The 72,089-nt window shown below is 42.4% G+C and overlaps 1 long non-coding RNA gene across 1 annotated transcript; it reads left to right on the forward strand.

Moving 5' to 3' along the window:
* The first annotated feature begins 22,529 nt into the window (after positions 1 to 22,529).
* Positions 22,530 to 33,658, forward strand: LOC133378111 (uncharacterized). Its single transcript, XR_009760862.1, has 2 exons — positions 22,530 to 22,586; positions 33,290 to 33,658. It is a non-coding gene; the product is annotated as an uncharacterized LOC133378111 (long non-coding RNA).
* The last annotated feature ends 38,431 nt before the right edge of the window (positions 33,659 to 72,089 follow it).

The following is a 72,089-nucleotide window of genomic DNA, read 5'->3' on the forward strand; positions in this document are numbered from 1 at the left end:
ATTCTCTTAGATAGTGCTGCTGAATAATGTCAGCTTTTAAATTGGCAAATGCCAATTAGAAATGCTAAAAGGCATTGCTTTGCTATATTTAAGACAATTAGATCCTGCAGTTTTGCATTTTATGGTTGGTTTTGTTATAATGAAAAAAGTATATATTGCTGTCTGGAGCAGGTTCTCTGCCACAGCCAGTATTAATTTATAGATAAAACGAGTAATCTAGTTGTTTCATTAACTATATTACATTCAACTATGTTCCTATATGCATTTATTAAGTCATCAGTCATTGTTTTCTTCCACACGAATGCTCCTTTTGTGCTCCTGAGGCATTGCTTTTCTGTAATTATCAGAGAGTAGAATTAAAACGAAGGTTCCACACAGTGTTTAATCTACCGCTCTGTTATCCAACAATTCCTTCTCCATGGCAAAGTTCCTTATATAACATTCACTCACAAGTCCTGTTCAGCAAAGGTCTTTCCCAGTGTTAAAGAAAAGTTTCCTATTTTCAGATTGTCTATTTTATTTCTTGCTGCTGAACATGATTTTAAGTTTAGTGAAGAATAGCCTCTTAATTGCCTCATGAATACTGTCTCTTAATTGCCCCATTGTCAGTTTCTGCTGCCACAAAGGGAGGGGGAGACTATTACACTATCAGAATGAAAATGAACTGAAAATAAAAGATAATTGAGAGCAAACAAGTAATTAAAGCCTCCTTTCTCACCCTCCCCCAAAAGAACAGATAGTAACACCGGAGAATTTAGAGGCTGCTCTTCACTAATCCCCTTTGCTAACCCTGATAAGGCAGGGGTTCCTGTCACAGGAAGATTTCAAAGTGTGTTCAACAGAATGAGCTCATTCACAATGCACAAAGGGCTAAAGAGGAACTTGCCCGCCTGGGAATCTGAGCCTCCCCCACATGTTCAGTCAAATCTCCTAAACATGCTAGCGCTGTGCCAAGATGGCCCCTCCCCCAAACCCTTCTCCATCAGTTCATGAGAACAGAAATTGTTGTTTAAACATCATCAAATGGAAGAGAACATTTCGGAGAAATTCTCATGCATGGAGTATGGGTATTTGTGAATGTTTTTTCTTTCATTCTACAAATCATCTCTCTAGTGGTCTGCAGCCTTCCTGGGTCCTTGCACTTCCTAAAATACCCTTGACATCCTCAGCTGTGCTTTCTCGTAAGCATGGAAACAGGGTGGGGGGAAACTCCCTGCTGTGTACCTAACAGCTGTTTGTCATTTTAAAAAAGGTGAAGTCTATTTTATTTTAAAAGAAATATGTGCAATGTAACATATGTTATATATGGAAAGACACCTTAAAAATAAAATCATCAAGTAAGTGCACCAATCTCAGGAACTCAGGAACCAACCACCCTCTGTATCAGTCAGAGCTCAGGGGATGATATCAGGATGTAACTCTTCACATGGAGCAATTTCAGATCAGGAACTGCAGGCAGTCAGGGGGGCTGCAAAGTGTTGGAGAAATTTTTTACGGAATGAATACTCACACACACATCACCTGCAGACACTTTGCAATGATAAGATAAGTTCAACCCTGTACTCAGGAACATTTTATAAACGATTCTGTAAGTGCTCTGAGAGAGAGGCAAATGAAAATAAAAGGCTCTTTTGCAGAGGAAGAAAAAATGTGAGAAACTGGAGGACCGGCACAGCACTAGATCACGACTGGAAAGTATGGTTCAGAGAAGCTAGGAATGATATCTTGACTGCCCATCTTATATAGGTATGTTTCCAAAGTTAGCAGAATTCTGGGTTGTTATTGGAATGCTGCTAAACAGCAAAGCCATGAGAAGCATAACAGAAATTAATCACAGCAAACCTGAAACAAACACAAGATCTTTGCCCAAAGATCTAGGACAAGATTAGGTCTTAACTCAAGATAAAGTAATAAATCAGAACTGAGTAGACTTAAATTAAACTCATCCTTTGGCTTGCTTTATTGCTTCCATCCTTAAATTTTATCTGAACAAGGATTGTAGATCTATTTTTTTACAAAGGGACAAGCGAGTCACTTCAGCAGTTTCTACCCAAACTTTTCCTTATAACAAGTTTAAAACAACAATAGATAGAAATCTGTTACAGCTCGACAAAGCCTAGTTTTCAAAAGTTTGAACTACTGGCATTGATGATAATTTGATCCAATGTGCTGCCCTAAAAGTTTGACACTGTGGTGATTTTAAAAAGGACAACATCCAAATGTAATGCCTAACACTTTTTAGACATTGCCTGCAACAAGGGTAGCCAATGTAGCACTCTCCAGATGTTGTTGGACTTCAGCTCTCACCATCTCTGACCACTGGCCATGCTGACTGAGGCTGATGGGAGCTGAAGTCCAATAATGTATAAAGGGCACCATGGTGGCACCCTGTCATCTACAAACTGAAGTGAGAAGTGTGGAATAAATGACTCGAAATTGAACTAGTGATGGGATGAAAAGTACAGATGACCATTTGCCAGATAGTAAATTAGCATAGCATGTGTAGTAGCTTGGTAAACTAATTTTCTGGAGGGGTGTTCACAAGAACACCATTCATGGAGGTGGAATATGGTCACACCTAGCAGCCATGCCTTCTGCCTCTGAGTGTAGATATCCTTCACAGGAGGGGAGATCCTGGGCTTTTGGAAATCCCTCTCAAAGTACTGTCTTGCCCTCTACTTTGAAAGTAGCTTTGCAGGTACCACCAATCAGTTGATCAGTGGTGCCTGCAAATGCCCTTTCAGCTGAGTCCTGCCCTTACCTGCCCCACAGGTCGTATATCAGGCATGTGGGTGTGTCATGGCAGAAATGGCCTTGGAAGCCCAATTGGTAGCCCTGGTAGGCTAGAGGTCCCTCCCCCCCCCGACATAGGCCCATTGATTTCCTTGTCTTAATGTTGCTGAATTCTATGTTGGATCATGGCTATTATTTTAATTTAAGGTATTGGAATGGATATGTTTTGTTTCACGCCATCCTGCCCTACACATCCTTTATATTGGCACTGGTGTACCTACTTGGAAAAGCAGAAAAATTCCTTATAACCACAATGCACTGTAATGTTCACAACATTTTGTGGCATCTTGGCAAAATAGTCATCATACCCCATACTAAATACTTGTTTGTTGGCACAGCAAACTTTCGAACCAGGAATGTCATAATAAAATGGTGATGATCACAAAGCTTGCCTATACTGAATCTGTGCTAGTCTGTCCATTTTTCATTTAAAGCACATTACACTCAACTAATTAAAATTGTCCTATAATATGGTGATTGGTGTCATTACAGATGCTGAGGTCATGGGTTTCTGCATTGTGGATTGTACAGATTATCAAGCTCTTGTAACCTTGGAGAGCTCTGGTATAATAAGAGAACAATTTTGAAATGGCAGAACATTAGTGTGAAGCAAAATGACTGCTCTGAACAGCATATTCTGAAGTCTGTGTTAAATGCAGAAACACTGAACAGAAAATTCCCCCAGCAATGACTAGAAATTAAACTGTAAATGAACTGCATTTCTGTCATTAACACAACGAGTTCAGACTACAAACTTTACTCATGGGGGGGAAAGTATAACAACTGCTTGGTAGCGCTTCAGCAGCTAATAATGACTTCCAAAAATTAAACAATTAAAGAAGCTATAAGATAGTAGTTAACAACCGTGGTTGCAGTCTTTGCCTTAAATTGATGAAACAAGCAATATTCAAAAGGAGATTTTTCCTTTTTAAAAAAAATCAAGGTGCACATCTAGTATCCCATTATTATTATGTTTTTCCTTGTGCACTTCTCAAGATGCATTGTGCAGATGTAACTATAAGCACAACAGACATGTAGCACGTACCAATTCAACTCAAACTGAATGAAATATGCGCTGCATAATGGCCCAGTTGAGAAGAGTCTAATGACCCAATTCTGGTCTTGTCCAATTGTACAAGAGTTACCAATGAAGTTGGCAAATGAGATGGCTGAACAAACAGATGCAAGCAGGGCTGTGGAGTCGGTACACCAGACCTTCGACTCCGACTCCGACTCCTCTATTTTTCTACTGTCCGACCCCGACTCCGACTCCAGGGATTGGGCTCGTGGGAGTTGTAGTTCAAAACAGTAACTTTTCCAAGCTCTGGATTCACGTGGTGGCGATGAAATGCCTTGTGCTACCATTTTACTACAATAAATGTGTTATTACTAGTTAATATACATTTGCCATTTATGAAGGAGTCGGAGTTGGAGTCAGAGTCGGTACATTTCTACTGATCCCGACTCCGACTCCACCCAAAATTCCTTACGACTCCGACTCCGCAGCCCTGGATGCAAGTCTGCAACACTTGATTACTATTAAGTAGTGAGTAAAGATATGCAGGATCAGGATGGAAATAACAGAACTTTATGATCAAGTAATACAATCACACGGTGCAATACCATAAATACCCCCTAACATTTCACAGATTAAAATATGAACATGGTTTACCAGGGTGGGAAATCTCTCGGCCCAGCGGACCAGATTGTTATCGCTCCCCATCCCCGCAGGCCAACTTTGACAGGTGGATGGGAGAAACCACTGCCAATCATCTGACATCATAATGACATCAGGTGATGACAGCTTTCAAAGTCCTTTGCACTGGCTGTCAGGTGCTTGGGAACCACTGTGTAAGGGGTTTTGCTATCACTGCGCTCAGCACTTTGGAAGCACTGGGCACAAGGCTTGCAAAACGTTTTGCTTCACAGACGGCAACTCGCAAAGCCATTTGCTTCCCAAACACTCAGCAATCAGCTGGTCGGCAGGGGTTTGGGAAACAAAGCACTTTGCAGGCACTGTGGCCAGCCCTTCCCAAGCACCCACCATAAGGCTGGCAAAGCACTTTGCACAGTGATTCCCAAGCGCCCAGCAACAGGTCCCTGTAAAGCCCCTTTCAGCTAAGCCATTTGATGTTATAGATATCAGCTGTAGGGCAGGTGACTTGCCCCAAACAGCCTCATGGGCCAAACATGGAAGCATTTGTGCTTCCGGATTAGGCCCTACCCACCCCTGTGCTATACCAAGAATCATTTTGTGAACATCCCTCCCTGCTGTAACCCCCACAATGTCACAGATTGCTGGAGCCTCTAGGCCATTTTCTGTAGGCTATGTTCATTGACTCTGAAATTGCCTGTCTTCCATTGATGTAAAAGCCACGAATATTTGTTACTTTGGTTAAAGGTGAACTATAAAAAGCACAATTGTCCTACAACAAACTGTGAACAGTTCAAAATATACCTCACAGATTAATGTTTGAAATAGCAGGCTGTGAAGTGTGTGGTGCCTTAGTCTACATGCAGACACATTTGAAAAGATATGTGCTAGAGACAAGATGCATCCATTTCCTACTCCGAAATTTAAGTTTTAGAGACTCAGAGGGCAAGGCTGAAGCCTCAAGAAGGATACCTCTAGCAAATTACACCAATAACAGTTTTAACAAGGCATTTTCTAAAAAGGCAAAAATAGGATATCCATTTATCAAGGACCAGCTTGGGTTTGTTTCTTGGGTGCAGGGGGAATAATTGTGCATTTTTGGAGATCCAAGACCACAGGGCCATTTGGTAGCTTAGGGAGTCCTCGATTCACTTCAAGATGCCTTGATGGCAAAACCCAATTCAGATATGTGAGAACCTTTCCTGAGTCACCCCAAATTCATCTCATATTTTGAGGTACATAGAGAGCCACTACACATCCCTAAAATATACTCCTAATGGTTTATGGCAAGACTGCACAACTTGGGGCCAAGCAAGCTGAACACAGGGCATGAGCCATGCTTGCATGAGGCATGCTTTCTGGCCTGCCAAGTGATTGACAATCGCTGCCATAGCTGCCATTTTTTTAGCCATAGGTGGAACAGGAGATACATGGGGGTTGTCCTCCATGGCTGGTGAGTCACAACTCCTGCAAACTTGGTCTTTGCCAACAGCATAGTGCGGCAAGCTTTGACAGCAACCCTTTTTGCATTATAGAGAAATCTGTGTACAGTCCATCTCTCTTTTTTTCCTAAGTCTACTCAGGCCTGTTTCCATTTCTATTTGCAAATTTCTTTTAAAAAACATCTGAACTTAAATTCACATACAGATACATAACTTGTTGTGTTACCAGATGGACCAAGAGCTAAACCTTTCCGTGTTTTTTAAGAAACACATAATAGCCACTACCAAGTGACTAGAAAGCTCAGCTGCTGGTGCAGCTATTACAAAATGGAGCAAGAAGTGCCTCTGGGAGTGATGGGACTTGATGACATACCATCCCTCTGAGGGACTTCATATGGGGGAAAATGGCATATATAGAGAGAAAAGTTTAGAATCAACCATTGGAACACTGTAATACTGTACACACCATACATTTCAAGCATACTTAAAGCACATGACTTCCCCCAAAGGATCCTGGGAACTGTGATTTTTAAGGGTGCTGGGAAACGTAGCTCTGTGAGGGGTAAACTACGGTTCCCAGGATTCTTTAGGGGAAAACATATGATTTAAATGTTATTTAAATGTATGGTGTGTATGCAGCCTAAGTTTGGATAACTGCAAAATCCAGATCCAGAGCAGGCACATCTGTGCATTGTTTTGGGAGTTATAGATCATGCTGGTTCACATCAGAATACAAACTGACTAAATTCCTCAAGCATTCCTACTATGCTTCATTGCCATCACAATGGTAAGACCGCCTGTGAAAATATTTATGTGAACAGTTTATTGACTCTGGTGACAAATCAAACTATAGGATAAATAATATAATGTGAAGTTATTTTGAAATATAGTCTACACTAGTGTATATTTTCAGGTTAATGTTCCTCTTTCTTTCCACTGAAGTTGTCCCAGTTGCTAGATGGAATCATATCGGTGGGTATGGGGAATCTAATCAAAGAAATTGAGGTAATGCATAGAGTGCCCCTGATGATTACATTACAGACTTTCCCTGATAAGATTTTTTCTCTGTTAAAGAAATGACCATATGAAATGTCCTCACAATGCTGACCTTGCATATAGTGTCAAGTGCTTTCATAATATAATCATTGTTCCTCCTATTTTATCTTCCCCAAAATAAGTAATAGTGTAGCCTTTGCCAACCTGGGAACTTTCCAGCTTCCATGAGCCTCAGCCACCACAACCAATAATCAGGGATTTATGGGAGTTGGAGTCCACTGACATTTGGAGGTCATCAGTTTGGTGATAGATGTACTAGTGCACCATCTATCTGTCTGTCTGTCTGTTAGATTTATATCCTGCCCTTCTTCCCAGAAGGAGCCCGGGGCGACATGAAACCGTATGTCATGCCCACCATGGAGCTGTCACTAAAGATGATATCCTTTGTTTCCAGCCCCTCCTCTCCAATAATGCATAGGATCTCTTCACCCCTGTTGTGATGATATCATCACATGGCACTTTTCTCCAACCCTGCTCCACATCATTGGTTGCTGCTGCTGGAATGGAGAAGTGCACACTGTGATGTCATGACTGATGGAATGAGAGGCAACAATGCTTGCAGTCAGTTACCTAGAGAAATTGAGGAGGAATGGAGCACCCTCCTGGTTTAAAGAATCAAGAGACAAGGAACTAGAATGCAAACTTCAGAAAAGTCTGTATGGTCTGAAGCAGACTGCCAGAGCATGGAATTGAAGACTGAACTGGTTACTTATCACATAAAGTTTCAAGAAGAGCAAACTTGATCCCTGTCTCTACACATGATACAAAAATGGAAATTGGACTTACCTATTGATTTATGCTGATGACCTGTGGTTGGGTTATGAAAACAAGACTGACTATGAGGAAATTGTGCACCATTTAAACCAAGAGATAGAATGACTGGGAGAAGTCACCCACTACCTTGGGATCCAGACAGAAAGAGAGGAAGATGGGAGCTATCTCTCACATCAAAACCAAAAGATTCACAAGACCCTTGAATACCTAGGACTTACAGAAGTTAATCCAGTGGCAACACCCATGGACACAAACTACCTGAAGGAGGAAAGAGAAACCTCTTCCACAGAATGATCAGTACGGGACAGCTATAGGAAAGTTACTGTACCTGGCCACCACAACCAGACCAGACATAGCCACAGCAGTAAGAATACTGTGTAAAAGCACCAATTTGCCTGCAAAGTGCTATGAAGAGAATGGCCAGATATCTAAAGGGGACTGCAAATCTGAAACTACGCTTGCAGGCCACCAACAGTCCCTTACACAGATGCAGACTGCGCTGGGGACACAGTAAGACACAAATCTACTAGTAGAAACCTGTTCTTCCATGGAGACACAGCAATTGGCTGAATTAGCAAGCAACCAACAGTGACTTCCTTACTGATGGAAGCAGACTACATTTCAGATGCCCTAGCATGCCAAGACACGAAATGGCTATCTGAGTTACTTTGGAACATATGAACCAAAGCCAATGCAGATCATGAAAAACAACCAAAGCTATATAAAGAGTTATCAAAATCAGTGCACACATCAAGTACGTTAATGTGAAACATCACACAATAAGAGACATGTATGAGGATGGTCTTATTGAGATGCAGTATTGCCCAATGAAAGACATGATTGCAGACATTCTCACTAAGCTGCTTCCTAGAGAACAGTTTTGGCTTCTATGAGATAAGACAAACCTTTGGACTTGACCAAATGTGGGTGAGAAGGGGTGTTGGTATAGGAGACAACAAAGCTTGTAGTCATTTACCTGAACTGGGTGGGGAGGGGGTTCCTAGACAGAAAAAAAAAGTCATTGTGTTCCTCTCACTGATTCTTTTGCAACTTTTTTTTTAGCCTCTCTTCCTCCTCCTCCTCAGACCGCATGTCTCCTTTGTTCTCCCTCCATGTGTAAGGATGTGCCCGTCCTGAGCTTCCACTCAGATAGATAGCTTTGTATGCTAGAAGTAAATAAACCTTGTAAGTTTCTCACCTTTACCAGTGGTCTTAACAGATTGATTTGTTGCAACTGCTGTATAACTCTGCTGACTTCCAGGGTAAAGCTGTCCTTCACATTCAAAAGAAGAAAACCCAGCTTGGGGATGCTATTTTGTGCATCAGCCCCATGTCAAGACTAACATGTAATTCTACCCAAAATGCAGCACTAAACGCCCATCATCCTGGTTTCCTCCCACTTTTCCTTCTAGAAACTGAGAAATAGACCGGGTGATTTCCTACCTGAGGAATTTTAGCAGTTAATAGAATAGCTTTCCAGTTTGAAGAATATGTCTATATTCCAGTCTTAAGCAATCATATATCTGACATACCTGCTGAAAATAGAGTAATGCCCTTGTACAAAACAGCATGATGTTATAGCTTTTAGCAAGGTAAACCCTTGTTCTAACATTTATCTAGGAACACAGTTAATTTTAAGCGCAAACAAGTGTACAAGTTCACACAGACAAGCCATTGTAACTAACTTTTTCAGACATATCAATGGAGAACACTGCTTGCTTTCTTCCGGCACCACAGAACCCCACCTATGGCCAAATTAATGTTCCAGGGCATGGTCTGAGGGCAGATGATGCAGCCACCTTGTGGAAGCAAAGCAGGGCCTGGATGGGTGATTGGCTGAGAACCCTTGAGTTCTGTGATAGCATAAAAGTGAAATATACATGTAAAAAAATAAATAAGCTTACCTGAGGAGATATGCCTGGCGCCTACGGTACTTTCTTTTAGGCGCCAGGTTAAGACCTGGTTATACTCCCAGGCATTTTAACGTTCATGTTTTATATTCAATGTTTTTTTACTCTACCTTGTTGTGACCTTGTATGTTTTATTGTAACTTTGTATTTTAACTCTGCTGTTCACCGCCCAGAGAGCTATTCGCTATGGGTGGTCTATAAATAAAATAAATAAATAAATAAATAAATAAATAAATAAAATTGTGTTCACATGCTCAACTCCTTTTCATTGAAATTAATGGGATAGTTTTTCAAGTTTTGCAAGTTTAGGAATTTCTTAAAAGTGCAAATTCATAGCAAGCTGTTGATGCAATGAAGCCAAAGATGAGCTCTTCAGAGCACATGCTTAAATCTCTCCCATTGGAATCAATGGGTTGAATTCAGATTTAGTTACAGTAGATACATTGAAATGGGATTTAAGTTAGTTACAACTATCTCCCATCAATTCCAGTGGATCTATTCAAAGTGTGGTGGGCAGAACAATCCAACTCATGGGAAGCTGGCAGAAAGAGTGCCATCAGAGGAGGAGGAGCAGCCAGCAAGAAGGTCCGTAGAATCCAATTGCCATTCAGGAGCCTCCAGAATGCTTGATCTCAGGCTTTGCCAAGGGATTGGAAAGTAAAAGCCATCTCTCACAAATACCCGTATCGGGTAGTAAGCACTCTCCATAGACTTCCATTGTAATTATTTTCATACACCGACCTTTTTCTTGGCATAACTTTGGCCTGGCTCGGGATCCACAGGAGCGCTTCAAGGAGTTGGATGGCATGAAAGTCCCCCCCTCAGCCCGTCCTCCAACACGCCTCCCCAGAACACCCTTTTTGGGGGCTTTCCACCAGCATCTGCTGGCACCCCTTCCAGTGGGCTAGGCTTCCCCGGTGGATCCATGGCTGAGCCAGCAGGGTCCCACCTCTGCTGTGGCTGAGCCTGTGTGAGGGGCTTCTGCCAGTGGAGCCCAGTGGAGCTAGGACCCTGCCAAGGCATAAATGTGAGTTGGATTGAGGCCCTAGTCTGGATTCATCCTCTTGGGATGGGGAAAAAATGTTAATTTTGAATAGATGGTGTCCCTTGTATTTATTGTGGTGGTGTCGAAAAGCTGTTGAAAACACATGACAAAATGCTCCAAAACACAGAAATGTCAAGAGACAAATAAATATACATCCAATTTAATTGAAAGTGATCATCTATTCTTTCCAGACAGGTGCTATTTGACAATCAACTTACAATGATGTGAACCTTGAAGGAACTGCACAGTGAAATCTTCCAACCCCCTCCATCTGATTAAACATTTTAAATCCCCACATGCAACTTCCCTAGTCTATCTGCATTTAATAAACTTTCTTATTTGTCACAGTTTGATGTATGCTTCATATAAAAGGTACATATAACCTTTCTTTTCCGAGCATGAAACTGAAGAAACGATGCTACGTTTAGACTGCAGCTGCTGTGCTGAGTGAGCACCAGATGCCTTGAGCAATGTCTACAACATGCACCATTTAATAGCTTAAATTTCTGGTCCTTTAAAGGTCAGAAAAGGAGGAAGAATGACACTCACTTCTTCAAAGCCTTGTATATGCTAGTTGTGTAAGCATTTTCTCATTTTCTTTGGTGCTTCATTAAAATGGACTTGTTGATGCTCATGACTACTTAAAAGTTCAGTGAGGCAGATATGCGAAGAGGTTAATCTCAGTTTTTAGTGCACTTGGTCTACCCTTCTGTTCTGTATCTTTTAGCATGGCTTATTAAAAATGAGAGATGGACCTCTGTTTTAAACATGGGCTCCATTGTGTAGAGTTCTGCATTCAGCATGGATGTGGTGGTGGTGGTAGAGATGAAGGCTTGGTGTTTGTCTCTGCTTCAGGCAGTATGGGATTCTACTTCAGGCAATAAAATGCCTCTGGCTGGCACTAGTCTCTCCTATAAGAGCAAGATGTTTCCTTAGACTATTTCTACCCAGTCCTATTTATTCTCATTTACCAGCAAAGCCAGGTAGGATCTGTAGATATCCCAGGGCCAGCCCTACCATTAGGCAGAGTGAGGTGGCTGCCTCAGGCAGCAAAAGTTGATGTGCTGGAGGACGGGGACCATGTGTGCTCCCCATCCTTTCCTCCACTCCTTTAACTTGGCCTACTGCTTCTACTGGGGAAGATGCTGGGGAAGATGCTGTTCCATCACCAGTGCAGAAGTAAAACTCCACTACCAGCCCAGTCACCTTCATGGACATGGAATGAGTGTGCCATCTTGTTAGACAACAAAATATTTTCAGCCAGCCCTGGAATGTCCCTTCCCAAATCTAGATCTGGAGGGTGTGATTTCTAACTCAGCTTAATCGGTCAGGACTGGGAGTTGTATACCAGGACAAATAGAGAAATTGACCATGTATCAAAATGGTATTTCATTAGCAAGAGTCATTTTATTATTATTATTATATAGATGCATACCCATCTTTTATTATTATTATTATTGTTGTTGTTGTTGTTGTTGTTATTGTTGTTATTATTATTATTATTATTATTATTATTATTATATAGATGCATACCCAACTTGTGCCAGGTCCACAAAGCAATTCGCAAAATAGAATAAACAGCACTAAAAATGATAACACGGCATTTCAATAATTAAGACAACTGGACATGACACTAAGGCAGATAATATATGACACTCAGCTAGAGGCTTGTTAAGCTATCCTTTCCCGAGAGCATCATCTCATACTTGTCAGCAGTGAAGCGAAATGCCTCATTATAGAAGGCCAGTTAGCAAACTGGCACCTTGATCCAAGCTTGGCTGAACCTTAAGGCTAATAGCTAGAGGTGGAATTCTTCCCTGCTCCAGGACAACAGTCACTTTTTCATTTTATATATCCTGCCCTGCGACCACGCCTAAAGCCTACCCACATATGATGCTTCTGCAGCTCCACCGATCTAGCTAAATTGCGGTGTCATAATCCTGTAGGTCAGCTATCCATGTGATTTATTTACAGCACATCTGTCATGTCTGTAACAGAAGTGAATGGATGGGAGGTAATAGGCTGAAGCTGAACCCCGACAAGACCGAGGTACTGCTTGTGGGAGACAAGAGGAGGTTGGGTGATAGTGACCTGGTGTTAAATGGGGTAAGATTGCCCGTAAAGGACCAGGTTCGCAGCCTCGGGGTCATTCTTGACTCCCAGCTGTCCATGGAGGCTCAGGTTTTGGCAGTGAGCCGGGCAGCTTGGTATCAATTACATCTAATACAGAGGCTGCGTCCCTACCTTCCTGTCCATCTGCTCCCACGGGTGGTACATGCCCTGGTCTCCTCTCGCTTAGACTACTGTAATGCGCTCTACATTGGGTTACCCTTGCGGACGGTCTGGAAACTACAGCTGGTACAGAATGCGGCGACACGGTTGATTAAGAACAGCCGCCGCAGTGATCATATCACTCCAGTGCTAGAAGATCTGCACTGGTTACCAATTGTTTACCGGGCTCAATTCAAGGTGTTGGTGTTAACCTTTAAAGCCCTACACGGTTTCGGTCCAATTTATCTAAAGGAGCGCCTCCAGCATCACCAAATATGCCTCCCAACAAGATCAGCCTCACAAGACCTTCTCTCGGTCCCGCCAGTTAAAACAGCTAGGCTGGTGCGGACCAGAGAGAGGGCATTTTCGATTGTGGCCCCCACCCTCTGGAACTCTCTGCCATGTGACCTTCGCCATGCCCCCTCCCTGGTAGGTTTCCGCCGAGAATTGAAAACCTGGCTGTTTAGGTGGGCCTACGGGACTTTTGGGTAATTTAGTTTTATTCTGTAAAGATGTGGGTGGGTTTAGATTAAGTAGAGTCTGATGTTGTATTTGTATTTATATGTTATATTTTAATTTTCTGTACGTTGCCTAGAGTGGCCGTTAATTCGGCCAGATAGGCGACTTAGAAATAAAATTTTATTATTATTATTATTAAATCTGTAATTCTTGTGTCCTGTATAGCTGGTGTAAAAAACACCATTAAAATCTAGTGGTCTTTATCTCACTCAGCACAAATTGCAAGAGCTGAGATACAACCTTTCCACAAGTTGGGGGGAGGGGCAGGAGCATAGTGAAAACTTAAGGCTCACTTAGTCTGCGCACTTGAGAAGGTTGGAGGCAGGCTTGAGAGAAACTTTAATTACCTCTGGTACTTTCAAGTACCCCAGTACAGAATGAGAGGTTGTGCCACCCCAAAGGAACTCTGGAGTGGGTAATCTTGCCGAAGCAAGACAATGTCTGACCTAAACAAAGCATCACCAAACAGATCTCACCTCAAATGCTGAAAGAAAGCTGTAATCTGCCCACTCTAGTGATCTCTCAAAAACTGGGGATTAGAAGTTATGCCCAAATGGTGACAGCAATATATCTGTGAAATATCTTTTGGCAACAAGCATGGCCCGGTGATACACACACACACACACACCATCCATGCTTATCAGTGACAGATATTCATTTTCTTATACACCTTGGATATCCCTCCCCTTGGAGTCTCAGCACTTCCAGGCAGCCCTTTTTTTAAAAAAAAAATCACAAAATATAAACATCAACAATAATTTATGTCATTCTGTAAGAAATAGGAAAATTCACCAATAGGCAAACAAACCCTTGAGGTTTAAGAACATACCTATAGCCAACAGATAGTTGTATCAAATTTTAAAAAGCAGTGGAAATGGGCAGCTACAGTGAATGCACCAGAGGAGCAGGAGACTTGACCGCCAATCATCAGAAGAGGAGCTGACTGTTCAATCACTCTGGCCACTGGAGTGGGGAATAGGAGTCTCCTAACAACTCTCGGCACCCTTCAAAAACTACGCTTCCCAGGATTCTTTGGGAGAACCCATGACTGTTTAAAGTAAAATAAATGTCTGGAGTAGGTGTGCCCCCCTGATTAGCCAAGCCAAACAGCTGTGAATTTGGCTTTTAGAACACTGACAGTGGTTCTTATTGTGCATGCCTGAGCTATCATAGATTCCAATGTTAAATTTCTTATATTAATTAAAAATCAGCCATGCATTTTTTTAAACTTTTAAACTGCAGAAGATGATGATCAGATTATGGGGCAAGACCAGTAATAGGATTGCAGGTACTCTGTGAACATGGCTGATTTTCAGTTAATTTCAACTAATTATGAGACCACTGACAGAAAAAAGTCCAACAGGGGTCTGGATATTTTTTTCTTGTTTTACACTTTGAACACTGAATTCTCTCTGAGTCTGTCGTTTATCATCACGAAAACTTAGAGGCTTGTTAAGCAAGCATTTCTTAGTTCAGGACTATAAATTTCATAAGATTTTGTTTTGAAATGAGTTTATGGGAAGTAGCAGGATGGCATGGGGGTATTTTCAATTTAACATGGCGGAATGTGAAAAGTCCATGCTGGCTATAGTATACAGCCACTCTTGTGGCCGTATAATAACCAGCAGAATGACACTTTGAAGATCTATTGTGTATTCGGAAAAGAGACACAACAATGTTCCCCTCCTCTCCATTGTAGCCCTTTGGAGGTTGAAGGTTGAGGGCCCCTTCCGAATGGCAGAAGATGAAGCAAGTGGGGGGATTAAACCAGTGCCTGGAGGCTGTGAAGGGCTGGATGTGGGCTAACAAACTTAAACTTAATCCAGACAAGACGGAAGTACTGCTGGTCAAGGGAAAAACTGCACCAGGGACAGGGTTGCAACCTGTTCTGGATGGGGTTGCACTCCCCTTGAAGGAGCAAGTCTGCAGTTTGGGAATCCTCCTGGATCCTGCCCTGCTGATTGAATATCAGGTGGCTGCAATAGCCAGGAGTGCTTTTGGCCAACTCAAATTGGTCTACCAGCTGTGTCTGTTCCTGGAGGCAGTTGACTTGGCCGTAGTGACACATGCATTGGTGATATCGAGGCTTGATTACTGTAACGCACTCTGTGTGGGGCTGCCTTTGAAAATGGTTCGGAAATTGACAGTTGGTTCAAAATGCAGCAGCCAGAATGTTAACTGGAGCACGACGCAGGAAACATAACACCCCTGTGCTTTATTGACTCCATTGGCTCCCAATTTGCTTCCGGGCGCAATTCAAAGTGCTGGTTCTGACCTTTAAAGCCCTAAATGTCCTTGGACCAATGTACCTGAGGGACCGCTTATGCCCATATGTACCTGCCAGGGATTTAAGATCATTTGCCTCTGATCTCCTCTGCGTACCTGGAGTGAAAGACGTTGGACTGACAGGCATGGGGAGAGTGCTTTTTCAGCTGTGGGCCCCAAGCTTTGGAATACCCTACCCCAAGAAGTCCACTCTGCTCCCTTTCTGCTGGTTTTCCGGAGACTTCTGAAAACGATCTTGTTCCGGAGAGCCTTTGGGAGGGACTAAAGGTACAGCCTGACACTGATTTTATTATTTTATGCCTTCTATGTTAAATTTTACCCTTGTAGTCCCTTTTAGTATCACTCCCTATATATATATGTATATATGTGTGTGTGTGTATTTCATCCTTTGCCCGTTATACACATGTGCACTCTAACCATAATGCACTGCTTGAGTTAGTGTCTGGACACAGGTGTGTGTGTGTAGGAAAGGAAGAAGGAAATGCTGCTACCTGTGCCTACACCAGAATACTGGTACAATTTTCATCAAGCAAAAAATTGGCATGTGCTTAAAGAGTGGGAACATTTTGCACGCTGGGATGCCTGTCATGCGAGTGGCTGCAGCTAGTGCAAAGCTCCTGCGATCTTCCAGATTCCCACGCTTGCAAACCGATTATTTCTGGTATTATTTATCACAAAATTAGTGCTTAACTTCCACTATATTCCACTAGATTTCCGGAGCTATTCTTTACGTTGTGTGAAAGGTCAAATATAATGTGCAAATTAGCAGGTAAGAAATTGTAGAATAATGGAATAAAGTGCAGTGGGAAAGCAGCCCTGGAAATACCAGCTTCCACAGCAAGGAGGACTGGAGGGATGAAACATTCCATTTGAGCATTCTTGGCATTCCTCAGCATCCAATCCATTGTTTCTCTTCCAAAAGCAGCTTCAGATTGACTCTATTAAATCCCATGATTTTTTTTTTTTGCCCTGTATAGTTTCAGTGTCCTGCTGTGAGCTCATTTATTCCGCCTCAATCATTTGTCTACCTTTACCTAGGCAGGAATGAACACTCAAGTGAGATTGATGCATTAAAACAAAAACCAATGAGAAATGTAACTCACAACTTCTAAAAAGCTTTAATTTTCTTATAAATGTAACTATGGGCAAAATGAATTTCACCACCTGATTAAAATGTCATTGAATCACTAGAATTTGATCCTTGGGCTGCAAGTTGATTATTCCTGGTATATACTAAACTCATACAGCCAAATTATTATTTTTATTAACAAAAGAGTAATAGGATATGTCCATTCATGCAGAAATTTAAATAACTTTTTAACAAGACTCATGCAAAGAACTTGATTGAGCATGAAACTCATACTGTATTTTAAAACAGTTTTACTCTTCTTTAAGTTTGTCCTATGCTTTGATTGCTAGTTGGTTTCAACACAGATCAGTCCTAGAGTGTATCATTTTCCCATCAAAGATCTCCTTGACATTTGGAGAAATAGAGTTTGATCCTTAGTTTAAGCATTGTACAACTTCAAAGTGTATCCTTTATAGGAAATACAAGGAATGACAATGGCAAAAGATACTTTCACTCAGTGTAGAATCCATTGAACTAAACTCGTATCATTTCCAAAAGAAATGTAAGTTGCAACCTTCATGGCCCTGTTCACATGTTACATTCAACGAGTATACAGTCTGTGTACCTGGGTACATAAGTAGTAGAGCTATATACTCGTACAGTAATTCACATGTAACATTCAACGAGTGTACAGTCTCCATTACGTACACATTTGCTGCCAGGAAGAAAAATGGCTTCAATGACACTTATTCAATGCACCATTAAAGCAATTTCCTTTTACTGGAAAAAGGCAAAGCATGCTGGGTCTGTTACACTTCCTGAAACTGTTTCCTGTCAAGGCTTACATTCAACAGAAAGAGTTATGGCAGAAAGGAGAATGTAGTTTTACTCTTTTCATTTTTCCTGCAGTGTCTTACATTTTTTTAAATTAAAACACCAACTTTTATAAAGAAAATACCAATTTCTGCGACTATCATAATTATCACTAGTAAAATATTGCAATTCTTATTGCCTGTTATTCTTAAAGTGTGTATGGTTTTCTTTGATGCAGACATTCATGGAACAATCTTACACATGTCTACTATAAGTACTGCAGAGTTCAATGGGACTTAGGCATAGATAAATCTGTGTAAGTGAAGGCCTAAATATATTGAATATTTATGTAGGAAAATATTTTGAGAAGGAGGGGGCTGCAACAATAAACAACAAAAACAAGCTGCTTAAAAGAGTATGAACTAAAATGATTCTTCCAACATGGTACACCTGATTTTTTCTTAAGGATATCATGTGCTTTAATACACAGAACTACACTCAAAATATAAATGTAGGGAAGATTATTTATCCGTTGAGCTTTCCAGTCTGCTGTTCCTACTGTAACATACTCTGTCCCCTGGAAAGCCTTTCCTGGTATTTGGGAAACAGGAAAGCTCTGGGCTGTGGTTTTTATGGTTTTTCAGTGAAAATGTTTGCAGAAAATGATCATCAGTATCTATTTTTATGATCTATATCATAATGTTTAGTTTTTGGATTGCAGTTTAAATGCAGGGTGGGAAGAACATAGATCGAAATGTAATGGCGTATCTCAGGGAGAAGATCAGTAAGGATTTCTGACTCCTGTTTCACAATGAAAACAAGAAAATGACCATCACCACCCATTATACTGCTGAAAAGAAGATAGCTGGAGTTTGGTAATCAGGAGTGGATTTTTGTGTGGAACAATGGTGTAGTCGTCCTGGGTCTCAGAAGGGTCTTAGACCCCTTGTTTTTTAGAGAGCAGGGTCCCAGCAGGGTGCCTTTGTCTTCAGCATCCTATGAGTCAATAAGCAGGAAAAGAGAGTGTGTTGGTCACTGGGAAGAGTCTTCTAACACGCTTCCTTGTCTTTTCCTGCTGATTAGAGCCAAACAGGGTTAAAGGAGGTGAGTCAGCCATTGTGAAGGCTCTTCTCAGTAACTAACACACTCCCTTTTCATGCTGCTACAGGGAATTTGCTGCTACACGACAGGTGTGTAAGTACTGTGAGCTCAATTCAGTTCTGGAACATGAAACAAATCCCTGGGCTAAGAATTATTTAATTTTAAGTGTATATATTTTGGGGCTTGCTCTGGTTGGTGGATCTTGGGTTTTTGTAACAACAACAACAATAAAAGTCAATACCAAAAATCTGAAGTCTAACCATCCTGATCTAGAGCTTTACAACCCTACAAGGCAGGTTTGTGTTATCATAAAGCCATGTGATGACGCTGCTTCTAGTGGCAGTCTCTAATGGAGGCAGCTTTTATCATGTGTTTGACCATTGGTGTGTATAATTTTGATGCATGACCCTTGACGCAGAAGGGGAGAGCTGCATAGAGATGAGCAAATCCACAATTGTTTTCATCTCAATTTCTGGGTACACAGTAGAAAGGCGACATTGCTTCTTTGAGAATGCCTTCTTTGGCAATGTTTTGAAGAGTCTTACCTCTGCCGTTGTAGTTTCATTCTTGCAAGCACTCCTTTGAACCCTGACACAACAACCCTGCAAGGTAGGACAGTGTCCATACATATTATTTAATGCAGGGGTGGCCAGAAGGTAGGCTGTAATCTCTTGGTAGATCTCTAGGAGGTTTGTAGACAATTGGCAAGAGCTTCTGGCAACAACAGCAACAAAAGCCGTTTGTAAATTTGACAACTGAAATTAAGTGAGCTTATGGAAACTAGGAATAGATCTATGTGTGGAAAGACTGTGAGCTCATCTCAGTTCTGATACTCCTGTGCTCAGCAACTTCTCAGAGACACCAAGTTCTTTCATACTAGACGTACAGTATGTCTTTTGCAGCTGGCTGTAGTTGATGGCTCTTGCAGTAAAACACAGGGTAGATCCCAGACTCTGCAACAGCAGTGCTCTCTCAGTAATGGTAGCATTGCCACTCACTGAATGGGGATGGGGCAAGGTGCTTGCAAGTTCAGGGTTGGTGGCACCACCATCCTGCAGCAGGTGAGCACACACCTACAGGCTGCTGCTGCTGCCGCCTTCCACCAAAGTACCCCCAACCTTGCCATTCTGCTCCCCCCATGTGTTACTGCTGTTACTATGCCATCAAATTATTGGAAGTGTACTGGCTGTCTCTCTCTCTCTCTCTTTACCTTTAGGAGGAAATGTAAAGCACACGATGGAATTTACATTACTATTGATTTCAACAGGTTTTAGAAGAGCAAGGAAGTAGTGTGGTAATTTATATTGTGCTTTATAAAGGTATTGTACCGTGCAGGTTCTGCGAAAGCCAGTGCAGTACAGTGATAAGACTGTTAGGCTAGGGCAGTGGTTCTCAATCTTTTTTGGTTCGTGGCGCACTGTAAAACATAAAAATATTTTCTGGCGCACTTCGTGTACAAAATTAAAAATATATTAATATATTTTAAACTATGAATAAAAATATCTTAATAATAATATACTTTCATAATATTCGCAGCACACCTAGCCACCTCTTGCGGCGCACCAGTGTGCCCCAGCACACCGTTTGAGAATCACTGGGCTAAGGCCTAGGAGACTTTGGTTCAAATCCTCACTCAGCCATGAATGTCACTGGGTGACTTTTAGGCTAGTCACCTCCTCAGCCTAAACTATCTTGTAGGGTTATTCTGTGAATATATTGGGGAGGTGCAGGACCATGTGTGCCACATTAAGCTCTTAAGCCCCTCCCCTTTTTTGACTAGATTACTGGTTTCCAATCCTACATCCTTCTTCTGCCTTCTCTAAAGATAGCAATTTTCACTTGTCTGAGCCCATAGGGGCAACACAAGCTCTGCTTTAGAGTCTTAGCCCCCCTCCCCGATTTTCTATCTTCTCTCTACTGTCCTTTCACCTCTTCCCTCATTCCCCTCAAAGTGATGCTGCAATATAATCCCAGCCACACCTACCTGGGAGTAAGTCCTACTGAGCTCAGTGGAACTTACTTCTGAGTAAACATGGCTAAGATTGTACTGTGAGCAGACACATATACAAAAACTCTCCTCTCCCTTTCTCTCCCCCCCCCCCCCGTTTCTTTTATGGGACTGGAATTCTAAGCCTTATTACCTGGGAGTAAGTCCCATTGAACTGAATGGGATTTACATTAGAGTAGGCATGGTTAGGATTGCGCTGTGAATGTAAACCAAACTTACTTTTTTTTAAAGAAATAACAATTCAGACAGTCCATACCTAACTCTAGCTTCCCTGACAGGGATCTCTTTTTTTCCAGCCAATCCTAACTCCATTTACCTGTGAGTGAACCCCATTGAACTAAGTGGGACTTACTTCTGAGTCAACATTTTTAGAATTACAGTGTGAGCCCTCAGAAACTGATCCCCTTATCTCCTCTCACTAGGTTTCTGCTTCTCTGCTTCTTTTTGCCTTCTCTCAGGACAGCAATTTTCACTTGTCTGAGACCACAAGAGGCTTTAACTCCATTTAAGTTTGTAAAACAAACTTCATTTTTAGAATCAACAATTTAGACCAGGGTTGCCAGGTTCAGGGCCTGAGACTGATCCTGTATCTTTCGGAGAAGAGAAAGTCAGCCAAGTGCAGGTGTTCTTGCTACACTGTAATGGGAAAAACCACAAGGTGGGATTCTCCCTTCCCCCTGCCCAACTTTTAAAAATACAGAAGACCTCTTGGAGGCTGGGCCTGGCAACCAAGAGGTCTTCTGTATCTTTAAAATTTGTGCAGGGGGAAGGGAGAATTCCACCTTGTGGTTTTTCTCATTAGAGTGTTGCAAGAACACCTGCACTTGGCTGACTTTCTCTTCTCCGAAAGATACAGGATCAGTCTCAGGCCCTGAACCTGGCAACCCTAATTTAGACAGTCCTTTCCTAGCTCTAGCTTCCCTGACAGAGCTCCCTCAATTTTTTAGGCACTCCTAACTCCACTTACCAGGAAGTAAACACCACAGAACTCAATGGGACTTACTTCTGAGTAGACCTTTTTAAAAATTGCAGTGTGAGTCCTCCAAAACTCCCCTGCCCCATTTTTTTGCCTCTTTCCTTCTCTCAAGCTCACTCATTGCCAGCACACAGAAGCTCTGCTTCAGGCTGCTTTCCTTTCTCTCCTTCTTGCCCTTGCCTCCATTTTAGCCTTATTCCTCTTTCCTACTCCATTCTGGGGCTCCAGCAATTGACTTTTCCTTGAGCTCATTTCTGACTGGCAGCAGCTACTGCTGCTAGAACAAAGCCTCAGGCTCTCCCTGGGGAAGAAAACTAATTGCTCACGATCAAAACCATGTGGACAGCATGCAGGGAGAGTCAACACAAGAACAAAATACCTTTTTCTTCCAGAGACCAGTGGTGATTTTTTAAATCACCTCTCAAGAGCAGCTGAACCCAGGTACAGGGCGCTTGTACTCAGGTACAGAATAATGTGTGAATACTCTTACCTTTCCAAATGATGAATAACTCTTGACTATGCAACTTAAACCTCCATAATCTTTATAAATTAAAGGAATTTGGTGTTTTCTCACTGTACTAAATTGACAGAAACTTTGGGGGGAAATGTACCTAGGGTTGCCATGTTCAGGGCCTGAGACTGATCCTGTATCTTTAGGAGAAGAGAAAGTCAGCCCAGTGCAGGTGTTCTTGCAACACTATAATGAGCAAAACCACAAGGTGGAATTCTCCCTTCCCCCTGCACAAATTTTAAAGATACAGAAGACCTCTTGGTAGCCTCCACATGTACGTTACTATTTTTCTTTTTTTAAGTGCACTGATTTGAGCACTTCCAACCTGCAATTAAAAAGCCAGGGGTGAAGACGCAAGGTAGGAACGGAGTTAACTAAAGTCAATAAGTAAAGCCATAAAGTTATTACATTAAGGCTGCAGTCCTGTCCATATATGTTCAGAAGTATGTCCCATTGAATTCAATGGAGCTCACTCTCAGGTAAATGGAGTCAAGTAACATAATTTGAAAGCAACTGGAATTATCTGTTTTATTTTTCCACTTCAATTACTGCACCTGATTGTGGTGCAGCCGCAGCTAGCACAGCCACCCTGCTTTGTAAAGCTTCACTAAGCTAGCATATATCTGTGTAGGAATATGTTGCATATTGAGTGCAGAAGAGGCACAGGTGATTAAGCCGAGTTAAAGATACTTTGGTCCCACCACCATCACAACCCCACCAAAGTCTGGAGTTATTTCTGTTTGCAGCATATAATGAATGTGTATGCTGATTTAATGATGCCTTGGTGATTAATAGCAATAATGAGCCATAACAACAATAAATTAAGAACCTCTTGAATATAAAAAAAGATCTAATGTAACATAGAGTGTTATACAAGGTGGGGAAAGGTCATAGCTCAGTGGGAGAGCATCTGGTTTGCATGCAGAAGGTCCCAGGTTCAGTCCTTGGCATCTCCAGGTAGGGCTGTCTGAAACCCTAGAGAGCTGCTGCCAGTCAGTGTAGACAGTACTGAGCTAGATGGACCAATGATCTGACTCAGAATAAAGCAGCTTCCTATGTTCCTAAGGAAAGAACTGGCTAAGCAGGAAAAAATGGTCCATGTGAATGTAAATGGAAGAAGGAAAGCAGAGCATACTTGGGCAGGGGGGGACTCTAGAGGACAGGTGAAGTGATACATTCTGTTCAACCAAATGTTGAAGAAACATGAGGCAAACGTTCAAGCCTTATTAGGCTCTTTCAAAGATTAAAAAGAAAAAAAAGTGCTGTGAACTAGAAGAGTTCAGTTATATGCCAATGCAGGTCACAAATAATGTAATGATTACAGTCATTTCGTGTGGGGAATATCTTAACAACAGGTGTTTAGCACTTCAAAGAAGTGCCAGCAATTATATAAAAGGGAAGAAACCTAACTACACAGAGAGGTGGGGAGGAAGCCAAGGACGTTGCTCGATGCAGTTTTTGTATCCTATAATATCTAGGAATCCAGCAACAATTCTGGATTCAATTATAGCATTTGCTCTATAGCAGCATTTAAGAGCTACCCATTTGTTTGGAATTAGAATGCCAAACAAACATAGTTTGATGTATGGCTTAATCCCAACTCAGCTGACTTGGCAAATTGTTGAGCTGAGTCTATATATGCAGCACAATGAGGTGAAATTGAAATGGTGGAATGCAGAGGTGCTGGAATTAAATCTACCAGTTCAGACTGCTAGTAGGGTGTCCCACTTCTGAATGCTCCTCTGCTTTAGAAAAAGCTCCCTATATGCAGAAACCAGCTCAACAAGGAGATGGGCAGGCTTGAATCTTTGTCCCTGATGTACTGGTTTTCTGCTTGCAGAGATTTCTTATAGGGAACAGCAAAACTGGCAGTATGAAGTGGTGCAATCCGTTTCACTACCTTAGCATCCTGCCACCTCATTCTGTTAAAGGAGGCCTAAGCATCTTAGATTCCGCTTGCAACGGGTGTCGAACCAACGTGGTGTCAGACTGTAAGGCGCTATGACCTCACTGCTGCCTTGCCCCAGCCCTGTCCGGGAAAGCAGTGATGATACAGGTGTTGGAAGGGTGGCTCTCAGAACCCACTGCCCTGTGTTTGTTCCTCATGCCCATCTAGTTTATGAGACACAGGAAGCTGCCTTATCATGAGTTAGACCATCGATCCATGTAGCTCAGAATTGTCTCCACTGCCTGGTTGCAGCTCACCGGGGTTTCAGAAAGGGGGTCTTTTCCCAGGCCTGCCTGGAGGTGCCAGGGACTGAACCTGGGGCCTTCTGCATGCAAAACAAATGCTCTAACAAACAGTGTTTTTAAAGCTTTTTTAAAGAATGTTTTTAAAGTTGTTTTGTTTTAATGTATTTTAACGTCTATTTTTATGATGTTTTAAAGTGTTTTTACTGCTTTTGTTTCCCACCCTGGGCTCCTGCTGGGAGGAAGGGGGATATTAAATAAATAAATAAATCAGCTCCAGACCTTCCTCTTCCCCATCCAAGATCACATGAGAGGAGTCCATAACTTGGATACTTCCCACACCAGTATTGTCGCATCTCCCAAGGTGGGACAATGCTGAAATGGGAAGCAGCCAGATCACTGGCTGTTCCTGCAGGAACTCAGAATTCTGATATTACTGGAACAGATCCACTGCAGTGGTTCCCATCCAAAGAATGGAGCCCTCAAAAGGAGCCTTGAGAGGCCCACCAATGTTGTTATCCTCTCAGTGCCTGGCAGTCAGTTTTATCCTTCCAGGTCCCCCCCCCTTTTGTCCCCCTATCATAACCCACTGTTGTATTTTATTTGCATATTTTACCTTGTTAGCCACTCTGGAAACTCTGGTGAAGGGCAGGATATATATCCTTTAAATACATAATGTTAATGAAATCAACTTATCTGGCGTGAAACTGGCCCACAAAGCCACTACACAGGACAGAAACCAGCAATTGATTTTTTTAAAAAAATCCATACTGCCTGTTGAAAAGGACCCCAGGGCTGAGACCTGCCCTTCAATTTCTCGAGAGTTTCCTTCCCCTGCGAAATAAGATACCATGTTTCTGCTTCTTGCTCAGCACATTTTAGAATCTCAGGGTTTGTGTGTGTGTGTGCGCGTGCAGGAGTGACGCCAGCATCAAGAGGGTGGCTCCACCCCACCCCATGCATCGCTACTGCTTCAGTTTTTAAAGAGGAGTGAACAGCCACCAGGCACACAGTAGGCTTTCCACCTGTTGGGGACACATGGGCAGGGCACCTGGGAAGGCTGCAGAGTGGAGACCCCTGCAGACATGATTTGTAAAATGAAAGAAAGACCATTCAGAAACACTCTTTGGCCACCTCGAATGTAAGGTAAGTGTGACAAAGCCCCACCCATGAGGATTTTATCTAAATTGTTCTCTCCCCCTTCATAATTTTCAAATGCAATTTCTTTTCTCATAAATTGACAGGTGTGTGGGGGAGATATTTTTTGTTGGCACAGAGCTAGTTTATGACAATAAAAATCTGAACACAATTCAAGAGGATGCAAAGCCAGAGTAAAAAGAAATAAAAGAGGACTGTAGCTAGCAAGATTAAATGGGTTATGAGCTTGGCAGAATCAAAATGCTTTGCTACCTTCCTAGAAGATAAGAGACAATGGGGCCAAAGAGGGAGCTCCACAATTGGAGTGGTGTCACCAAAAAGGCACTGTCCAGTGTCCATACTAAACTAATCACCTCTCTCTTAGCAGCATAACAGAGAGTAGGGCTTCCAATGATGACTGTGACACTTCCCAGTTCAATCACAGAAGCATCAGCTCTTGCACTAGAAGCATGCATGGCCTTTCAAATAACTGTGAAGTGTTCTATACTCCAGTACATGGCTCTGGGAATTTCTTCTTGAGCTTCAGCTATGGTATCGCTCTCCAAGTATCTGAAAGGCTCTAACATATGAACACATCCTTCAAAGTGCAGGTCAGGGTAGGGAAACTTCAGGCTCAGGGGCTAAATGCAGCCCTCCAGCCCTCTCTATCCTGGCTGTCCCAACTCTCCCTAGGTCAAACACCCCATCCCGTTGCACCCTCTTTGAATGTTTTTGCCTGGCTGGAATGCCCCCTTGAACTTTGATAATACCCTTTGCTTGTCTGGATGGAGAGTAGAGAGGGGTGTGTGAAGGGGTATAGAAACACTGCTCCACCCACTTTTGCCTCTGACCCCACCCACCACCAACACGTGGCCCCCGGAGGTTTGCCCAGAAGCGAATGTGGTCCTTGGGTTGTAGAAAGGTTCACCATCCCTGGTGTAAAGGCTGAAAACTTTTGTCTGGCCTGATTCAGGAAATGTGAAGGAAGTTTGGGAAGAGAACTGTGTAAGGCTGAATTGCTGTTTTGGTGGGAACCAGCAACCCATAACACCTGCTCTAACTAAACTGTAAATAGCTTGGATTATGATAAAGATGCCAGAAGTTCTCTGATCTTCTCCAAAAAGAATAAGCTGAGGGCAAATGACACAGGACTACTGCTGAAAGCACACAGGATTGGCATTTTAAGCTGCTTCAGTGGGAGGCCATCTGGGAACCACTCTAACATTGCTATCCAGTGCATATTTACTCAGAAGTGAGTCTCATTGGGTGGTATTCAGTGCTAATCCTACTAAGAGTAGGTCCACTGAAGTTAATAAACAGGACTAACTAAGGTTAATTAATTTCAGCGGGTCTCCTGAGTAGGACAGTTGAATACAACCCACTGGATTTAATAGGGGCTTACTCCCACCTCCAAGTAAGTACATATTCACATGGGAAGAAATGCCATCAAACTCAATGGGGATTACTTCTGAGTTGACATGCAACGTATCACCCTTGACTCTCAGGAGCAGACTTTAAGGGTGCAGGGGACTGTAGTGGGAGGAGGAGCCAGAAAAGCTCGATTGCATGATCAGATGCCCATTTATCTAACTATGGATCCAACCCAATAATGCAAATACAGATTTATGACAGCAGACCCCCCCCACAAACACAAAAAAAGTCCCAACTTTATTTCAGTGGGAGAAGAAGAAAAAAACCAACGAAATCTATCACCTTTAGGTATATATCATCAGACTCTGTGCCATTTTGTCAGCTATTGTCTTTTACTTACAAGATAATGACAGGCTGCCACTGTTTGTACCATCACTGCAGCAGCATGCTTCGTGCTTCGTGAACATCATGAGCTCTTTATTTATTTATTTCTCTACCAGAAAGCTAGGAGGATTTTTTTTAAAAAAAAAAAGAACATCAAAAATGTCTTTAGCAGTGGCTCACATAGAATTATCTGCTGACCTTGTAAAATCCGGCTCTCACATAAAAAGACAGAAAACACATGTTAAAACCAAACTTATCAAGAAATCAGCAAGCTGCTATCACATTCCCTGAAAGTCCTGCTCAAGCAAATTGTTTATCACTGTTATTAAAGGTGAGCTAAAAAAGGACTCAATTTATAAACAGATTTAAAACACAAGAATATGCAGAAAGCACTGGGCATAAGCTCTGCGTTGTTCTCTTCCTTACCAACAGACCTAAGGCAGCTAGCAAAAATACTGCTGGGTTCAGATTTGCGGGTCAAATCTAATCCACAAAGGGATCATTTTGAACCCCTTTCTTTCCTGGGATTTGTTCTATATTGATGATTACTATTGCATGAAGAAGATTTTTTTAAATGAAGAAAGAAACTGTAACCCATTTTGACAGCTGCTGTTATGTGTCTTGACCTTACCTGGAGGTACTGTGCTGCACAGTCTTGTGAGGATCACATAACAAAAGGACAGAAGGAAGGTTGCATCATCCCTTGACTGCCCAATCAATTCTATGCACTCCTGTAATAGCTGTGTAAGGGCCCATCTGCACTTACATTTAAGGGAGTCTCATACCACTTTAAACAGTCTTGGCTTCCCCGAAGGAATCCTGGAAACAGTAGTTTGTTAAAGGTTCTGAGAGTTATTTCCCAGAGTTCCCTGGAAAGACAGAAGGGCCAGCAGCAACCCTCTGCAGGCCCCCACCTCCCCCCCCGTGTGTGTGTGTGGGTGTGCCACCTCATGTGTCAGCTCGCATGCCTGCTATCACCCAAGATGGCAGCAGGGGCATGTTGATGCCTCCACTGCTATCTTGGGTGATGGCAGGTACGCATGCTGATGCGTGAGATGTAGCAACTGGGCGTATTTAAGTGCCCACCAGCTGCATGTGCATGTGGGGGTAATATTGGCTGGGAGAGCAGAGCTGTGACCCGATCAAAGCTGCGATCCACCCTCCCAGAGGCAAGGTCACTTGGCTAGCGGCAGGGGCCCTCAGCCAATGCCCAAGCTGGCCATCCACTGGTGCCAGGCTTGGAAGAAGGATTGATTGTTAAGCCACTCTGGGAATTTAAATATGTATTTTATCTCAATGTATGCATTTCTAAATGTATTTTATTCTAAACTTCACAATTTCAATTCATTTTGAACGTTTTTTGAGCTGAGAACAATATCACAAATTCAGAAGTGCAACATACAAAGGATAATTACTTTCCAAATTATGTTTGAGTCCAGGAGGTGCAAAATAAGCTGGTTTGCTTCAAAACAAAACAAAACAAACCCGAGCAAACAAAAATTGCCTTCCATTCCTCCCTAGCTCCTATACTCTAGGTGGTGGCTGAGACAATACAAATGGGGCCAGTGAGGGAGAGTCACTGGGCTCATCAGCCCATTTTTGACCTTGTCCCATGTATTGCAAGTCTTGGGTTCAAGTCCTTAGAACCAGGCGTCTCCTAAAAGTTGTTCAGCCTGGCCATGGAATCTACCTGACAGAATACAGTAGCCAGAGGAAGAAATTATTTGTTAACACAAGAAGGATAACAATTTGAGGGATAACAATAGCTACCACAGAAAAAGAAGAAGAAAATAACATTAAAACTCGAGTGGGAGATTTCTTTGCAAGGTGTTGCAGCAGATTTTTTTCTGACAACTTGCAGATTAATAGCATTTATGTGATTGCTACATTACAGCCCTGAGCCAAGAAAATGTCATAAAATAGCAGTGACATTTCTGAAATCATGGCAGCTTTCAGAAGGAGAACTCTTATACAGCAGCATGCCAAGGTAATCAGGGAATAAGTTGAATTTCCACATCTCTTATGGCCGTGGTTTGAAATGTGTCGTAGGGAGGAACCCTGAAATTCCTCGGTGAGAAGATGGTAGACAGACTTCTTGAGACACATTTTTCCCACCGTGGCCTCTTGTCCTCTCCTGACGAAGGAGAGCCCACTGGTGAATTGGAGGTTACAAATCTGGCAAGCAGTCTGGAGCAGATGGAGAGGACAGGCAGTTTCACCCAGGTTAATAGCAGGTTTTTCAGAACCCTGAATAGATCCCTGGAAGCAAGAACTTGTTCTCAAGAGAGATGTCTCTGCCTCTGTTGCTCCATCCCTTGCTGAGAAGTGCATCTTAAAGGGGCTGCCCTTTGACCTAGAGTCCAGAATGCTCTTCTCCCTCCATGAGCTCATGCTAAGCATGATGCATATATTTGGGCATTGGGTCCATAATGAGACTCTTGGAAACAAGTATGCTATCCCCATGCTTGACGTGGGCTCAGGGGCTGCAGATTTGGGTCTGGGCACACGGGTCTTAGGCATCTTGGTCCCAGGGATCTCTGGTTCAGTCCCAGCGCCTTCTCTGCCAGAGCCACTGGCCCCTAAGCCTCCATGTCTGGATCACTGCTGGATACTGTGTGCATCTTCCCTTGCAATATGCAGCTGAAAGGGAGCATTGGGTGTGTTCTGGGATGTCCCTTTCAATGGCAGTGACTTTCCACAATGCATCTGACCAGTGCACCATCTGTGAAGAAAATGTGCACTCAGTTTAAAATATGGCCCAGAATCTTTCTCAATGTTCTGTTCATTCCAGGGCAGACTTGCTGGGGCCCATAAAAGATCAATCAAGAAAAGACAAACAGTAGCACTGTGCCAATAATTTCCCCAACCATTCTCCATTTGCATTTATGAGAAAAGAAATTACATGTGAATACTATCAAAGGGGAGAGAAAATTTTGGTGAAATTACCATGTGTGTGTGTGTGCGTGCGCGCATGCACTCACCGTATTTTCAAGGTGGGTGAGGGGTGTTTGTGAGTGTCCTTTCGTTCTGCAAATCATCTCTCCGGCGGTCTGCCCTTTGGATCCATCTGTGGTGACGGCATTTCCTGCAAACCTCATGACGTCATGAGCTGGACTTTCCTGTAAGCCTCCCTGAGGAAGAGGCCAAAAAACGGAAGTCTGTTTTGCTGGGTAAGAAAACATCCGAGAAATGGGAGGACAGGTTTTACCTCAGCACTAGAAAATTGTTCTCTCTCTTAAGGGATAAAGTTTGAAAACCATTGCGTTACAGGAGAAAGTCTTGGCACACTAAACTATGGCTCTAATTGTGTTGGTTAACCAAGGCTTGGTTAACGTGAAAGGACAGCAGAGAGAAGATAGAAAATCGGGGAGGGGGGCTAAGACTCTAAAGCAGAGCTTGTGTTGCCCCTATGGGCTCAGACAAGTGAAAATTGCCAAAAACCAGTTTGGAGGCCCTCCGGCAAAATGCCCTCAAAATGCCCTTTTTCTTTCTGTCATCACCCACTCACTATCTCTCTGCCTTTGGGGCCCTTCTTCAGAGGGAAATCCCACAGGGAAAGGGCTAGCAAATGAGCTGGCAGCAGCTCGCTGGTATCACACACTCCACGCTTGTGATCCCTGCAGGCCAGAGGGAGACAGCAGGTGGCAAGATGAGAAGCTCTAGTGGCCAGCAGTGGGCTCTGCAGGTGCCCAGTGACACTGACCCTCAGCTAAGGGCCAAACTAGATGTGGCGTTAAATTCAACTTTGAATTTAATGTGCACTTTACAAAATGCAAATAGCAGCTGCTGTGTTTTAATTGATAATTATCAGGATTACAGCAGATGGAGAGGGGGAGTTTAACCCTTTCTTCCCCTGTTGCCGTCCTGATGAAAATCACTCTTCAGGTGCTGCTATTTGCTCTGGAAGAAAAATCTCTGATTGGAGCACCATATCTAGTTTGGCTTTGCGTTCAAGAACTGGACATGCTAAGGTCTCGTGTTACTGGCCTTTAAAAGTTTTTAGAGTGGTTTTCAAAAATGCAGCCTATTTTTTAATCTTGTTGTGACAGACACTATGTGCAGTCTCCACAGCTGGGCTGTTTTTATGTTTATGAGTTTATAATTTAGTTAGAGCTGAGCTGAAATTTCTCAGGAGACATTTTTTCTGAGAACACTGCGGAACTGTTTCTTCTTCTCTCTCATCCCCCCCCCCGCTCTCTCTCGCTCTGTCATACACACACACCAGAAAAGGAAGGCCACTGGGGCAGAATTTTGTCTGAACTTTCTACACCTTTTCAGGTGTATAGCAGATGCCGTTTTCTCCCAATCCCAATTCCACAGAAATGATGCCAGTCCAAGTGCATTGTGGGGGATGCAAAATGGTTGCCAGGTTGCCAACACAGCTGCTGATGTTCCTGCTTGCAGCAGAAGCAATCACACACAGACCTCTAAGAAATAAGAAAGAAGCGGTGATGTTGCCATTGTTAATGAATGGGGCAAACATTTGGGGGAAGGCAAAAGTTTCCCCCCCCAACCAGCCCTCTCCTGCCCCTCTCTGGGAGCTGCAGCTTTTATAAAGCAGAGGCAAGACCTTCAAGTGAAGACTACCTAGGCAGAACATCAGAGCTCATTGAACTCCCCGCTGTCTTTCTTCTTGTGGATGGCCTCTATCTTCAGCAACAGTAGCCAGAGGCTGTGCCTCTGGCATGTGCCTTTGTGGGTGGCCAAGTGTGCCGGGAAGCGTGCACTTAGGATGCACTGGGGGACTTGGAAACTAGCCATTGCGAATGGTGAGCCCCACCCCTGAAAAACCCATGGAGAATTTCTCCTCCGTGTGGAGAAATGCACTGAAATTGTCCCTCCAGTATTTCTGCCCACAAATAGGATACGGAATACTGAGAGGCTACTTTCATGCACCCCTAAATATAATAGCGTTCAGCAATAACATCTGCTGCAGCAGCATTGTATAGGAAAATGTATACAGTTGGCAGTTCCATTTATCAAACGGTATCTAAGCTAACTTTCTTCCTATGCTATTTGTTAACAAATACAACAGACAATTCAATCAAAATGGATATACATATATTTAGAATCTGAATATTTCCATAGGCACATTCTGATTCAGTTTTTTTTTAAATCCAGCAATTATAGTTTTTCCAATATATCCTGATCTTATGTGGCATTTCCCTTCCACAAGTTTTATTTCTTTTTAAAAAAAGGATGTTCTCTTCTGTATGGATTTGCAAGAACAGCCTGCTTTTATAAGGGATTTATGATGATTAGTTCCCTTCTTAAAATAAGAAGATTGAGGCAGGCAAGGATGAAACTATCCCTATGAAGTCACCTAAGAAGGCCTTATTGCTGAGACATAAGTAGTGGTATTGCCACACCAGAGACATGCCTAGGGGTGGAGTAATCTGTCGGTGGTGGCAATTTGGGCTCTGACTCCAAAGAAACATTTGAATTGGGCTGTTTGCAAAGGTGGGAAAGTGAGGAGGAGGAGGAGGAGGAGGAGGAGAAGGAGGAGGAGCATGGGGTTGCAAGATTACATAAGGTGATGGACAAAAAAAATGAAGGGAGAAATATGTTGTCATGGTAACTAGAGGTGCATAGGAGTTAAGATGCCACCCAAGTAAACTTAACATTACTTCTTGTACTGTAGCCATGGTCACTACTATCTACAGTGAAACATTACAGTTTTTGGAACAACTTGCTGAGTAGCAGATGTTATTTGGATAATACACTGGCTTCATGCACCAGATTGCAATGGTTTATCCAAGAATCCAGAGTACTATCTGTTTTTGAACACTTGGCACTGCCTGTAATTGGAAAACAACAGCAACAAAAGCTCATATAGAAATCAGCGTACATTATCTACTTGTACCCTATACTTACACTCTGAAAAAGCTAGGGATTTTATTGTAATTTGTTAGACTTCACAGGAGTTTTGGCCATTAGTTCTGAAAAAAATATAAAGCTTTGCATTATGTATTAACACAGCAAGGAGTGGTCTCTCAGCATATGTACTTCCTTCAAAAAAGAGCATGAACCTAATCCAGCTCATCATACGCAACAAGCAATGGCCCTGGATAGAAACATCCCTTCCCATGTGCATCAAAAGATACCTTCAGCAAGTTCAATGGCATCAAAAGGACATCAAATTTTTGTGCACAAAAATTATTTGACATTTCCCCCCTTCAATTAATGCAAAAAGAAACAGCATTTGAGACGTATCAGAAGAGAACATTTCAGTGAACTTCTCATGGGTGGAGAGTAGAGTTTTGCATGTTCTTTTCTGACTTTTCAGGTGGCCAAGGGGTTTCTGCAAATGTTCTTTCTATCATTCCATAAATCATCTCTTTAAAAATCTCTTTATAATTGCAATGGTTTTATTAGCCTTTTTAATTGTATATTGCATTGTTGTAAGCCACTCTGGGACCTTATGGTGAAGGGTGGACAAGAAATCTCATAAATAAGCAAAATAAATAAATACAGATGTCCTAAGCCAGGTTTTCCTGTAAGCATGGGAAGACATGAACAGTGTCTACAGCAGTGGTGGGGAACATCCAGCCCATGGGCCTAATTAGGCCCAGCAGGGATCCTCGTTTGGCCCACAAGGCCATTTCCCCCAAGCAGCGTCCACAGCTGACTTAATATATGACAGCAGGTATGGGTCAGACAAAGACTTGGCTGCAAAGGACCAATCTGGAGTCTTAAAATCTCTCCAGACAGCGCTGACAGTGCTTCAAGCCCTGCTAGGACCAGCTACACTCTGGAATATTGGGAACTCTGGCCTGTAACCGATCTGGAAAGAGCTTGAAGTCATCACTGATCAGCTGATTGGTCGTGACTTCAAGCCCCTCTTGCATCAGCTGGGATCCTGATTTGCTGCAAAGAAAAAATGTGCTACCTGATGTCATGGTGATGTCAAATGATTGACAGGTGGGTGGCCTTGACCACTGTCAAAGTGGACCATGTGGGGAGCTCAGAATCCAGCCCACTGCTGGCCAGATCCTGTTCCCCAGACCTGGCCTGCAGTGTGCCAAAATTCATTCCTTTTATTTCTTGCCTACAAAGTGAAATCTTATTCCCCTCCCCTTTTTATTGTAGTGGAGAAATCAGCGTGAAAAGTTTTTGTTTTTTTTAAAGATAAAACGAAGGATTTTCCATAAAAATGAGATCAGTGTATGTACCAAACGCAGGCACTTAGTAGCCAGTCTCCCTGGCTTCCTGTGCTTCAGTTAGAGTCCAGAGGAAAGGATCGTGATGTAGCCAATAGCGGTTGACAAGGCAGCGTTGCATACCTGGCTTCTGGACACTGAACATCACTGCCACTTACTGAGAGAGAGAGGTGGAAGGGTGGGGAGCACAGCATGGGCATGGTGGCAGAACCAATCTGACGCACCTACCACTGTGTTGTCACTGCATCTACCCCATGCCTTGCTCCCTGAGCCTCACCCCTCTCTCTCTTGATAAGCAGCAGTGACACTCTGTGTCTGGAAGCATTCGGCCTCACCTTTTTTATTCCACCAACCGCTGCTGGATATAACTCCTCCCCAAAGCTTGGAAGTAACTCGTTATTTTTAACGAGTTACTTATAATTAGTTACAATTTTAGATAACGAGTGGGTAATTCCATTACATTTGGCAAGTAACGGAATGACTAGTAATTTCCCTACTTTTCAGCTGCAACTTTAACGTTTCCACGTTAGGTTGGATGTTACTTGGGGGTGGGAACAAGGGGAAGTCAGCTCCTGGCTGTGATTGGTTAACACAAGACATGTGCCTCACACTGATTGGACCTCTGCGCAGACTCTCTCTTCCCTCGTGATCTGTGTTAGGAGGCACGAGGGAAGAGGTGAATAGGCAGGGGGGGCCTGCTAGCGTCTGACTCTGAGAGGAAAAAATGGATGCCGGAGGACAAAGCCAGGGCAAGGACAAGGAGAAGAAGGCAGCAGCAGAATGGCGAACAGCTGTGGAGGTGAGTGACGATGATTTGTGTGTGTGTGTGTGCCCCGGTGTGTGTGTTTTCGGCTGGAGTCTCTGGTTTTGGGGGGGCCCTCCGGCTCTCTGGCTACCACCCCTTACTCTCCGGACTCTCAGCTTCAATTTTTTTAAAAAAGTAAGTTTCTAGGTGGTCTAATTCCCGAGATATACACCAAAACATCAACCGCCCCCGCACAACTTTTTTTTAAACAGATCCATGCTCTAGCTACAACTCCCATCAGCCCAATCCAGTGGCCATGCTGGCTGGGGCTGATGGGAGTTGTAGTTTAAAAAAGTAACTTTTCAAAGCTCTGGCTGTAACCTCGCCCTTTCATGATTGTAGCCAATGACGCCAGAGTTGTGACTTGTTGATCCAGGCATGCCTAGGCTGAACGTCAGAATATGGTGGCTTTGAGTTTTTTTGCAGTTTGCGTAAGTAATATGGCTTAATGTTTTTTTTCCTCTTCTGTCCAAGAGTCAGACCCTGGGCTATCAAATATGAAAGTATTTAATCCAATATCTGCTTTTCTGGGAGTAAAGCCATTTCTGGGAGTAAAGCATGTACCTGGAGTAAACCCCATTGAACTCCATTAGGACTTGCTTTTGAGTAGACATGGTTAGGATTGTGCTGTAAATTAATGGGACTTGTGAGTAAACATAGCGCAGACTTGTGTTTTTTTAAAAAAATGAATGAAGTTTATTTATTTATTTTTATTTATTTATTATTTGATTTATATCCTGCCCTTCCTCCCAGTAGGAGTCCAGGGCGGCAAACAAAAGCACTAAGAACACTTTAAAAATCATAAAAACAGACTTTAAAATATATTAAAACAAAACATCTTTAAAAACATTTTTTAAAGCTTTAAAAACATTTTTTTTAAGAAAAAGTTTAAAAACATATTAAAAAGCAATTTCAACACAGACACAGACTGGGATAAGGTCTCAACTTAAAGGACTTGTTAAAAGAACAAGTTCCTTATCACTTGAGGCTGCAGTTTTCCCTGGTTGAGTAAGCCCCATTGAATACATTGGGACTTGCTTCTGAGTAAACAAACATAGGATTGCACTATAAATATCTTTACATGTTATATAAATAAACATATTTGATAGTCGTGCTTATATAAATATTTTTATAGAATCATAGAATAGTAGAGTTGGAAAGGGCCTATAAGGACATCAAGTCCAACCCCCTGCTCAATGCAGGAATCCAAATCAAAGCATTCCCGACAGATGGCTGTCCAGCTGCCTCTTGAATGCCTCCAATGTCAGAGATCCCACTACCTCTCTAGTAATTAGTTCCATTGTTGTATGGCTCTAACAGTTAGGAAGCTTTTCCTGATGTCCAGTCGAAATCTGGCTTCTTGCAACTTGAGCCCATTATTCTGTGTCCTGCACTCTGGGATCATCGAGAAGAGATCCTGGCCCTCCTCTGTGTAGCAACCTTTCAAGTACTTGAAGAGTGCTATCATATCTCCCCTCAGTCTTCTCTTCTCCAGGTTAAATATGCCCAGTTCCTTCAGTCTCTCCTCATAGGGCGTTGTTTCCAGTCCCCTGATCATCCTTGTTGCCCTCTTTTGAACCTGTTCCAGTTTGTCTGCATCCTTCTTGAAGTGCAGAGACCAGAACTGGACACAGCACTCAAGATGAGGCCTAACCAGTGCTGAATAGAGGGGAACTAATACTTCACATGATTTGGAAACTATACTTCTGTTAATGCAGCCTGATATAGCATTTGCCTTTTTTGCAGCCACATCACACTGTTGGCTCATATTCAGCTTGTGATCAACAACAATTCCAAGATCCTTCTTGCATGTCGTACTGCTGAGCCAAGTATCCCCCATCTTATAACTGTGCATTTGGTTTCTTTTTCCTAAGTGTAGAACTTTGCATTTATCCCTGTTGAATTTCATTCTGTTGTTTTCAGCCCAATGCTCCAGCCTATCAAGGTCCCTTTGAATTTTCTTTCTGTCTTCCACGGTATTAGCTATGCCCCCCAATTTTGTATCATCTGCAAATTTGATAAGCATGCTCTGTACCTCCTCATCCAAGTAGTTAATAAAAATGTTGAAGAGCACTGGGCCCAGGACCGAGCCCTGTGGTACCCCACTCATTACTTCCACCCAGTTTTGTCATGCTGTGTCCCTATAAGTATCCAATTGCATACTATGGTTGTACAATTCTTCCTTTACATTTTAAGTATGCCTTGGGGTAGTCATGGTTCTCCATTGTTTTCATCCTGAGGGGCAGATAGGCTGAGAAATGGTGAGCAGCCCATGGTCACCCACTACACTTTATAGCTTATTTCCATTTTGAAAAATTAATTAAAACAATTTACATGCAGGCAAAATTTATTAAGCGGATTCACACAATATGTGTAAAGCACATCCAACTCGCATTTAAAGCGCATGACTTCCCCTAAAGAATTCTGGGAAGTGTCATTTCCCCCTCACAGTTATAGTTCTCACCACTCTTAACAAACTGCAGTTCCCATGATTCTGTGGTGGGATTCATGTGCTTCAAATGGGTGTTGAATGTGCTTTAAAGGAATGGTGTGGATCTGCCCTAGGTATGATGTTCATTCAAGAGTGAATTGAAAAGAACAATTTTAAAAGATACTTTATATATATATAAATATATATAAATATATATATATACAGAAAGAAAGAAAGGAGAGATGTAAAGGGGAGTATTTCTTTAGATGTTACCCTACTTTCCATTTTTGCTTTCTATTTGCTTCTAGCCCTATTCTGTCACTCTCCAGTACACATGAAGAAGGGGCAGTGAGGGCAACTCCCAAACCTGGGTGTTACGCCTCCAAGTTAGTTACTTAGAACTAGGTATGCCTTTCCTATCTACAATGTATTTCTATAAATAAAATAGCTTTTCTTATTTTACTAAGTCTTACATCTCAGTGATCTCAGTGCAGGGTAAAAGCCTGCCACAAACACACACATTGGCACACACAAGCATCATAGACTGTTGACAATCTCTGCTAATATCTATACAAATGTACATAACATGCATCACCTGAACTCACATGATCTAGAGTTACGTTAGATCTTGCAACATTTGCAAATGAGAAGCAATAGGGTTTTATATTAGTTCTGATTGTCTATTGGGCTATCATAGGTTATATGTTTTTTTCATTTTCTATGGCAAAAACTCCAGCTTCAGTGGAATTTATGTGATGTGTTCTAATCATTTGAATTTGGCTAATGAATGCTTTATTCTTTCATCAGAACTTTAGCAGTAGTACTAAAATATTAATAAAAAAGAAAAGGGAAAGAAAAAATACTTTACATACATCATTCAGCTGTATTGCTAATTATAGATATAGATATAAAAGATAAACGGCATTTTGTCAAAAGTATTTTTGTCTACATTTTATACCTCATCCTTGGTTTTCCAAGCTTGGCATGGAATGCTTCTCAGACAGAATTAATTTGAAATGCTGCATATTTATTATCATAATCATCATATTCAAAATAAAAAATATGTGTACCGCCTTCAAGTTGATTCCAACTTATGGTGACCCTATGAATAGGGTTTTCATGAGGCTGAGAGGCAGTGACTGGCCCAAGGTCACTCAGTGAGCTTCATGGCTATGTGGGGATTTGAACCCTAGTATCATTTTGTTCTCACAACAACCCTGTGAGTTAGTAGGTTAGACTGGCCCAGGCAGGGTTATTCAGTGAGCAAAAATGATGCAAATAGGATCTCTTTTAATTGTGCTATCGACCTGCTTACTTCCACTCTGACTGGGGCATCTTGCAGCATGGGGAAGAGATGGGGGCACATCACAGCTGAAGTTCACCCATATAGGAGCATTATCTCTTGTTTATTACAGAGACGCCTGTTGCAGGTTTTGCTGCTGAGAGCAGCAGTCAGTTAGTGCGGCCACTTGAGTCACAGCTTGTTGATCCTGAGGAGGCAAAACTAGAAAGTGAGGTTCAGAAAGGAGGCCCTGTGCACGAGGAGGAGGAGGGCATGAAGCAGTGCCAGTTGCCCACAGCCACATCTGCAGAACAGCAAGTACCATGGTTTGGCTTTGAGAAAGCTTTTACATTTGTGAGCCAGAGTGGGAAAAATGTTGTTGTACGATGCAATTACTGCCTTCCAAGGATCAAAAATCTGAGATCAGCTGTTTCCTCCTCATCCAATGTGAAGAAACATTTTGAGGTAAGCCTTTGTCATGCTGGTCCTCAAAGAGTGTCCATTGTCTATTTATGTTTAAATTGTGAAGTTCCTCTTCCATTTTTTCTTGGATTCATGCTTTGTTCTTCTTCCTCAGAGGGCACACCCTGAGAAGCTGAGAGCAATTGAAGAAGCAATAAAGGCAAGGAGACGTGGCCTTCCTGAACCAATGCATGACACCCCTCCTCCCAAAATGCTGAAGCAGCAGCAGACAACCCTTGAGAGGTGGGGATCTGGCAGGGAGCCTGTCACCCAGAGTAATCTCGACAGGAGAATCATTGATTTCATTGTAGAGGAGACATTACCACTTCAGACTGTGGACAAACCATCATTCATTAATCTGGTTCGCATTGGACTCCCCAAAGATCTCACCATCATATGTGCCAAGACTCTGAGAGACAGAATTGAGAAGAGAGCATGCCACATGAGAGAAACTCTTGCAAACCGAATGGGTGCTGTGGCATATATAGCAACCACTGCAGATTGTTGGACCAATGGCAAGAAGAGTTACTTTGGGGTAACAGCCCACTGGATCAACCCAACTACCCTGAAACGTGAGGTCAGGGCCTTGGCTTGTAAGCGTCTGAAGGGGCGCCATATATACGATGTCCTTTCAAAAGCACTGCATGATGTACATGTGCAGTACAGGATCCACAACAAAGTTATGTGCACTACTACAGACAATGGCTCCAACTTTGTGAACGCGTTCAGAGTTTTCATGGCCAAAGAACCAGTGGAAGCTGCAGGCACCAGTGACGATGATGGTGATAACCAGGAGGAGGAGGTGGCTGAGGTGGAGTTTGTGCCTATCTGTGAGATCCTGGACACAGGACCTGAGGCAGAGGAAGAAGCTGCAGACTCAGGAGAGGATTTTGTTTTACCACCACACCAGAGATGTGCTAGCCACACCCTCAACCTTGTGGCAACACAAGACATAGAGGCCATGCTTTCTGACTCCTCCAAAAGTAGTCTTCTTGGTCCTTTCAAGAAACAGTTTCGTTCCTTGATGGGAAAGTGCAGCAAGTTGTGGTCCAAGCAGAACCAGTCAGCCCAGATTGCTGAGTATATCCATGCGCAATGTGGTGTGTATCTGAAGGTACCGAATAAGACCAGGTGGAATTCCACCTTTGATGCGTTGAAGCAACTACATGAGCTCCTGTCAACTGTGCCACTAAAAATGCATGTCATAATGGACCGCTGCTCCTTGTCCAGGATCACAGCTGCTGAGATTGAAGTGGTACAGGAATACACAGAGATTATGGAGTCACTAGCCCAGTCCCTAGATATCCTGCAACGGGAGAACGGCATGTTCATGGGGTATTTGCTACCAACGCTCTGCAATCTGGACCGCAAGTTTGGAAAACAAACCTGAGAGGTACACATACTGTTTTCAGCTGCTGAGAGGTGTGCGCAAAGCCCTAAGAAAGCGGTTTGCAGCTATCTGGGAGGACAAGAGGCTTCTTCTGGCAGCCTGCCTACACCCTCGCTTCAAACTAGATTGGCTGGAATCGTGTCAGGCCACCAACCATACCAACAAGTAAGAACATTAGGGAAGCCCTTTGGGTGGATTACTCCAAGGGAAATGTTGTCTCAAGGGAGGCATCAGAGGGCTTAAGGTGGTAGGCAGGGGCTGGGCCTTTTCTTCCTGGGGCTCCTCATCACAACCTTGGGTTGCTGCAGGTAATCCTTAAGGGTCTGCTGTGCTGCCCCATGAGTGTGGTGACTTGGTCACCTTCCTACCTTCCATGTCATCATCCACAGGCTCAGGCTGGACCCTGAACCAGGGGACATGACAAGCATCAGGAAATGAAGAGCAGATGATGGTTTCCTAACATATATGTCTTAACATATCCTCTCTCTTTCTTAGATACACAATGGAAGCCTTGTTGAAAGCTGAAATAAAGATGGGTGTACTTAATGAGGACAGTGATCAGTCTTCAGATAAAGACCAGGAAGGAGATGACTTAGAAGATGACTTCTTTAACTTTCTGCCCCAGGGCAAGAAGTCAGCAGTGGACACTGCTGAGGAGGAACTGGTGAGGTACCTGAGGTCTCCCAGCAGGGAAGTGTCATCACTCCATGGCTTTCCACGTGTGCTGCGGTGTTTTTTGCAGCACAACACAGGCATGCCTTCAAGCGCCACAGTAGAACGCCTGTTCAGTACTGGTGGCAACGTAATGACTGTAAAAAGACATTCCTTGTCTGACATGCTCTTTGAGCATCTTGTTCTTTTGAGACATAACAGAAACATATTATAAAAGCATTTCAAGTGTAAAATTTGATTTCAAGAGTTGGGGTATCTTCATTGCTTGGGGGGATGTGAGATTCTGTTATGCCATTATGTTAATCTTATGGATAATTTTTTTTATTCTACTACCCCCTGTGTGTGTGTGTTTATTTTTAATATTGTTTTAGGCTTCTTAGATGTGCAGCAGCCAAGGCCAGCACCTTGTAGGAGTTTTTCAAAAAAAAGTAACTGAAATGTAATTGTAGTGATTACTTTTGAGAAAAAGTAAAGTAATCAGTTACTTTCAGAGCAATTGTAATTGTAACGGTAATTACTGCTTTTTGGGCCAAGTAATTTATTACTTTTTAAAAGTAATCTTCCAAGCTCTGCTCCTCCCATGGGGCTTTTTCAGATCAGGAAGCATAGGTAAGGACTTCCGGGAAGGGTGACTTCGCTTGTGCCTGCTTTTGAGACGGGCTCCCGCCTCACAAGAAGCTTATTCAGATATAAATCAGTCAGAACATTTTTTTTTTGACTGATGAAATTTCTCCCGGGCAGGGAGAAACGTAGAGATCAACCTCAAAAGCCTGTTTTTGTTGGGAGGACTGGATTTCATTAATTTATGAGAAAAGGTCCAGCCAGCAATGCCGGACGGACTTCCGAACAAGCTCTATCTGATTAATGCGATACGTTTATTTTTTCTTCAAAGAGAAAACGGACTAACAGGCAAGCACCCTTCTTTCTTTTTTTTACTTGGTTTAAATTGTTGCAGCAAAAAGAGATTTGTCAAATGAATCAGCTTTAAAGAACTTCTGGGTGAGCTATAACTCTTCTCTGTTATTCACGAAATTAACAGCTTATCTCTGTTTCTATTGCAAAAAGCTGTCCTGGAAGTGCATTCTAAAGATATAAACAGAAGAGGGATTTCTATTCCGAGGAGAAAAAAATAAAAAATGTGAACTTTGGAACATTATATTGTCTGGGACTATTCTCTTTTTGGTCTATTTTATTTTGACGAATCTGCTTCTTCATGACGCCACTAACTGTTTTGATGCTGGGAACTAAATTTGTTTTGTATTCTTGAACATAGAGAGATAAGGCAGGCTGCTCTGTTTATACTGTGATGTCATCAAGCCTGGAATATTAACCCAATTGTTGCTGAAATAAGAAGTGGTTCTTCTTTATTTTTGTTTTGTTTTGTTTTCGTGGTTTTAAAAATGGCAATCAAGAAAGTGGCTGAGAATCTGGAAGTAATTATGTTTCAGAAAATAATGGATGAGATTGAGATAACGAAACAAACCCTGCGACAGGGCAGTAAGGAGCTGAAAATTGAACTGAGCAAAATGACGCAGGAGCTTAAAGAAATAGGGGATCCTGTGAGAGAGGAGAATGAGATCAGAGATGAGAAAAGAAAAAATAAAGGGAAGATACAAGCCCTGGAGATTGGAACAAATGTGGAATTGGAAAAAGATCAGGAGTTTATGGATATTAGAAATAAAATCTACTGTTTGGAACTTAACGTTATCTCTGAAGAAATTAATGAAGATATTAGAGATAAAGTTATCAATGGCTTGGATAATGTTCTGGACTGGAATGATGGAGCTTGATATAGAGAAAATCTATGGAATTAACTGCAGCCATGTGACAATGGAAAAACTCTCAAGAGATGAGCCAGTGCATTTTGTAAAAAAGAAGAACAGAGATATGACTTTACAACAATATTTCAGCAACTTATTCAGAATCGATGGCAAGAAAATATTTGGGATAGAGGAAATTCCCATCAGACTCTTATTATATGACTATGGCTATGACAGCAAGATTATTATGGAATACTGATAATGGAAGATTGGACACTGAAATTACTGGACTTAACAGGACTACTGAAGATGGAAGATGGAACTAATATGGATAATGGAATAATGGCTATTGAAATTATTGGACTTAACAGATTTGATGAGATGGATTAATCGATATGTTTATTTGGACTATGGTTATGACAATAAGATTATTATTATTATTAACGAGATGGACTAATCGACATGTTTATTTGGAGAAAAATTGACAGATATATTTCTTAAAGAATTGAAACCTCTCTTTGACTTTTTGTGGAAAGAATAAAGTAATGGCTATGAGATTTGATGATTAATTAAGATAACTACTGGAGGAAAGTGATTTTATAATATAATTTAAGAGAGGATTGTTATATATTGTAGACCTATAACTGATCTGCGACAAATGGGAAATCAACATTTTATTTTTTTGTTTAATCATTTTTGTTTTGTTTTTTGTCTTTGAATGTTTTATGATTTTGTTTTGTTTGTTTTATGAAAATTTGAATAAAAATTATTGTAAAAAAAAAAAGGAAGCATAGGTAAGGAGGCTGCAGAGTGCTGGTGTACCTGGAGGGACAGTAAAATGAATGGACTCTGGGTAGCGACTGGAGAGAATTTCAATTCAGTTTACATTTCAAGCCAAATGTATCACACTTTCCAAAACAATATGAGACCCAAAAGACAGGCATCTTTCAAAAATTTGCACTTATCTGAATTTTGCAATGCAGTTTGCCAAGCAATGTTTACAAAAATGCATGTATTAGGGGAACATGTGCATAAAAATGAATATCTATGTGAAAATTACATGCAAAACTGCATTACGTGATGAGAAGCGGCTTGCAAAAATGTGTACATTAGTCAAAACTGCCTACAAAAATGTGTTTATTAGGAGAAATTTACACTAAAATGCTGAATATTTTACATGAGGATTTTTTTTAAAAAAAATCACAAATTGCTGCAGGAATGTGGAGAACTGCATTTAAGATTGGAAACATGAGAAACTGAGAGAACCAAAATTGACAGAACTTTCCTTCCCTGATTCTGGGGCAGGAACAGCCCACATGGCAACATATTTCTACATGTCCACCCATTTCCCCTTCACATGTGCCTGTGTACCCATGGAGGCAGGAAGGGAGAAGAACAGGGCTGTGTTTAGCTTAAAGGAATCCTCCATGTATGCTCATAAAGAAACCAGATTGTGCCCCTACACGTTTTCATCTCTGTGTTATCCGCTGCAAGAGCCTTTTGACGGAGCAGCAGGGTAAGCTTCTTTTTTTTTAAGAATAAATAAAGCTGAAAGGGGAAAAAAAAACGTTTTCAAAAACAGTGCAGCTGAGTTAATGCTTTTTTCTATTACAGCTTTCAAAGCCTGTTCTAATTAGCCATGGCCTAAACATGCTTAGATGGAAGAGTGTTTGAATGGCATCAGCTTTAAACAAAGTGGTCTTGTGCTAATCAAGCAGACTTATTAAACTATGGAGTACAGTTAAATTGCACTATTTGTTCCAAAACAGAAGTGCAGATGCAAGTTGCATAAGCGATCTCAAACGTCTGCATTTCTTTCTCTCTTCATGGCTATGTTTATATACTGATTTTCAGCCACACGAAGTCCCCATCCCCGTTGGCTTAAAGGCAAAATAAAATGCAGTAAAAACATATATAAAACACTGAACATCCGAATGCATACAATACACACACAAAAAGCAGCGTCAGAAAAATCTTCCAATCAAGAAATCAGTCATGAAAAACCTGTCTTAAAAGGATCATTCTGAACATCTTGCTGAAGATCAAAAAATAGGCTTTCTAGGAAAGGGAGTTCAGTTGCTTCGGTGCCACTTCTAACAGGGCCTTGTCCCAGGTTAACCTCAAAGGATGGTGGGACATAAAGGAGAACTCAACAGGGTGGCAGAATTGGTAAGCTGGAAGTTCTCAGCCAAAAAAGTCTGGGGCTCAGAACTGGAGGAGAGAAATGAAAAAGGAGAGCAGAACTGCTCCCATTTCTATACTGCTTTCAGTTTTGCAGTTGTGGTGTTTATTTATTTAGTGATGTTTGGAGGGTGACAATGAGAGAACAGGGCTTTTCTGTGGCAGCCCCTTGATTTCATGGAATGCTTTCCCCATGGAAGCAGAGCCGGCACTGACTTTGAGATCTTTTTGGGGCCAGACAAAGATGCTTTTGTTCTCCCACCTATGGTGTTTATTCCTGTGCTGGATATGGGGGGTATTTTATGTGGCTAGGTGATTTCTTTTCTTTTGGATAAACATTTTTAGAATTTCTGTATTGGTATTGTTTTAATGAACTTCCCATTGCATATTGTATTCTTTATTTTTCTTGTCCTGTAAATCACCTCAGGACTCCTTTTGGGGGCATGAAGTGAAATATAAATATAAAGCTAAAGTAACAGAAATATTTAGGGCTCTTTTAATCTGTTTTTCATTAAAATAACATCAAAGAAAGCAAATAATAATAATAATAATTATATAAAACAAATGAAATCAGTCAATAAAAATCACAAACCAGTTCAGCAAGGGTGAAAAATGCATCATTAATAATAATAATAATAATAATAATAATTTTATTTATTGGTCGCCTATCTGTCCAGGTTAATGGACACTCTAGGCGACTTACAATAAAAAACAATACATCAAATACAATATACAAAATAAAAAACACTCATAGTCAATTTAAAATCAGTTTCCAATTAAAACATCATAAAACTAACCCTCCCCAATCTCATAGGCCTGCCTGAATAGCCAGGTTTTTAAGGCTCGGCGAAAACCTGTCAGGGAGGGAGTATGTCGAAGATCAAGAGGAAGGGAGTTCCAGAGGGTGGGGGCCACAATCGAGAAAGCCCTCTCTCTGGTCCGCACCAGCCTAGCTATTTTAACCGGTGGGACCGAGAGAAGGTCTTGTGAGGCTGATCTTGTCAGGCGGCATAATTGGTGACTCTGGAGGCGCTCCTTCAGATAAACTGGGCTGAAACCGTTTAGGGTTTTAAAGGTCAATACCAACACCTTGAATTGGGCCCGGTAGACAACTGGTAGCCAGTGAAGATCCATTAACACTGGAGTGATGTGATCATGGCGATGGCTGTGCTTGATCAAGCACGCCGCCGCATTCTGTACCAGCTGTAACTTCCGGACCGTTTTCAAGGGTAACCCCACGTAGAGCGCATTACAGTAGTCCAAGTGAGAGGAGACCAGGGCATGTATCACTTGTGGGAGCAGATGAACAGGAAGGTAGGGACACAGCCTTTGTATCAGACGTAATTGATACCAAGCTGCCCGACTCACTGCTGACACCTGAGCCTCCATGGACAGCTGGGAGTCAACAATGACCCCAAGGCTGCGGACCTGGTCTTTCAGGGGTAATCTCACCCCATTAAGCATCAGGTCTGTAATACCCAGCCTCCCTTTGTCTCCCACAAGCAACATCTCGGTCTTGTCAGGATTCAGCTTCAGCCTGTTCTCTCCCATCCATCCACTTACGGATTCCAGGCACTTGGACATGGTATCTACAGCCAACTCTGGTGAGGACTTAAATGAGAGATAGAGCTGAGTGTCATCCGCATATTGGTGACACTTCAGCCCAAAACTCCTGATGATTGCCCCCAGCGGTTTCAAATAGATGTTAAACAGCATGGGAGAGAGGATAGAGCCCTGTGGTACTCCACGATTAAGAGACCAAGGGTCTGAAACCTCATCTCCCAAAGCTACCCTCTGTTGCCTATTTGAGAGATAGGAATGGAACCACTGTAAAACAGTGCCCCCCATTCCCAATCCCTCAAGGCAATCCAAAAGGATACCGTGGTCAACGGTATCGAAAGCCGCTGAGAGATCTAGGAGGACTTGGAAGGTATACTCCCCCCCATCCAGCGCCCTCCTCATATCATCCACCAGAGCGACCAAGGCTGTTTCAGTTCCATGCCCAGTCCTGAAACCCGATTGGAATGGATCTAAATAATCCGTTTCCTCCAAGTGTGTCTGTAACTGTTTGGCCACCACTCGCTCAATCACCTTGCCCAAGAATGGTAAGTTAGATACTGGGCGGAAGTTATTCAGTTCTCGGGGATCCAAGGAGGGTTTTTTTAAGATGGGCTTTATCACTGCTTCCTTGAGGGCTAATGGCATTGCACCCTCTTTCAAGGATGCATTTACCATTGCCTTGATCCCTTCGCTCAGTCTCTCCTTGCAGCTCATAACAAGCCACGAAGGGCAAGGATCAAACAGACAGGTGGTTGGCTTCAGGGTACCGAGCACCTTGTCCACTTCCTCAGAGAGGAGGCTGAAACCGATCCCACCGGACCGGAATGCAACTGGCCGACCCTGGCCCACTACCTGTATCCACGGCGAGTGGAATCATGATCTTCAGGCGCTCGACTTTATCAGCAAAGTGTTTAGCAAAATTATCACAGGAGATTTTCAATTGCTCCATGGGTTCCTGAGCAACTGGACCGACCAGGCTTCGGACCACTTGGAACAATCTCCTGGGACAACACTCTGCTGATGCAATAGAGGCAGCAAAGAACTCCCTCTTTGTTGTCTTTATTGCCACTTGGTAGGCAGTTATTGCTGCTCTAACCAGTGTCCGATCATCTTCAGTGCGAGATTTCCACCACCGGCGCTCAAGTCGTCTCACCTCCTGCCTCAGACCCCGCAACCGTGGTGTATACCAGGGCGCTGTCTGAGTTCTATTCAGGGGGAGAGGACGTTTCGGGGCCACCTGATCCAAAGCCCCAGTGATCTCCCGATTCCACTTCATCACCAGGGCTTCGACCGGGCGACCTTCAGTCAGCTCCAAATCACCCAGTGCATTCAGGAATCCCTGAGGTTCCATCAGGCGTCTGGGGCGGACCATCTTAATAGGTCCTTGTCCCCTACGGAGGGTGTGTGGCATCGAGAGGTCTATATTCACCAGGTAGTGATCTGACCATGACACAGGGTTAGAAGAAACAACCCTCCTTTTCAGAACACTTCCCTCCCCTCCCGAGACAAACACAAGGTCAATAGCATGACCGGCTACATGGGTGGACCCTGTATTACTGAGATGCAGATCCCAAGAAGTCATGGTTTCAATGAAATCCCGAGGGGCTCCCATGAGGATAGACTCAGCGTGTACGTTAAAATCCCCCACAACCAAAAGGTTGGGGGAACGTAACCGCACGTCCGAGACCACCTCAAGCACCTCGGTCAGGGAGTCTGCTGTGCAGCGGGGTGGGCGGTACACAAGCAGAATCCCTAAACTGCCCGTTGGACCCAACCTCCAGTACATGCAATCAACAAACTTGGTCTCATGGAGAGGAGGTCTGGCGAAAACAAGAGATCCCCGATAGATGACTGCCACACCCCCTCCCCGCTTACCAATCCTCGGCTGCTGTGAGTACTGGAAACCCGCTGGACACATGGTCTCAAGTATTGGAGCTGAGGCCTCATCCAGCCAGGTCTCCATAATACAAGCCAGGTCTGCGTTCTCATCTCATTGATAGCTACAAGCACAGCTTTTCCAACTGGCAGTCACAGTTCCCTTCCTCCCACCCCGAAACCATCTGAGAGTGATGCTCTTTATTCTAGGCCAGTGTTACTGGCAAGACTACCCCCTTGCCAGTGTATGCATAGGGTTGAGGGTTCTTGCTTTCTCCCTTCCCTGATATCTACACAGAGTCCTTGTATATTGAACGTTAGGTCACCTAAGCTCACAGGTTATCAACAGCAGTCATCTAGTGTAGGCGGAAAATAGAATAGAAGAGACCCCACTCAACAATTCTTGAGTCTTGGGAGGTACCAGAAGTTTTCTATTTGGGAGTCAGACTTCAGACAGCAAAACAGTCTTTATATTCATATCTTGCATACTACAAGTAATAAAATGCATTCTAGGTGTCCTTAGCCATCATTGCAAAAACAGAAATAGAAATATATATTACTGCACAAAAGAAATAAAACTCTGAAGGTACATCTTAATTAAAATGAGTTACAATAGTTGAAGGACTGAGTTAAACTCTAAGTCATATGACAAAGCCAAAGTACAAAGGACATAGGAATACATGTCATGATACGTCACCCATCAGATGTTACGGATGGAATAGATGGATGGTTCTCCCCTGCTTTCTTCAACCCCCCCCACTCTAGCAGAGCTGAGGGGGCCCTGAGTGCTATGAAATCTAGCTTTTTATACATTCTGTTTTCTAGGCGTGTTCCCATGGTCTTTTCTCATGAATTCATTCCCACAGATTTGTCATAAGCATTCTCATGGAACAGTCTTACAAACAAACATACTTCTGTTCTCATAGATTTCTGTTTTATAAACATAAGGTGTTCTCAGATATTCATATCATTTCATAGGTGAATTGGCCAGGTTAGTGCCAGCCATTCAGAAAATCTTACTAAGGCTTTTCTTGTTCTCTTCATTGTTTATGTTCTAACACAGACTTGTTATTTTGAATCTACTATCTTGGCTGTACGCACAGACTTCCTGGAGGTGCAGAAATACTTGTATTTTTAAAATGCTTTTTCTCCAACTCTGAAGGGGGCAACTTCAAACTACTCCTGTTTTACTGTCTGACTCTTGTGCCTATAGCAAACTTTATACACTAGTTCAATAAGTCTTAAACATCTGCTAAGCAAATCTAAGCATGTGTAAATGATTTCAGCACATTATATGCATATTTTAAGCCATTATCTGGATCTTCCCATTACACCAGGATACATTCAGATTGATTCAGAAGTGAGCCCGACCTTTTCCTCTTCTTTTGGGAAATGGCTTGGGTTATATTCAATCCAACCCAACATGGACTGGAGGGTGGGGCAGTAAATATTATGACCATTTACTGCTAAAGTGAACCTTCACGTTTCAACACATCACTTTAGTCATACAAATGGTGTGGATCTTGAACTAACAGTGCAATCCAAACCCAAGATTTGTCAGGATGAGTGAGTTTGGAATAGGCGGATCTTGGGCTGACCCAGCTGAGCTGGGGCTCAGCCAGGATGGTGGCATATGTCCCTCATCTTTGCTCAGCACCAGTGGCTCATCCTGGCCCTTATACCAGGATAAATCCCTCAACCAGGCTGAGCCAGGGTTATGCTGGCTCAACTGGGACTCAGCCCATGGAACATATGCCATTGTGAGTCCATGAAAAAGAGGAATTCCAGAGGTATGGTGGAGGATGGGATGGGGCAACCTGGCAGAACATACACTAGTGAAAAGGGTGGTGTAGGTCAAGCTCTATTTTAAAGGTTTGTTTTCCTCTGCCATGATTGGGCTGGCTCAACTGGCTGTAACTCCACTCCTGAATGGTACTGATGTCGGCATAATTTAAGCTGGCATAAATTCCACTGGCTTCCTATACTTAGAATTCCTCTGTAATTTCTCTTCTCTTTTTGAAATGGAAGGATTTTACAGCATTATTGTGAGAGGGTGCACATTTTGATGATTGGAATACAGATGGGCCAAGCAAGGAAATGCAGGTTGCACAATACTATTTAAATTTGGCTGACCAAGAATCTATAACAGTAACAACAAGAACAATAATAATGTACATCCCAGCCATCCTCCCAAAAGGAGTCCAAACAAATAACAAAGCACTGAAAACATCTTACAAACCAAACATCTTTAAAGACATCTTAAATGCAATGTGTTCAGTAGGGATGGGTGGAACATCCTATTTTCAGACCATGACACTTTTACATGTGTTCATTCATAAGTCTGTTCCTTCCCATTTCTGCATTATTCTGTGATTTTTTTAAAAAAATGTACAAAAATTATATTTAAATATATAATTAAAAGTGTATGTAATCACAAAATACATATTTAAATGAATATTCTATCACAGCGTGTGTATTTCTAAACCCATTTTACCCTAAAACATATGTTTAATGCATTTTGGTGCATTATATGAGCCAAGAACTATATCACAAAATTTGGAAAAATAGGAAATCCGAAGGAATATTATACTGTCTGGTCCACATATTACTTCAGGAAATGCGGATTCAGTCAGTTTGAAATTCTCCTACATTCCGCTCAAGGGGGTGGGTGGGAATGAAATATGAGCTTTTAAACAAACTAGGCAACTTCAGTAAGTACACTCAGGGCTGGCCTCAGGCATGCCGGGGCCCTTGGGCATCAGCTTTACCCGGGCCCTAGTGTGTGTGTGTGCACGCGTACGCACATGCATGCGTGTGCCCCCATGCCCCCCACCTACCTGTCACCTGTCTTTTAGCATTGCCATTAACCAAGATGGCGGCCATGGTTTCCCTAAGGGGATGAAGCCTCCACTGCCATCTTGGTTGATGGCACGTGTGTACATCTCTGCGGCTGCCGTGGATCGTGGAATGTGAGCAGAGGGGCCCCTGTAGCTCCAGGGGCCCTCGGGCCAGTGCCCCACCTGGCCACCCTTTAGAACTGTCCCTGAGTACACTGCATGACCCACTTACCAGGGGTAAGCTCCAATTAATGTAATCATAATTACGTCTGAGAAGACATGTATAGGATTGTACTGTCAGTTGAAAAATGATATACATTATGAACATTAAGGGAGCATGGAACTAAAATGAGGCAATGGATTTTATGAAACTAGAGATAAGAAAAATAAGATTGCGTTTAATATATGCAATGTTAGATAATGCTATTTTTATCTAACATAAGTTTGTCACACTTATTCCCCATAACGGATAGTTTATTATTGTGGAAAATTATTAATAAATTAATAATAAATGTTCCGTTTTGTAATTAAGTTGTTATAGATTGCTGGCTAGTGGACACTTAAACAGTCATCATGAAGCTGTACAGTTAATATAGCAACGAAATACATTATTAACAATCACCACTTGGCCTGTAATAGCAGGTGTATTTTTTAAAAGTAATTAATTCTCACGTGATACATGAAAATTAGTGAACACCAAGCAGTTTAGCTTTGGTACATCATACCAAATAATAACTGTAATTTTAGCTGTACATCAACTATACAAAGGGCTAGAATAGCCTGGTGCAGAGTGTGGACTATTTGTAGATCATCTTCACCAAATGGTGATTTGTGGATGAATCCTCATTTTCCTCTGCCATAACTTCATATGCACGTCAGGAGCATATCCATCTAGTATTCATAAATAAAACACACACACACACTCGAGATAATGGAATGTGTAAATAGCCAGCTTGGTCTTTGAAAGATTACACTGGCTTTTGGGTTAAGGCACTGATGGACCTAGCTTGTACTGCACTGAATTTTTAAAATAGGATTGGTTGCTAAAAGATGGAAAGACCATCATTTCAAATCCAGGGATTTTGGAGGTAGGGGCAGGGAAGCAGCTAAAGAACTAAATCGAGCTTGCCAGAAATAAAAGTTACCTACATCCTAGTAGATCTTGTTGCAAAGATAGGGCAGGGAGCAGTTCTAGTTCACTAGACCTCAGTCGGTCACATGAGCCCATCTATATATATAGAGAGAAGGTATTTCTTCATGTATGGCAGTTCCAGTCTACGAAGGGCTTTACAGGGATTAATTACTGCATTTCAGGGATTAATTACTGCATTGTTTGATTGAATCCAGTTTTCCAAGTCTGTGGGGAGCACACAATGCATTCTGAGATATACTAAAGTCTCCTACACAGAGCCACTCAGTGGAAGATGCTGATGATGTGACTAGCAGATTGATGAAAGATCTGTTAATAAAGTAAACATCTTATGTGTGGCAGAAGTGATGGGTTGCTCTTTGCTGAAGGAAAAATGCACTCTGTACATGCTTATTGTTTTTTATTACTTCACATGCTCTAGTGCTGAATTGGTGCATTGAAAACAGATTCTCAGGCTGAGCTCTCATTGAAACGAAGCTCTGGATTAAGTATGTATTTCATACCATTTCTAGCTAGTTTCTTTTCCAAAGATTTTTTTCAAAGAATAAAAAATGTTTCCTAAAAGAACAGTTCTTTATTCACTGAAATATTGCATCTGTCATTCACTGTCTTTAAAAACACATTTTTATATGAATAAAAATAGGTCTCTATTCTTTCAGCAGACTTGGGCATTCAAACAGTCCAATTACTTTTGCAATGGCTTGATTACCATTGCCCAACATGTATTTTCATTTGGTAACATATGACCAACATATTCATTTTAAACAGGCCATAATTAAAGAGTCATGCTGGCTACAAACAGATTAATTGGGCTGTGAGCACACTAGTCGCCTACAGCAAAGCATTTCCATTAGCCACACCTGGAGGGGGAATGGGTTGATCTGTCGATCAGTTGCAAAACCTCTTTGAAGCAAATGTTAAAAACCACACAGACTCAATCTGATCCTACCAGGTTTTACAGTAAAAAGGGGTGGGTTTTGACTAGTGTCATGTGCCCCCATTTTCAGAAAAGTGAGGTGAAACTGGCAGAACAGTGAGTGTGTCTCTTTCCTTATTTCCTGGGGCACCAAGTCGTATGAACACAAAAAGTTCCCTTATAAATAGCCTTCTTGCTATCTGCTGTCCCAGATGACAGGAGTAAATCTAACCAGCTTAAGTTACAGAAGGGAAGATTTTAGCTGAACACTGGGAGAATCTCCTTCATGGGAAAAGGAGTTCAACAATAGGAGCCAACCGAAAAAGATGGTGGGCTGCCCCTGGTGGCAGGTCTTTAAGCAGAGACTACTCTAGCTCTGGATTTCCTGCATTTAAACAGAAATGTAAGAACCTAAGAAAAGCCCTGCTGAATCAGACCAAAGGCCCATCTTGTTCAGTGTCCCATTCTCACCGTGGCCAGTCGTTGCATGGTCTCACAGTAGTTCAACAGAAAGTTGAAATAGATAACCTACAAGACACCCCTAGCACTCTTAAATCAGATCATTGATCCATCTATCCCAGTGCTTCCTATTCTGACTGACAGGAGTTATCCAAGATCTCAAGAGTTTTCACCCAGACCTGCTAGCTGAGATCCTTTTTAGCTGGAGCTGCTGAGGACTGAACCAAGGACTGTCTTCATTTAAAGCATGTGACCTGTCATTGATCTATGGTTTCTCCCAAGGCTTATCCCAACAGATGCTGCTGCTGCTGTTTTTAAAATATGGTTAATGTGTGAATCTGATCAATGTGACAGTAGACAATACAGAAATCAGCTACTTTTAAATTCAAATTACAGTCCCTAGAAATGTGGCTATTTAATTCTAATAAACAGATGAATGCATGCTTTTCTGTCCTTGTGAGGAGATGTCATTTTGGAGGTGAGTTTAACAGGAGTCACTGCTTGCCATTATTGTGATAGGGAAAAATTGCGGTACACCTAATGGGCATGATTTCTCAGGTATTAAAAAGGAAGGGTGCAATATTTCTACAAACATGAAAACACAACTACATATGCATGCATGACACAGATTAGTATGCCATCATCATACAGATGCAGGAAATACAGAAACTAATTTACTTGTGCAAGCAGGCTCTGAGCCTCTTCCTATGATGTTCCACCAGCAGCTTGGGCACCGTTGTAGCACTGTTCTGTCCAGGGCTGTGGAGTTGGAGTCGGGAGCAATTTTGGGTGGAGTCGGAGTTGGAGTTGGTAGAAATGTACCGACTCTGACTCCGACTCCTTCATAAATGGCAAATGTATATTAACTAGTAATAACACATTTATTGTAGTAAAATGGTAGCACAAGGCATTTCATCACCATCACGTGAATCCAGAGCTTGGAAAAATTACTTTTTTGAACTACAACTCCCATGAGCCCAATCCCTGGGGCTGATGGGAGTTGTAGTTTAAAAAAGTAACTTTTCCAAGCTCTGGATTCACGTGGTGGTGATGAAATGCCTTGTGCTACCATTTTACTACAATAAATGTGTTATTACTAGTTAATATACATTTGCCATTTATGAAGAAGTCAGAGTTGGAGTCGGACAGTAGACAAATAGAGGAGTCGGAGTAGAAGGTCTGGTGTACCGACTCCACAGCCCTGGTTCTTTCCCATTTTGGACTGGGAGTCACACAACAGAGGTTGACTCAGCAATGCCATTTCTTGATAGGGGGGATCCTACTTTGGGAAACAGCCACATTGACTTCCCATTCATGACCTGAAAGTGCATGCTATGTTACGGCAGTGGCATGAGGAGTGATGCTGTAGCCCAGCCTTCTATGGTACCCTTCAGATCTGCAACTAGTGTAGAATGCAGCTGCTAGGTTGATAAGAGGGGCAGCCTGATGGGACCTTGTAGCACTGGTCCTCAAAAGCCCTGCACTGGCTGCCAGTGAGCTACCAAGTCCAATTCATGGTGTTAGTACTAGCATACAAAACTCCCTGGCTTGGGACCCAAGTATCCCATAATCAACAATCTCAGGCCCTATAATTGGCAGGGGAGGCCCTGTTGGTGATGCAACCTCTGGCTGCTGCCTGATTGGCTTTGACCCATGACAGGTTCTTCTCAGTGACATTTCCCTGTTTGTGGAATGCCTGGTGAGATGTATCTGTTCCCCTCATTACTGACTTTCAAGAGCAATTTTAAAATATCCCTGTTTACCCAGCCATTTGAGGGCTGAAAGATACCATGGCAACCATGAAATTAGGAAGTGTGGTTGCTTTTAAATGTTTTTAGATGATTTAAATATTTTAGATGGTTTTTAATTGTCTTCACATGTTTTCAATATTTTTTAAAAATATATATTTTAAATTGGGCTCCTTTGGGAGGAAGGGCGGGATAGAAATCCAATAATAAATATAATAAATAAATAAATGTCCCAGGCTACAACTCCCATCTCCCTGAACATTGGCCATGTTGGCTGGGGCTGATGGGAGTTATAGTACAAAACATATGGAGGGCATCAGGTCAGGAAAAGCTGCTTTGGTCACTCCCTTGCTAGTGAGGTGACCAAGGAACGAGGGCTGAAAAATCAGGCTGTGATGTAAAAAATGTAACTAGATCTTAAGTGATTTTTTTTTTTTTAGAAAATTTTCATATGAAAATGATGCCTAGATTGTTTCCTGCTTAGATCCCTGGGAGTGCTAATACTGACATTAAAACTGTCACTGGATGCTGAACAGCCCTAAGGTTAGAAACTGATTTACTGATCAGCTTGTCAAAATCCAAAATGTTCTCAGACTGTGTGCTGTTATTTCTTAAGTGCTTTGATCTTCAGCATTAGAAATGTGGATCTCTTCAACCTTTGTATGCTGCCCAGTTCAAAGTACAAGCAAAGCAACACCATGCATTTCCACTCAACTATTTGTTAGATGCCCCAACAAAAAGAAAGGTCAGTCTCTCAACTAATGTAATAGGCATTCATCTTTATATTCCACACACTTTGTTAATCACCAACTGAACAATACTGTGTCTGGAGCCAACCAATAGGAGTTTTAACCTGATTAAATGTCCCGGTATGCCTTAATACCTTTAAATGGAATTTTTATGGCCTCTTCTTCTCACATATTATTAATACAGCATCATCAAGAAAACCACAAGATACGAATAATAGCTCATCAACTGGTTGCTAAGCTCTTTTGACCTTGAAAAATCAGCTGTCTTTCAGATTAATACAGCTACATTTCAGACAGAAAAAGAAATAAGCCGTAAAATTATCATTCTTATTTTTGTCACATGTCAGCACCAAAGTTCAGAAGAAAGGCCATGCCATTGGCTTTTTATACACAAAGCTGTCAACCTTTGACATCTTCACGACCGATTTCTAATAAAAATCCACTTAACTATTTAAATTTCATCTCTTGGAATCTAGAAGTTGCACTGATAGGAAAGAAAAATGTATTGTGCTTCAGTTCCACATGCCACCCATGAGCAAAGTGAAAGCCATGGATGAAGACATGCAGAGTCTGGCCAGCCTGATGAGTGTCAAGCCCTCCAATATTGGCAACCTGGATGACTTTGCTGATAGCGAAGAAGAGTCAGAGGAAGCCCCAAAGCAGAGCCACCAAGAGGATGGTGCTAGCCAGGGGGTGCCTCCTAAAGGTGGAGAGCTCTTCCTTGCCAGAGACCTCAAATTTTGGGGGCCTAGCCCAACAGACCCCTTCCCGTCAACAAAAAAGGGAGATTAGAACTTTGATCTTAGAAGTCATCTCCTCCACCTGCATCCTGGTTCCGATTGCTTTCACCCGTGATGAAACCAGAGCTAAACATTTCTTGCAAGAGCTTGAATCGGAGCCATCTGATTGCTTGGGTTTTGTCAAAATTCAGTTTAGTTAACTTGCAGGTGAGCTGAGGCCTCCTGTGAAGTTTTGTTTTGGTCTACCAGCTATGGTTTTCCCAAGACTGATTTGTAAATAATTAGTTTGCAGATCCACTGAGGTCTTGCAGTGTGTTTTTACTTAGCTTTTGTGGAGCATAGTTGCTGGACACCAACTTCTGTCAGCCCCAGCCAGCATGGGAGTTGTCATCCAGCACCATGTGGAGGCCTGCATACTCCCCACCCCCCTGGTTTAGATTTTATTTGTTTCATTCTGGTTATATGCTGTTGTGTGTTAATTTTGCTTACTGTCAGCTGCCTTGGAGTCCTCTTGTTGGGTAGAAAGCCATCATATAAACAAATAAATGGGGGAGATGGCCATACCACTGAACTGATGGTTTATTGCTGACTTCCCTGGCCTTTGCCCTTGTTGGCTGAGGCTGATGGGAACTGGAGTCCAATGACAGGAAACCAGATTTCAGCTGAAATCAGGAAACACTTCCTAACTGTTAGAACTGTATGACAATAGAACCAACTCCAGAGGCATTCAAGAGGCAGCTGAACAACCACCTGTTGGGGATGCGTTAAGCTGGATTCCTGCAATGAGCAGGGGTTCGACTGGATGGCCTTATAAGCCCCTTCCAACTCTACAATTCTATGATTCTAAACATTGTAGCTCCCGCTAGACAAGAAGGCTTTAAAATACTGGAAAACAATCTTTCCTACTAAGAAAGCCTATGATAATATCCACTTACAGCAATCATCACAATCAATGTTGGGGATAAAAAGTGGTGGCCACAATATGGCACAGAGGGAGGCAGGACTGAACTCCAAGACTTAAGTACATCTAACTCTGTGTCGGAGTCTAGCCAAAGAATAAAGCAAGGAAGTGCCAGGGGGTAGGGGTAAGAGAGAAATAAATATGGTTCTCTTCCTCCATCCAAAGGTTCAAACCAGTTGTTCAGCGCTTCTGAATAGAGAAAAGGAAGTACTTCTTCACACCATACGTAGTTAAACTGTGGAATTTGCTACCACAAGATATAGTTATGACTTCTGGTCTGATCCTGCAGGTCTCTCCTTCTTATGAAAGAAATAGCAAATTAGATTGAAAGTGGCTTCTCTGATATTTGGTTAATGAAGGAAAGGTATACCATAATTGTGATTTTTTAATTTACTTTTTACTCACAGCCTAAGGGTGGGTATTTCAGTATTGCGTTCATCAGTGGTGTGCATATTCTGCTAAAGCAACATCATGTAGCAAGTCATGGTTAGCATGAGCTGTATTCTCCTGTAAGCAGCCTTAGCAATGTGTAGGTCAGCAGTGGGGAACATGTGGCCCTCCACATGTTGATGGACTTGAATTCCCATCGACTTTGACCATTGGCTATGCTATCTAGACCATTTGGAGGGCCACAGGTTCACCACCACTAGTAATCGAATCATAGAAAAGTAAACTTGGAAGGGGCCTATAAGGACATAGTCCAACTCCCTGCTCAATTCAGAAATCCAGATTCTAGATTCTAGAACCAATGCAGGGATCTAGGTCTTAGCCAAATTAACTTCTTATCTAAGGAGATTATCCAAATCTATTGTAGAGAAGCTTAAAATATCAAAGCAATGTTTCTGATTTATCTGCAATTTAAAAAAAAAGAAGAAGAGGGAAGGTTGTTGCAGGTCAGACAGCACTTCCACTGGAGCTGTTCACTGTTTCTGCTGTTGCATCATACAAGATCAAAAGATGGTAGAAAAACTATAGTATTGCTGCTGATGTTGGTATAACATTCTTTAGATGTGGTGAGAAAATGCACGTACAGGAGGGAATAAAGGGTTTCTATATGAGGGATACAGCATCTTGATCATGCTAGCTATGGCTGTTGGGAGTTCAACAACATCTGGAGGGCCACAGGTTCCCACCCCGGCAGTAGAGTATTATGTAAGAAAAGTGAGACTATAAACAATGTTGAATAAGGTGAATCTAAAGTCAACAAAGTTTTCCACCTGTGCAAACACTTGTACAAACTCTTGCGCATGTGATAGCATGAGAGCAGCCACAGAATTGACTTCCTTGTTATAGCAGTGTGTGAATTCTTGTCCAAGCTCTTTCATGAGCACCTTCTACCATCCGTAGGCTTCCTGCAAGTGTTCATTGGGGCATACGTATGTCAGGGGTGAGGCTCGCTATCCAAATTATATTCTCATACATTCCACATGTATAAAGGGGAGTACAGTGGGAGTGGAGGAATTGTGTGGAGAGCAACTTGGCATCACACTTGGGGATGGCTGAGGGATGTGCTAGACAACTGGGGATGACCTTTGAAGAGCATAACATCTACCATGCTGTGTAAGAAGAAAATCAACCAAGTTGTTCCTGATGACTTCTGCAAAGAAGCTGAGTAGAATGGCAAATTTCTTCCACCAGCAATGCGAGGGAAAAAGGGGGGCAAAAACCAAGATGCTAGAAAAGTAGGAATTTATTGTATGTTTAAACCCAATGCGTTTCAGCCTGTTGATTTTCAGGCCTTCATCAGGGGAATGCAGGCTAACAAGAAGTTCAAATGAGCAGACCGCTTACAACAGTATGAACGCCTAGGTAGGCCTGAAAATCAACTGTCTGAAACGCGTTGGGTTTAAACATACAATAAATTCCTACTTTTCTAGCATCTTGGTTTTTGCCCTCCTTTTTTCCTTGGTTTGGATGCTAGCCACTTCCTTTTGTTGTCCCCTGCAATGCGCCACACCTATTGATAACAACCCTAATTAAACATGTGGTGAGGCGGGGAGGGGAGATGAAGGACACACAGGCAGACTGCCTATGTCTCCTCCCCCCCATTGCCCAACTGTCTTCCCTTTTGACAGCCTCTGAGTGGACCCAATCCAACCAGGGGCAATCCAGGACTGCCTGAACCTGCTCCAGCCAAATCCAGAGTTAACCTGAATTGGCCCAATTTGGTTCAGGTTCCGGGATTCCACAGGATCGGCTGCACAGGCCGAATATCCTTGACTGAATTTTCATGCTTCTTTTTGTATCGATTGAGCTATTGTATGTATTTCACTTGTATTGCATATTTGTTGTGTAATGCTGTTCACCGCTTTGGGACCTTTGGGCCAAAAGCAGTATATAAATATAGCAGTGCTTTTTTGGTAAAAAAAAAATAATGACGTGCTGGTACTCTTTATCTTGATAAAAGTGCAGTAGGTGCCAGCACAAAATTTCTGCCATGGGCAGCAAAAAAAGAGGTGCCAGTACTCCTTACCGTTAAGTACCATCACAAAAAAAAACACCCCACACCCTGAACATACTATACTATCTGAGAATTCTCAAACATCTGACACCACACTGACATATTCCTTTCGGCCCAGATCTTGTCAGACACCTGGCTGCTGTATCTTCACCCACCTGAAGGTTCCAAATGCTCCTCCCAGGCAGCCTCAGGTACAGTGTTTCGCTGGTGTCCACATCCTAAAACAACAATTGAATCTGGAGCTGCGTGGCACACAAAAATCCCATCAGCTCTGCACTTGGAAATGGAAATGAATGTGGAAAGTTTCCTTTTGAAAAGCAGCCACAAGCAAAAATTCTTCTTTCCAGCGATCTAAAAAGGAATATACTTAAAACAAGTATCTGTCCCCTGGATGCAGCAGATGGGATCTACACCCCCATTATGGAACATATGGGTAGTTCTCATTCAAGAGGAAAAGAGCAATTAGTGATACACAGGTATGCAAGAGAAAAGACCACATTTCCCATGTGGGAAAGAGAAATAAAGCAGTGGCCCAGTGATATATAGTATAGGAAAGGTCAAATTGTTTTGGTTCTCTGCCCAGTGGAGCAAAGTGAAATATCCACGGTGCTTGTGAAGAAAGGGTTTGGACTAAGGCAGTCCACCAAGGGACTTGGATGGTATTTGCTGGGGAATCACCTCTTCATTCTGCCTGTGAACACTGGGATAGGAAATGGGACTCTGGCTCCCATCAGCCCAGACAGCATGGTCAATGGTCAGGGCTGAGGGGAGCTATAGTTCAGCACTGTCTGGAGGGCTACACATCCCCCACCCCTGCCTTAGCCCATTAGGAACATAGGATCATATACTGAATCAGACATTCGGTCCATTTAGCTCAGTATTGTCCACACTGGCAGCAGCTCTCTCGGGTTTCAGGAATTTGTGACGCAGGCGCAAGATGCTTCCGCCCATCAGAAACGGGGATAAAACAGCCAACAATGGTTTATGAGTGAAAACAGGCCACAGCTTTATCGATTACAGTAAGTAAGCAGGGTTGGCATGGCAGCAGGGACAGGGTCTGCTTTCATGCCAACAGCCTCTGCTGAGGGACTGTTTGTTTGCTTAACTAGCCGCTGGGGAATCATCCAAGGCTGCCGGCCAGTGATAGAGCCCAAACATGGTGCAAGCCATGGTGCAATGTACTTGTGATCCCACTGGGGATGGGGGTGAGGCCCGGCCCATCCTGAGCTAGAGGCATGGCCCACACATATGGGGTCCCCCTTATGCTTGATCCTGTCCAGTGCCACTTCAGCCTTAAGTAGTGACAGAAGCATATGAATGCCTAACAAATTGCTCGGCAATCACTGAGGGACAGGCGGAAACACCTGCACAACCCAGAGCCAATTTGATTTGAGAAGAAAAATTCCTATCCTGCCCAGTCAACCAATGACCTTTAAGAAAAGCTCAGTGATGCACTAAAACCAAAGGGGGGGGTAAAGTCTACAAGTGAAGAGGCCCATGGCAGCATGTCTGAGACATCTTAAATGCCTGGGCCTGACCCTGACCCTCTTTGCAGGATCACCCAGGACTACAGGTGGTCCCGCAAGAACTGGATTGCAGGCGGGAGGATGGATCACCTCTGCCCATTGCTCTCTGGGGATGAGCACTGCCCCACAACAATGCCCCATGGAGGGCTCAAGGCTAGGATCTTGCCCAAGCCTACCTGGAGGTACCAGGAATTGAAGTTTGGACCTTCTGAATGCAAGGCAGATGCTCTATCACTGAGCCACAGCCCTTCCCCTAGGGGATGTAGAGACACCCACAAAACCTCCATTAGCCACAGCTGCTTCTTTATTTATCAGCTGAACGTCACTAAGGCTGCAGTCCTGTACACACGTACCCAGAAGCAGGGATAGGATCTGCTTGTGGATCCCAATCTGTTCAAGTTCTGGCAGATCAGCAGGCTCTTGGAGGTCGCTGAGTCATAGGGTCGCCATAAGTCATAATCGACTTAAAGGCATATAACAACAACCATAAAGACTGAATGAGAAATCCTGTTCTCTCATGTCTTGACCGTACATCTTTATGACACCACTGATCCGGCTGTATGAACTTGACCCCAGTAGTTCCCAAATCATTGGTGCTGTTCCCTTTGAGTTGAGCTCCCATCTTTACCCTGAAGGACACACTGGTGGTCTTAAGAGCAGGTGCCAAACATGCCAGGTCAGGAGGCGAGTGAGACACAAAGAGCGAGTATAGACAAAGCACAGCAAGAATGGGTGAGACCTTTGGGCAGCAGCATACCACACCGGTGTTCTTAACAGTAGCAGAAGCTTATCTAAGAATCTAGTTTCACTCTTCTGAAACTATGTTTTTTTTCTTGTTCCCTGGATATAGTTGGCTAAAAAAATAGACTGATCCTCAATGAGCCACTCTTGCTGATGTCAGTTTTCTGGTTGGCTTGCTGTGTGGGCTTGGCCCTGTGCCACACACTGCACTTCTTCTTGTTGACTGGCCGGCAGTGATGACTAGAGTGCAGAACAGAGCTTGGTGCAATACAGTAGTAGGATTTGGGGAGCAATTCCTGTAAAAGGAGCAGAGTCATGAAGTGTAAAAGCATTCTTTTTCCTACAGATCATCATTTTGATTCCAAGTGAGTTAAGACAGTTTTAATGCAGTGTGGGAGTTGAGGATGGAGGATACAAGGGACACTTCCAGATTGTCACAATTTTTAGGTGGGATTCTATCATATACCAGCAAATTCAGGTTGTGCAGTTAAGTTGATTGGAAGGTCTTGTACAACAAATCCACCTCCCCCCCCCCCGGACTTTTTGTAGTAAAAAAGGTGATGGGAAAATGCACTCGAAAGTGTGGGATAACACTTGCTTTGATGCAAAATCATCAATTTCATTTATTTATAAGATTTCTTACTCACCCTTCCCCATAATGGCCAGGGCAGGTTACAACAGTAGAATGTACACTTATAAAAACAAAATCATTACAAACCATTGTTGTTCATCTGTCTCCACACCCCAGGACTCTTGTTCTGCTGAGCGCACAGGTGTATTAATTACACTAGCTTGATACCTGACTGCCTGTGGCAGCTGTCGCACATGGAGCACTATAAATCAGCAGTAATTTAAAAGTAGTGAATTGCCCTGGTTACAGGGTAGCTAACTGGCTGGACAGGGAAACAGGTGAAGCTGGGGAAGTGTTTTAAAAGGGATCTCACTCATGAAGCAATTTTCTAAAAACATACAGAGGAAAAAGACCTGGTGTCTTCCTGATCTTTTTTAAAAAAAATTCTGATAAGTCCAACGGATGGCCAGATTTTTGACTTTTAAACCTTAGCAGCCCTATGCCATCATGAGACCCCACCCTGTGACATCATCAGCCATCACCTCTGGAGTCTTAGGCTTTGGAAGACAGAGATCTGATAATCCCATTAGGAGCTCATCATGATGATTTGCAAACAGTCATCTGCTGTAACAAGTAATGGCTAATGTTTTTAAGTAAAGGATCCCGTTTAAACCTTACAGCCGTGTCTGTCTTCCTTGAGGTGAGACAAAGAACACATACAGTTAATGTTTTTACAGTAAAGTCTTTCATTTGTTTTTTAAAAAATTAGATTTCGATTTGGGCCCTTGCTAAAATCCCTCTTTGATTCATTTATTCCCATAGTTTTCTGATGATTTGTGCTCCCCGCCCTGGTCTCAGATACATGATAATACTTTCCACCAATCATCATAATTATTGGAAGGATTTTTTTTTTTTAAACAACCACCTGGTAATTTCATCAGTCCGTTGACAGTAGGGGCCTTATAAATTTTTGCTGTTAGGGTGCACTATAACTAGGGTTGCCAGGTTCAGGGCCTGATTTTTAGGAGAAGAGAAAGTCAGCCAGTGCAGGTGTTCTTGCAACACTGTAATGGGAAAAACCACAAGGTAGAATTCTCCTTTCCCCCTGCACAACTTTTAAAGATATGGAAGACCTCTTGGAGGCTGGGCCTGGCAACCAAGAGGTCTTCTGTATCTTTAAAAATTGTGCAGGGGGGAGGGAGAATTCCACCTTGTGGTTTTTCCCATTACGTGTTGCAAGAACACCTACACTTGGCTGACTTTCTCCTCTCCTAATGATACAGGATCAGTCTCAGGCCCTGAGCCTGGCAACCCCAGAGCTTGGAAGATTACTTTTAAAAAGTAATAAATTACAGTTACAGTTACATGGCCCCAAAAAGTAGTAATTACCGTTACAATTACAATTGCCCTGAAAGTAATTGATTACTTTACTTTTCCTCCAAAGTAATCACTACAATTACATTTCAGTTACTTTAAAAAAACGCCTACAAGGTGCTGGCCTTGGCTGCTGCACGTCTAAGTAGCCTAAAACAACATTAAAAATAAACAAACACATACAGAGGTAGTAGAATAATTATTTTTATTCATAAGATAGCAATGGTGGTCTCTCCGCAGGTAAGGGTGGTGGGGAGGGAGGCAGAGGCCACTACTCAGATCTTTGCATGTCAAACCAAGTGCAACCCCCCCTCCACTCAGCCAGCCAGCATAATCTCTCTCACTTAACCACCTCCCAGACCCTACCCTGCCACCAACTAAGGGACACTCAAGCAAACATTTTCCCCTGAGATGCAAAAAAGTTAAAACACGGCAAATGCAGCACAGTAGCCAGAGAGGGTGGTGGAGGCCACTCTGTGTGCCAAGTGCAAACAGTATTCTCTCTCTCTCTCTCTCTCTCTCTCTCACACACACACACACACACACACACAGATGCCATCTTTCACCTCCACAGTTCTTCATCTCCATTCTGCTGCTGCCTCCTTCTCCTCCTTTATCCATGTTCTTGACCCCCGGATCCTTTTTCCCTCCACTCCATTCTTCACCACCACTATCTGTTTTTTAAAATAATTGTTTTCACCACTCCACCCCGTCTCACTCTCTGCCTCCTCCCTCGTCGCCTCCTACCCATCCACAGAGCATGAGGAAAGAGCGACACTGCACAGAAACCCAGTTTGAGGGACATGATTTTCATCCACAAATCAGAGGAGCAGAAGACTTGCCCTGCTCCCCCCCAAGTAATGCCCCAAAGTAATTCTGGAAACGTTACAATTACTCCACAAAAGTAGTAAAATTACTCCTAGTTCTATTACAATCAAAATGTAAAGGAATTACCCACTCGTTACTCAAAAAAGTAATGAATTACAAGTAATTCGTTACTTGTAACTAGTTACTTCCAAGCTCTGGGCAACCCTAACTATAACCAAAGGACACACACATCTCAATGTAACTGGAGCTAACGACACAGAAATAATGGGACGAGAGGCAAGAAAAATCCTCTTCCTTCTGTAAATATGACTTGCAGTGCAATCTTATGCCCGTGTACTGCGAGAGGTATGGGTGAGTTCAATTAGACTACGTCCTGTGTATAGGACTGCAGTCTCAAGCAGACAGTTTCATGCCACTTCACAGTAAGGCTTATCTATTCAGCTGTCAGAGGGCATATATGTACATTTACAAGTGTCTACTGGTTTTATATAAGTAGTTTAACTGTTATGGCTTCTTCCCCACCCCATGAAGAATCTTGGGAATTGTAGTTTGATGAAATGCTAAGAATTCACTGTGTGAGATCTGTAACCCCTGTTGTGTGGACATTCCAAGAATCTTTTGTCAAATTGTAAGGAGAAATTTGTACTGATTGAGAACAAAGTTCTCAGATATAGACAGTACATCTAAGATCCTTATTCATGTTGCTGATGAATTAGAAATTAATTCATTTCCCCTAATTTGTCATATTACAGAGAAAAAACTATTTAACTGGGATATTATTATTATTTAAAAAAACACTTGTAATACTGCTGTTATATGATTCCATTATGCAATATTTCAGTGTGTATGTGTTCCCCTATCTAATTCACACCTCCATTGATTGCTGGATTTAATTTGGCTGCAACCATTTCTTTAAAATACACATTCTCACCCAACATACACAAAAATACATATAACAGAATTAATTATAATTTCTGTGCTCTTCCTATTGTTAAACGTTGCCCATGCTTAAATCCAGATTTGTCACATCAGCTGTATAAACAGATCAGCCTTCCGGTGTTTTCATTGTGGTGACAGATCAGAGTCTATTTGGCTCGGCACAAGGCTATATACATTTTTAGCAGTTTTTATTTATTTTTAATACAACCTTTTACACATTAATAAACTGTTATGTGGGTGGAAGCATGAACAGGCTCTGCAAATTGTTGTGGCTGGATGTGGAAAGCCAGCAGTCTGATGAATAATGATCTGAATGTAGCTGTGTTTTCATTTGGGTAAGCAATGAAAAAAAGTGAATGTCCAGATCATTCATTTAAATATTTCTTCCTTTTTACAGCCGTGATCCAAGATCTGTTCCTGCAGCATTTGGTTTTCCTATACATTGCTGTACACAAAGATTGATGCAGGTACGAACAGTAAACAGGAAAGAGAGGCCTGCTTTATCCACAGAAGGCACCTCATTCAATAACAGATGATTCTATAAATAGAGTGGCCAGGTGAAAAACAGCACAGGGCTAATAACCTTTAATACTTGTGTGGAAGATGATGAAATTTCAGCAGATGTAGCTTGTACAAGAAGCTACACCTGGTGAAATGTTGTCTTCTACACAACTATTAAAGGTTCAAGAGACCTTTCCTCTGGTTCACTTGGTCACCCCAGCCTTAAACCATTGACTTTTGTGAGGAATATATAAGGGATAGAGAATGTTGTTTCTCAAGTTCAGTTTTGAACTTTCTTTATCAATGTCAACTCCTTTGCCCCTATTAGTGTCAATTAATACTACACAATTGTCATTCCTTATTCTCCTCATCTATACCACAGGATTCTGCAATGTGTAGTTTCATCACTTTAGCTTCTAGTGATAGTTCTGGTTTAGTTTGTTCTAACACCCAATTATTTGTCTTTTTTGTGGTCCATGGTATCCGCAAAGCTCTTCTCCGACACCACATTTCAAATGAGTTGATTGTTCTCTTATCCACTTTTTTCACTGTCCAGATTTCACATCCATACATAGAGATTGGGAATACCATGGTGTGAATGATCCTGACTTTGGTGTTCAGTGACACATCTTTGCATTTGAGGACCTTTTCTAGTTCTCCCATAGCTACCTTCCCCAGTCCTAGCCTTCTTCTGATTTCTTGACTATTGTCTCTATTTTGGTTAATGAGTGTCCCAAGGTATTGATAATCCTTGACAAGTTCAGTGTCCTCATTGTTGACTTTAAAGTTACATAAATCTTCTGTTGTTACTTTGGTCTTCTTGACGTTCAGCTGCAGTCCTGCTTTTGTGCTTTCCTCTTTAACTTTCATCAGCATTCATTTCAAATCATTACTGGTTTCTGCTAGTAGTATGGTATTGTCTGCATATCTTAAATTATTGATATTTCTCCCTCCACACCTCCTTCATCTTGGTCCAGTCCTGCTTTCCATATATGTTCTGCATATAGATTAAACAAATAGGGTGATAAAATACACCCCTGTCTCACACCCTTTCCGATGGGGAATCAGTCGGTTTCTCCATATTCTGTCCTTACAGTAGCCTTTTGTCCAGAGTATAGGTTGTGCATCAGAACAATCAGATGCTGTGGCACCCACATTTCTTTTAAAGCATTCCATAGTCTGAGGATATCATACTTTGGACACATAATGAGAAGACAGGATTCATTAGAAAGTACAATAATGCTGGGAAAAACAGAAGGGAGTAGAAAAAGAGGAAGAGCAAAAAAGAGATGGATTGATTCCATAAAGGGAGCCACAGACCTGTACTTACAAGATCTGAACACAGTGGTTTACAACGCCACTGATTCATAGGGTCGCCATAAGTCGTATCAACTTGAAGGCACATAACACACACAGAGAAAATCTTACTCATACCACCACTGATTTTGAATAAGCTGTCGTGACTTGTACAGATAAGCAACATGTGTCTAATAGATCCAGTGTTAACTATTTCTGCATGCACATTTGATGTGGTCATCATCAAACCACATGCATGCAGGCTTAAACAAATACTAACAGGCAATGTTGTATACCTCTTGCCTTCAGCAGCATAAACCAATGCATTTCCAGCCTGCACTCTGAAGCAGCCTTCAAAGGATGTTTGCCAAAGGATTGATGATTTCTGGGAAATCTTTCTGCAGCATGACATTCTGCTAAAAGAGAACGAAAATGAATTTTGCTGAGGCAAGGGAAAGATTGCCATCTTGTTAATCAGGAGAAGGTGCTATAATTAAGACCTTGGAACAATTTCCAGCCTTAGTAATTGGGGAATGCTTCTGAACAGCTCTCTCTCTCTCTCTCTCTCTCTCTCTCTCTCTCTCTCTCTCTCTCTCTCTCTCTCTCTCAAAAAAGAAAAAGATATATAGTGTTTGGCAATTTTGATAAATAATCCATGTCCTGTATACCAGCTGCCAGCAGTAGAAATATTCCACTGGTCAAAATCACACACACATTCCTGTTAACCTGGAATATAAACATTCAGGTCATTTAGGGAAATGCCTGAAATGTTCAGAGAAGAGTTATAGAAAATGACAGGAATGTTCTGGAATGGTCAGAATACCAAGATATGAAGCATGGTCTATTCAAGAAAGGACTGAGTATTATTTAACATCAACATATAAAATGTGCATTCACTTGATAACTCACTTCTTGGTGACTCCTTCCCACGTGCCCGAGCTATCTCCATTAAAAAAGCATGGTGTCAGGCCATATAAAAGTTCTTTCTGCATTGATTATTCTGGGGAATTCTTCACTTAATGCTACAGTTTCCACACACATGCCCTTCTTTCCTAATACTCAAGATCCATAATGCAATTTCCTTATTTAATTTATTCTCCAAACAATCCTCATCATTCCCATTTAATAGGTAGGAAATCGAGGCTGCAAAATATTCACCTTAGCACCTACTCAGTTCTCTGCCAAGTTTGGATTTGAAACGACACCCTCCACTAGCACTGAGCCCAGTTTTCACTCTCGCTATCAAAACTACTAATATTGTTTATACTTCTCTAGGATCACACTACGTTTGGTCATTCAGTCAATTGTTCCAGAATACAACATAAACATCAACACAAGAATGAACAGGAGGTCATATTTTGGGGGCGTTGCCATCTCTCTCCCTCACCTACTCCCCCCCCTTTATCTTTCTCCAATTTCATGTGTAGCCAGCCAACCCAATATAGGAGAACACTGGCAAACAAATTCTGAGACTTTGGCACTGCATGCCTTTTGAAACAGGACTAGAAAAACAGGTATCTGCCCTTGAAACCAGATCACCCACCTAATCCATCACCTTCCTCTCAAATTAAGATGCACAGTGTTACAACACCACACATCATATAACTGTTCCTATGTTGTGGACTCAAGACACAGGAACCCACAGAAATGCTGCTGTATTCTTTTGAAGCAGTTTGATTGTACAGTAATGCATTTCCCCCCTATTCATCTGCATTGGCGCAGAAATGAATACAGTCTCTCCAATAAAGTTCCATGTAGTTCTGGGAGTTATAAAATACGTCTTTTCTGATTTCCACAATGCCAAGAAATTCTTGGATTTGAAATTGGCAGCTTCCCAGGAACAGGAAGCAGGTGATTTATGGAAGGAGGCAGCTATAAAAAGTTCTTATTTGCTTGAGTTTTAATTAACTGCCATGCTATTGGCCTCCTCCGTTAAGGTACAGAAGGGGGTTGCTTTTCTTTTCATGACTGCAGATTAATAACTTTAATGTATTTATTTTAACACTTTCCTCCTACGTAGCAATCTTGAGGATAGAGATTACACAAATATGGAAACAGTGTTCTTATGCCTCCATTTAGCAATTCTTCCTGTAAGTGGGTCTCCCTGCTGGAACAAAAAGTCTTACAAATATTGGGCCTTTCCAGCTGATGGGGGAGAGAGGGCTAGATTTGATATCCTTGCAGTGCCTTCCCATTTAGGACATGCTATACAGGTCTACTCAGAAGTGGGCCTTATTGAGTTCAATGCAGTCCAGTTTTGGTGCAGAAACTGCCTTGGTTGCCCTGTATGATAACCTATGTCAGGAGAGAGACAGGGGGAGTGTGTCTATGTTCATTCTCCTTGATCTCTCAGTGGCTTTTGATACCATCAATCATGCTATTCTTTTGGAACGGCTGTCCGAGTTGGGGTGGGTGGTACTGTTTTGCAGTGGTTCCAGCCCTACTTGGATGGCCATCTTCAGAGGATGGTGCTTGGGGAATGCTGTTCGGCCAATGGAACTTTCAGTATGGGGTTCTGAAGGGTTCAACTCTATCCCCCATGTGTTTAATATCTACATGAAACTGCTGAGTAGGGTCATCCGGATTTTTGGAGTACATTGTCAGCAATATGCTGGTGACACACAGGCAGCCATACTTCTCCTTTACATCTGTAGGTGTGGCAGTGGATATGCTAAATCAGCGTGTTGCCCAGATAATGAACTGGATGGGAGCCCTGAAGCTTAATCTAGACAAGACTGAGGCACTGTTAGCGGGTGTTTCTCTAGACTGGGTGGATGGGTTGTGACCCAGTCTGAGTGGGTCTGAAGGAGGAGGTTTATAGCTTGCCAGTACTCCTGGATCCATTGCTGTCGCTTGAGGCTCAAGTGGACTTGATGACATGGAGTGTCCTCCATCAGCTTCCACTGGTGGCCCGGGTGCGCCCCTATCTGGACAGGGATAGCCTAACTTCTGATGTCTATGCTCTGGTAACCTATAGGTTAGACTAGTGCAATGTGTTATACGTGGGGCTGTCTTTGAAGACAGTTCAGAAACTGCAGCTGGTGCCAGTGGTGTACCTAGCATATTTGACACCCGGGGCAGGTAATTTTTTAACACCCCCCTCCTCTATAAAACAAAACTTCCTCCAAGCAGTGGCGTACCTAGCGTATTTGACACCCGGATCATTTTTTAACACCACCCTACACAAAAAAATTATTTTCAGTACATTAATAATCATGAAATGAAACAAATAATAATAATGGCCCCAGCCCCTCCCCCCCGGCCAGATGTGACACAGAAGTAGACTGCCACTGGTTGTGGGGGCTCCACAGAAGGAGCGGCTGTGAGCAGGCGAGGCTAGGGGTGTGCTGAGAAAAAGGTGATCAGGGCAGAGCGGCAAGTGGTGGCCGTGCCATGGAGGTTGC

The sequence above is a fragment of the Rhineura floridana genome, chromosome 2, assembly GCF_030035675.1.
Source record: "Rhineura floridana isolate rRhiFlo1 chromosome 2, rRhiFlo1.hap2, whole genome shotgun sequence".
In the NCBI taxonomy this organism is placed as follows: Eukaryota; Metazoa; Chordata; class Lepidosauria; order Squamata; family Rhineuridae; genus Rhineura; species Rhineura floridana.